This window comes from Microcebus murinus, chromosome 4 (genome assembly GCF_040939455.1).
Source record: "Microcebus murinus isolate Inina chromosome 4, M.murinus_Inina_mat1.0, whole genome shotgun sequence".
Classification (NCBI taxonomy): Eukaryota; Metazoa; Chordata; class Mammalia; order Primates; family Cheirogaleidae; genus Microcebus; species Microcebus murinus.
In genome coordinates, this window is record NC_134107.1 from 18,934,004 (window position 1) to 19,006,092 (window position 72,089).

General features: G+C 37.2%; 5 protein-coding genes across 5 annotated transcripts in view; 1 reads left to right on the forward strand and 4 right to left on the reverse strand.

Annotated features, from left to right (window-relative positions):
* Positions 1-19,886: 19,886 nt before the first annotated feature.
* On the reverse strand, positions 19,887-20,816 carry LOC105884145 (olfactory receptor 4C6-like). Its single transcript, XM_012787864.2, has one exon. The coding sequence runs from the start codon at positions 20,814-20,816 to the stop codon at positions 19,887-19,889; it is 930 nt and encodes a 309-aa protein (XP_012643318.1).
* Positions 20,817-29,150: 8,334 nt separating this feature from the next.
* Positions 29,151-30,080, reverse strand: LOC105884110 (olfactory receptor 4C6-like). Its single transcript, XM_012787823.2, has one exon. The coding sequence runs from the start codon at positions 30,078-30,080 to the stop codon at positions 29,151-29,153; it is 930 nt and encodes a 309-aa protein (XP_012643277.2).
* A 19,075-nt stretch (positions 30,081-49,155) lies between these two features.
* On the reverse strand, positions 49,156-50,085 carry LOC105884109 (olfactory receptor 4C6-like). The gene has a single exon (XM_012787822.1). It carries the CDS (start codon positions 50,083-50,085, stop codon positions 49,156-49,158), a length of 930 nt encoding a protein of 309 aa, XP_012643276.1.
* Positions 50,086-65,138: 15,053 nt separating this feature from the next.
* Positions 65,139-66,071, forward strand: LOC105884144 (olfactory receptor 4C16-like). The gene has a single exon (XM_012787862.1). The coding sequence runs from the start codon at positions 65,139-65,141 to the stop codon at positions 66,069-66,071; it is 933 nt and encodes a 310-aa protein (XP_012643316.1).
* A 5,584-nt stretch (positions 66,072-71,655) lies between these two features.
* OR4S2 (olfactory receptor family 4 subfamily S member 2) overlaps positions 71,656-72,089 on the reverse strand; it is a 951-nt gene continuing 517 nt past the window's right edge. The window contains exon 1 of the mRNA XM_012787861.3: positions 71,656-72,089. This exon is cut by the window's right edge and continues 517 nt beyond it. Within this exon, the coding sequence (XP_012643315.1) occupies positions 71,656-72,089 (434 nt within the window).

The window sequence follows — 72,089 nt, forward strand, 5'->3', positions numbered from 1 at the left end:
TATATCAACATCTGTCTATCACAGCACTGTTTTATTTTCTTCTTCATACTCATCACTATCTGAAATTATACTTTTCATTTAGTTTATACTGTTTAGTATTTATATGTCTTTTGCAAGAATATAATCACCATGAGAACACTGCCCTTTATCTATTTTTCACCACTTGAGTTTCAGTGTTTAATTCAGTTTGTAGAACATGAAAAATAATCAACAAATGTATGATAAAAGGTAAATATGGCATATACATGTAATGGAATATTATTCAGCTATCAAAACAGGAAGAACATTCTTTCTGCTACAACAAGGATAAACGTTGAGCCCTTTACAAAAAGACAAATACTGCACGATTGCACTTACATGAGGTGTCTAAAGTAATAAAATCATTGAAGCAGAAAGCAGAATGCTGATTGGCAGGAGCTGGGCAAAGGGAGAAATAGGCTGCTTATGTTAATGGGTACAAAGTTTCTGTTATGCAAGATGAAAAAGTTGTAGATACCCAGTGTACACCACTCCATTTGTAGCTAAGAATACTGTACTATTAACTTAAAAAATTAAGAGATTGGATCTCATGTTTTGTGTCTTTATTATAGTAAAGAGAGAGAGAGGGGAAGACAAAAAAAGCAAATGTTTGTAAAACCTTTTCCACAGTGCCTAGCTCATGGTTAGCACTCACAAAACATTGCTCACCTCCTCATTTAAATACTAAAATGATATCTTATTCCTTAACTGACTATGTAGCTTTACCTGTGTTATCATGTAACAGAGCCATATGCTACTTAGCATTCATTGTTTATTATCAAACTTTGGAATAATTTATTTTTTGAGGCACGAAATGTTATTCGACGGCAGTTGTTATCCTTGAGAAGTTCTGCAACATAAGTGGAAAGCAAGATTTGGTTCCCTAATGTTAATTCATAAGCTAACAATATTTTCTATTCTGAGATTGTCAAACTGACTTACAGTACCTCCTGCAGTCCTGCCATTTTCAAATTTGCTGTTGCCAATTTTTGCGTGTGTGTTTCTCACTCATAATTTTATCACCTCCCCCATTGAATTCTTGGCATCTTTCAATCAGACTCTCACTTATTAGTTTATATAATATGCTTTAAAAACTTGCTTATGCCTTATATTAAATGATAGTTTTTCAATACTTCTCAAATTCTGACCCTTGACTTGTATTCCAACCTCCAAGGCAACACGTGACTCTCAGAGAATAATAATCAGTCAGAAATCTTTTATTTTTTGTATGTTTGCTTTTTTATTATTTCATTGACAAATAAAAATTATGTATATTTATTGTGTACATGTTGTTTTGAAATATGTATACGTTGTGAAATGGCTAAATCAAGCTAATAAGTGTATGTATTACCTAACATTTCTTATTTCTGCTGCTTCTAATTTCAGCAACAATTGCAACTATAGTGATTTGTAATATTTCAGGTGTTGCTTGTAATATTTTTGGATAATTAGAATTTCTAGATATAAGTGTAATTGCTCAGAAAACTAATTAGGAAAGCAGTCCTTGGAGCTGCAGCTACCCAACAGCAGGAATGCCATGACCAAAACTGCAACATATTCAAAGGGGATTGAGAGACACACAGATCTTTTGAGGAAAAAAAAAATGTGTAGTGAGATTTTAACACAAAACATCCTTTTCAGAGAATCGTTATATGTTCCACATTTTCACAGAGGAATATTATGCTGAAAAACACAGAATATGAGTATTGCAACAACTTTGTCATAATTTTCCAACAAGTTGCTCAAATCATTCTTTCATGACTGAAGCTATAATTGCAGTTGGTTTAACCATAATTATGGGAATTTACACACCAAATAAAGCTATGTTTCATTATTCAGGATACTGAATTGTACTTTGATGATACAAATTGGAATGCTTTATCTGCTATGTACCAGCTGTGAAACCTTGGATGTAAGTGAATTAATTACTAATCTTCCCTTAGTCTCATTTTATTCATATGTTGCCAGGAGCAGCAAGAAAATAGCCTTTTCAACAACACCTTTCAAATGTCTCAGGAGTATACATAATTGGAGGAACATAATTTGCAATCAAAGAACAATATGCAGGGAGTGTGGGAAACACCTTTCAAGGTGAAGTCAGGTGGAAAGAAGCTCAAGAGACCCAATGCAAAGTGCCAAATCTGAGCATAAAACATGGAATGTGGGTATTCACAGGAAAGAATACATTTTTCATACTGGCCTGTATGAAGGTAATGAAGAATAAAAAAGAAAACAGCATGGAAATTTTGTGGTCACTGGAATAGTTTCCACCCTTGGTGCTTTACATTGTATTCTAAGTAATAAAATGATAATTTTATCTAATGGTTAGTTTTCCAAATGTATTATGCAACCAATATTTTGAAATATTTAAAAGAATTCATATAATTTGTAATAATTTATATATAATGAGATGCTTTCAAAATATTTTGAAAAGTTTTGCACATGTTTTAGACCAACATCTCCCTTTCCACATCTCCCCTACTTTCTAGCCTCTAATAACTACCATTCTACTCTATGTTTCTACAAGTTTGAGTTGTTTAGATTCCACATACAAATAAGATCATGTGTTTCAGTGCCGGGCTTATTTCATTTAGCATAGATTTTTACAGCCATTTTTAAAAACACTATGGAAGTTCCTCAAAAAATTAACAATAGAATTATCATATGATTTAGCACTCCCTCTTCTGAGTATACCCTCAAAAGAAATGATATCAGTATGTGAAATAGATGTCTGCACTCCCATGTTCATTTCAACATTATTTGCAATAGCCAAAATATGGAAATACGGCCTAATATCCATCAGTGGATGAACAGAAAAAGAAAATGTGATACATGTACACAATGTAATACTATACAGTTTTGAAAAAGAAAGAAAGCTAGTCATCTGCAACTATGTGGATGAACCAGGAGGACATTATGCTAAAAGAAGGGAATTTTCAAAATGGAGAAAATAATAGGATATTTTCATGATGATGGGAATGATCCTGTAGAGAGCAAAAGTTGTGAAAGAGAGAGGAGAATTATGAGACCATTGCTTTTATGTAGACAAGAGGAAATGTGATCTGGTGCATGAGTGGCAGTATTGGCTTTAGTTAGCAGCAATATAGTTTACAGGGAGCACGAGTCTCTGGTAATAGGCAGGAAGGCTGACTTTGTGGGTACAAATGCTGGAGGGTAGGCAGAGGGTGGTATGAGTTTATAGAAATTCTTTGTTGTTTGGCTCGTGATTTCTCTGTGAAGTTGAAAAGAAAGTCATTGGTTGAGACTGAGGAAAAAGATGGAGGTATTGGGGCTTTAAAGACAGAGAAAGATGTGACGTAGTCCTGCAGGACAGGGAGAGAGTGAATGGACTGTGGACCAACCGTGTGATCCTCTACCAGCTTGCCTAGCTCCCTTGAGATCAAGGTCAGGAATTTAAAGTCAGACCACCTGGTGCTCACAGGGTGATGCATAGCTTGTTTAAAAATTAACACAATCGATTAACATTTTCTGAAGACATAGGAAAATCTGCAAACTATCTAGGATTTGGTTAAACTTGGGGCTGAGACTTGGCCTGTAGTATTTGACTTGAGTGCCACCTTGTGGGGAAAAAATCACATAAGGGCCAAATTAATGGAAGGGTCGTAGAGCTGTGGAAATTGCTATTGTTTTTGTTTTTGTTGTTTGTTTGTTTTTTCCTTAATCCCCTTCCTGGTACATTTTTTCCTTCTTTCAGAATATTATGGGGTATAAGCATTTTGGTTTCAAGTAATTCCTTTGCCTCACCCAAGTCAAGGCTAGAGTCATGTCCTTCCCCCATGCAGTGTGCTCCTTCTTCATTAGTTGTGGATTTACCCACCCCACCCCACCACCACCACCACCCCCACCCTCACCACCACCACTCCCACCACCACCACCACCCCCCACCACCACCACTCCCCCACCCACCCCCACCACCACCACCCCTCCACCTGATCAGCACCCAGTGAATAGTACTACCATGTGAGCACCTTACCTTTAAACAGGTTGTTCCAATCTGAGCAGGGATTAGGGTGTGTGGCTTGTACCAGTACCTGTTTAGGAAGCGGTCTTGAGAGTTGACCCGAGCATTGATCATAGCATTTGCTTATCTTAGTTGTCCACAGGTGTCACAAATTTCCCACTTTAAAAAAATGTATTGTCAACTCTCTTAGTAACAAACTTATCTTTTTCCCTTCAGATTGAGAGTCTTTGTCTATTAATTTTCTCTGAAAGGTCTGAACAGTGCTGGGTTTCAGTTATTAGTCCTGTAAATGGTGTATTTTTCACCCTCTCTAAATAGATTTCAAGACATCTTAAATCTGGAGGTGATGCAGGTGTGAAAGTTGCACCTGCCGCCCCAGGAGCAATCATGAGCATCATCTGTTCCTGATTTTCTTCCAAATATGTGTTTCTAAACCTTCCTCTAATTAGCAAAATTGTTCCATTTTATTGTACCTATCATTGTAAATGTGGTTTCAATCAGTTTTCAGGGCAGAGATTGTTAAAGTCATTCTTCTTACAGTTTCATTTTCCTAGAGTACGTCACAGTTCCAGGACCACAGCCTGGCGTAGTGGCTTCTATGATTTGAAGGCTGATTTCTATTCTCAGAGGACACGATAGTTATCTAAATTGACAGATGCCTTCCAAACCCAAATTACACAGTACACAGCCATTCTGTAAAATATATTGGTTATTTTCTTAAATTAAAGCCATTTGGATAAATTGATGATATTTTTAAGAGTCAATGAGACTTTAAAAATGACAAATGCATGATCTCACTTATACATGGAGTCTAAAAATTCAAACTCATTAAAAGGGAGAGTAGAATGGTGTTACCAGAGTCTGGGAGAAAGGAGTGATTGAGGAAAGGGGAGACGTTAATCAAAGGGTCCAAGATTTCAGTTAGACACGAGGAATAAGATTTGGTGATCTATTGAATAAGATTTGGGTGACTACAGTTAATTATAATGTATTACATATTTCAAAATTATTAAAAGAGTATGTTTTAAATATTCTTACTATAGATATGTTAGATAGCCTTATTTCATTATTCTACAATATACACAGGTATTGACAAATCACATTGTACCCCATCAATATACACAATTATTATTTGTCAATTAAAAATAGAATTAAATTTAAAAATGACAATAAACTAATTTTTTATCCTGATTTGGGTCTGTGTTATATGAGATAGCATACTTAAGTTTCAGAGGATTTAGGAGGGGGGTTGTCATTATATCAAGTGGGCATTTAAATTTGGGTATTTAATATTTAGTATGTGGGTGAGAAAATATTAGGATGAAAATTCTCTTATTTTGTGACAAAGCTTACAGTTTTCAATGAGGAAAAATGAGTCAATATTTACTTTTGCTGACATAGAAGGTAAAAAAGCAAATCAATACTTACTTTTGCTGACATATTATTGGTATTTGCACATACATTGATCAACTCTTGTGGCCTTCATTTCTTTAGTAGGTCCAACTTTCCGTCTAGAATGTTTTCCTTCTGGCTAAAGGATTTGCTTAACATTTCTTGTAGTGCAGTTTGCTGCTGATACATTCCTTGGCTTTTATATATATAAAATATTTATTTCACCTCTGTTTTTGAAATAGTGTTATTTTTGCTAAGTAGTGATTTTATGTTGAAAAATTTTGTTTGTGTATTTTAAACATGTTGCTCCACTGTCTTCTGGTTTACAACGTTTCTGGTGAGAAGTCAACTGCAATTTTTACCTTTATTCCTCTATACATGTCTTTTGTCTTTGCTTTTAAAATTTTCTAGATCAATCCCTGAGATTCTTTCATCTGTTTGATCTACCCTGTTCTTGAAGTTTTCCACTGTGTTTTGTAATTCCTTGAATAAATTCTTCATTTCCAGGAGTTCACTTTGATTTTTCTTTAATATTTCAATTTCTTTAGGGAATTTTTCTTCCAAGTACTGGATTTCTTTTGTGGTTTCTTTGTATTGGTTATCCATTTTTTCTTGCATATCATTGAGTTTTCTTACAATCCATGTTCAAAATTCTTCTTCTGTCATTTTAGTCTTCTGAATTTGGTTGATATTGCTAGAGAGCTGGTGTTCCCTTTTGGGGAACTTTGGTGAGGTTTCTGTTTGATTCTTCATACTTCCAGAGTTCTTTCGCTGATTCCTTCCCATATGGATCAGCTGTTGCTTCTTACCTTTTGGTTTTCATTTGGATAATGACACGCCCTGTTTAGTCTCTTAGCCAATAGGTGGTGTTTGGGAGCAAGGCAGATCTCAGCTGCTGCCTAGAAGCCTGGATATGTGTGCTTCTGTGGTTGCTTGATCTGCCACTAGGTGGAGCCACTAAATACACTGTTAGGGTTCTTCTACCACTCTCTGGAGGCTGCTCCTGATGGGAGGGGTTACTTGGTGCACGTGCTGTGGCCTCTGGCCAGGATTTTCCTTCCCTGATGCCACTGTTGGCAGCTGACTGAACGTGAAGATCACGCCCCAGAGTTGTGTATAATCATCAGGAAAATGCATATCAACACCACAGTGAGATATCACTTACCTCCAGTGAGAATGGCTTGTATAAAAAAGTCCCTGAACAACAAATGCTGGCATGGCTGTGGAGAGATAGGAACACTCATACACTGCTGCTGGGGCTGCAAATTAGTACAACCTCTATGGAAAGCAATATGGAGATATCTCAAAGAACTAAAAGTAAAACTACCATTTTCTTTAATTTAGATAGTTTTTATTGCTATATCTTCAACTTTACTGATCTTTTATGCAGTGGCCAATTTTGGCAGTGCCCAACCTTCTGTTAGTCTTTCATCCAGTGTGTTTTTCATCTCAGTTACTGTATTCTTTATTACTAGAATTTCAGGGTAGGTCTTTCTTATATTTTCCCTATCTCTAAATACCATGATCGATATTATCTTTATTTCTTGAAAATATTTTATACAGTTACAATAACTTTCATTTATTTGCAAATTACAAATGACAAATTCATTGTAATTTTTGTGTTGGTTTGAATTGATCCCCCTGATTGGGGATTATATATTTCTACTTCTTTAGATATTTTGTATTTTTTACTGGATGCTAGATTTTATGAATTTTATCTTAGTTGCTGGATATTCTGCATTTCTATAAATATTCTTGAATGATGTTATGTGGGACTAGAGAAGTGTTCAGTTTATGACAAATTTTAATGCACTACTAAGGCCATGCATTTCTGAATACTCTTCCTGTTGCACTTTGAATTATGAGGCTCTCTATTCTGGGAAGCCCAAACTTATTCCAGTTCCTGTGTGAGTTTCATGAATTCTTCCATCTAATGTCACTAATTATGACTTATAACTTAAAGATTTCAACACCCTAAAAATCTCAATGCTCCACAAAGTAACCCACATATTAAGGAGATCTACAGTACAATTCCTAACAGTATACTGTTTAATAAACCAAGTTTGTTCATATTGAAAATTAAATATGCAATACATATTTGTCTAGGCAACCTTAGACAAAAAAGGAAGAAAGAAAGAAAGAAAGAAAGAAAGAAAGAAAGAAAGAAAGAAAGAAAGGCCTATCACATATTGAAATATAGCACAAGAAGATGACTGACTAGAGACATCAGCTACCAGATCATCCCAGAAAGACACAGAAGTTTTAGATGAGACAAAAACAAAACAAAACAAACAAACAAAAAAACATTGATTGGGTATAATTCTGAGAGAAAGGTGCCAGAACCTACTAGGGATTCCACAGGCAGAAGCTGTGAGGCAGAACAAGAAGGAGTAAGATATCGGCAGAGATCAACTGCCCAGAGGCTTAGAGCCTGGCAAAAAGAGTAGGTGGGCTTTGTTTCTCCTACTCTCGCATTCTGGAAGTCAGCAGGTGGCGTGAGAACTGCTGCAGAGCCTTTCTATGCTCACAAGCCCAAGGGTGGCTGCTGCCAGTGAACTGGGAGCTGCTTGAGGACAAGCACCAAGCTCCCAGCACCCTTGTGGTTGTTTCCCATCCCCAGAGACCTCAACTGGGATGGCAGGTGCCATATTGCTTCTCCACCCACCATGCACCTTTGTACTCCACAAGGGGCTTCAGCCCCTCAATTTTTGTCTTGCTCAGTCCCACACAAACATTTACCAACTCCGGCCGCCCAGACTGTAGGAGACACAGGGGCTGGGAGGTCCCAAGGGTTCTGTGTGACCCCAGAGCTCAGACATTCCAGGGGAGCTGCCTTCCAGAGAGAGAGACAGAGATGGCCAGACTGCTAGCTTTCTTGCATTCAGACTATTCCTCCCCGACCCTTCCCCCATCTGTGGCATTCAAGAGCTATGATTGAGCTAAGACTCTCAGAAGCGGCTGTTTCCCTTCTGTTGGTGTGCCTACCACACCAAGGCTCCCACAGAGAGTGAGGCTCACACCTTTCCTCTTAAAGACCTGAAGTAGACCAAGGGGGGTTCTGTCTGTGAACTTTGCCTGCCGGCCGACCCAAGTATTACTCACCTGGCTGCTACAGCAGAGTAGGACACACCCCCAAGCAGAAGGACATCAAATCTGCTTGAGCACTCTATGAGCAACTCAGGACTAGCACGTTTCTCTCTGACATGGTCAGGGATTAAACTTGGGGGGCCCAAGGAGAGGCCCACAGGCTAGATCACATACCCCTGAGACTTGATTGTGTTGCTCAGTGGCACAGAGGGGAGATATGTGAACTAATCTCAGGAGGTGAGGTAGCAGCTGTGCGCAGAACTCAGAGGAGAGTGCAGTGTGGGTCCCAGCCACTGTGCACTCCTGGAGCTTGCCTCCCCCACAGGAAAGCAGTGCTCTCAGCCCAGGGCAGCGCCCTGGACAGGGAAGTTCCCAGCCCACAGTGCCATTATGGGGGAGCTCAGCTAGTTTGAGCTCCTGTATCCTGGCAGATGCCAGAGGGAAACCGTGGAGCCAGGGATGGCGGAGAAGAGCAAAACTCACTCCTGAAAGCCAGATTGTGAATCTCAGAAAGTCCCTGCTTCCACAAGCAACTTTCTAGGTTAGTGTGATTACTTCAGCTCCTCCCTGGTAGCTTTCTCCAGCAGCCTGGGAGTGGACCTCCAACCCCTACCAAGGCAGCTTCCTTACTGGATTCGGTGGAGTCTGAGGACAGGTTGACCTGACCCAGCCCTGCCCAGCCACACTCGTCCACCCACCTCTGCTGTGGTGGAGTGTAAGGACTCACCTGGAAGTTCCAGGGTCCACCCACCACCTGGTGCATTTGAGTGATTCTCCTGAGAGGATAGAGCTGGTCACAGGTTCCAGAATAAAATAAATAAATAAATAAAACTGAAGCTGGTTCTTTCTGGCAAGAGTCACATACTGGCTCCATTTATGTTTGTTTGTTTGTTTGTTTGTTTGTTTGTTTGTTTCTTTCTTTCTTTCTTTCTTTCTTTCTTTCTTTCTTCAGCATATTATGGGGGTACAACTGCTTAGGTTATGTGTATTGGCCTTGCCCCTCAGCCCAGTCAGAGCTTCAAGCATGCCCATCCCCCAGACGGTGTACATGTATATATATATCTATCTCCTCCTCCCTCCTCCCATCTGCCTGACAGCCGATAAATGTTATTCCTATATGTGAACTTAGCTGTTGATCAGTTAAAACCAATTTGATGGTGACTACATGTGGTGCTTATTTTTCTATTCTTGGGACACTTCACTTAGTAGAATGGGTTCCAGCTGTGTTTCTTATAGCTGAATAGTACTCCATGGTATACATACACCACATTTAATTAATCCACTCATGTATTGATAGGCACGTGGATTGTTGCCATATCTTTGCAAGTTTGAATTGTGCTGCTATAAACATTCGAGTGCAGATGTTATTTTTTATAGAATGTCATTTGTTCTTTTGGGTAGATACCCAGTAATGGGATTGCTGGATCAAATGGTAGATCTACTTGTATCTCTTTAAGGTATCTCCATACTGTTTTCCACAGTTGGTTCATTTATGTTGCTTTATTTGCCTTCCATTTTATTTTGCTTTGTGATCTAGCTCATGTTTGTTCCTGAAGTGATTTAGTGTCAATTGCAGCTGTGCATGTCATCTCTGCGTTTTCACTTTGGAAAGGATGTTAGTATTATAATTATTGGTATTGTAAGAATGTCAATCTGGTTAATGTTTGATATCCAAAATAAAGCTTAACTGAAAATAAATAAATAAATAAATAAATAAATAAATAAATAAATAAAACAGAGATACTCTCTTCAAGTTACATCTGGAGTGTCCACCAATATTTAAGAGCCAATATTCATATATTAGCAGTGAGTCTGATTGCCATGTCTTATTTGTAATGGCATGATTATGTGGATTGAACATGATAATAACCTGTATACTCATATTCCTAAAAGACAGAGATGTCAGAAATTACACTGACATGGGCATTTAGATATTCAGCAGTTTTAAATCTAGGTATAACCCTGCATGTTTTTGTTGGCCCACTTCAATCTTTCTACTTGTTTCCTTTGGGTGACCTCACACAACCTCATGATTTAAACAGTTATTTATAAGTAATGGTTCCCAAATCTAGTTCTGCAGCCCTACCTTGAAATATATACTTTTTAAAAAACCAGCTGTCTACTAAGTATTTTCACTTACATACTCCATGGCTACCTGAATTTCAACCTGTCCTTATTGCCAAACTATTAATTCTAAGATGCTAAATTTGAAATACCATTACTTAGCCATTAGAAATGTCTTTCAACATCATCACTTTCTAGTTCTCCCTGGTTTTCAATTTAGTCTGGTGTAAGGAAAATGTGTGGAAAAAACTAAAACATACAATAAAAATGTCATTAGTACAGATCACAGTATTGAACTTAGTAAATTCACCACCTAGGCAAGCTGCTTAACATCTGTGAATTTCAGTTTTCCTTCATTTGTAATGTCACTTTTATTACCTGCTTCATGGAATAGTTACGTACATTAAAAGATAAAATGTATGTAAAGTGATATAAACAGAGCCTAGTACATAAAGGATATACAATAAGTGTTTGGTATAATAAAATTATTTTTGTATTTTTGTAGCAACGTACTCCTTAATAAGTATCTTTTTATTAACATGAGTTGATAAAACAAATGAAAATAAATGTGAAAGAATGAGGTTCAGTAGTACATAGTATCCAATGAGCACTTGACATAAATCTGGAGGTCTTTGGAAGGAGATGTCTGTATCTCACAGATTAGAACTTCTGGTTTTAGGACACTACACTTCCTGCCCTGGATGATACTTGCAAATAAATTATAAGTGCATTACAACAACCAGAAAAGTCAGTTTTCTACTCAGGAGTGATGACTCAGGGCACTGGGTGGCACCAGATTCATTTCCTCTTTTACCAAGGGCACTATATTTTTCTCTTCCCGTTTCCTAGCATCCTCCCCACCATCCATTTCAATTTTTCTTCTTTTTCTCTCATACTTCTGCCATGCTTAAAGCACCTAACATGCAGGAAACTTTATATCTGTTACTGGGTATGAGGAGGATTAACTTGCTGCTTTCATAGGGTAAATAGAGAGGTTTCTGATTAGCAAAGGAAGAGAAACTTTAGGGAATAATACTGTCTAGAATGCTATTATCATATATCATTATGTCTTAAAATATTCCCTGTAGAATGCAGACGGGATTTTTTTAATATTCTATGGGAAGAATTTTTATAAAAATGGATAGACTTGATACTAATTTAGAGTGTCTTCTGACAGGCAAGTGACAGATTATTACCATCTTTGCAAGCTCAGAGAGGCAGTATCACAGATTAATCCAAAATAATTTTAGTATGTCTCTATATGACTACTGACTATACTGCTCCCACATCCTCTGAGAAATGAAATGAAAAAATGAATAACTCAATATTTTAAAGGTTTAATGTTAATACATGAAATAAATAGAATGGAATATAATAATTGGAATAAAACAAACTTTTGATTTCAACAAATATTTTTAAAACACCAGGTACACGAAAAACCTTTAGTGTAGTGTGGGAAAAGAAGAATGCATTATATATCATAAGGTTTATGACAATTCCCTGAGATGGAAGAGTGAATAGAACTTCCCAAATGCTTTTCATGTAAGGTAGCTGGGCAAGGTAAGTCATCAATAAGAACTATAGGTACTAGAAAATAGAGAACAGTGATTTTGACAATAATGATTATGGAGAATGCCAGCTTTTCAATCTCCAGGTGGCATATTTGAAGAGAATATTGTACATAACTGTATAGAATTGTTATTTCTTGCATATTTCTAAAAGGATGTTGGAAGAATGTAATTTGCAATTGATATACACTTGAGATTTAGTTGGAAAGGTTGAATAACTAGCCCCCTGAAAAAATCAGACCAAACATGACTATAAGGAGACTAAAAACTATACAAAGAAGATGAAAGATAGCATGGGTAGGGGAGCTGCTTAAATATTTTGTGTAGAAATCTTCCCTTTTGCTGTCTTCTTGCCAAATTTCTTTCAAGTGTCATAATATCCACACCCCCTCCATAGTTCTCCTGATCTTTTTCTAGTAAAATTCAAAAGAAGAATAATTAAATATTAATTTCATGACGGTTGGGGCCAACAGATATGCAAAGCACAGGGGATGGGTATTGTATTTTATGACTTTCAGTCAGCGTTTTACAAAATCACCTATGTTGTCACTAGGGTGGAGATGAATGGTCTACACAGGCCCAGTGAACAACATGGTCTGTCTTTCACCATGCCTGACCTGGCCACTGTCACTGCTCAATGTCCAAAATTCCATCAGCGTAGTCCATCATTGACGATTTGCTAGGGAAACTAGCCAACAAACTGGGGCAGCTTACTTCATTGAAACTCCTGCATCTGGAGGAGACAGCTTCTTGTCATCATCATATTGGTCCCAGCACATCAGCCTTATTTATTATTCATGGAATACAATCCATCATCCATTGATGTGATACCCCAACACTGTCATTTTTAACCAGAAGACACATTTTCTAGTAAACACAGTGAAAAAAATCACTGACCACCATAGAATGCACTGGCATAACCACATTTCCCATCACCTAGAAGCCATTGGATGGATAGAACATGGGAATGTCCTCCTAAAGGCTGAGTCATGGTGCCACCTGGAAGACTCTAGCCTGAAAACTCGGAATGCTCTCTTCTATGTTTGACACATATATGTGCTCAGTTTTATGCATCATATACCTTGTGCCATGTATATGGTAGGAGAATATCCTCACACTCATGAACATTCCCCCACGCAGACTTATACTTGGCCCTTCTCCACTTCAATATCCACAAGATCCATTTCCACACATGTTCCTCCAATTATTGCCAGTACATATTATCTAGATTTTATAAGTTTTTAATCAAGTAAATTATTTCCCTGTAGAAGAGGACCATAAATGTATCGAACTTGCACTCTAGGGACACTTGAACCTAAATATTGATCAGGATGCAATGAGGGACTGCTCTGGGCAAGGGCATGAGAACTTGGTGAGGTGGCTCTCTGCAGTTTTTACAAATGTTGAAAGGGCTAACATGTGAAGGTTCTACAAATGACACTCCAAACAACTGGAGAAATAAACCTTTCTTCCCAAAGAGAAGGCAGGACAGTACATCCCCATATACATCACAGGCTACTCTTCATGCCACTTGAATCTATTTCTTCATACACATCATACTAACAGCTCCTTTAGGATTCTCTTCCTGGGTGAAAATTAGAAAGAAAAGTTTAAGGGACAAATTTTGCCCTTTGCCACTGCAGGTGATTTTAGAGTTGCAACTGCTATTTACCATCTCCTTTCTTCATTATCAATTCTATTCCTCCCACTTAACCTTGGGCAACTATCTCTACTGGTCTCAATGACTTCTCTAAAGGTGTAGTCCAGATCTTTGACCCCCAAAATTCTGATCCCTGGTCGCTGTGCCAATTCAAAACAGGATTCCTGAATGTTTATATTTAATTAGACACGAGAGTATCAAGATGTGCCCAAGTAGGTGGGAGACAAAAATATTACTCCTTGCCACCATTGTGTGACAGCACCTCCCTTTCCACATGATAATCAAGATCGATTATCTCTGCCACAGTTGCCAATTCCTACAGATAGCAATCCTTCCAGTGACAGGAGAGCCATGTTCAGTCCAACACTGTGACATAGGGGACGCATTGAATGAAGAAAAGCCTCCTTGATAACATCATTGATCCATTTTATCAACTAACCCTGAAGCTTGTCATAACATTGAAGTTTATACTTATGTTAGTCAATGAATAAATATTCTCACATTCCAGCACATGTTGAATTGAGTGTTCTGTCATTTGTACCAATAACATAACGTCCTAACTGAAACACTCGTTTTAAATATGTATATGAAATTGGATTAATTTATAAGCCCTTTTATTCATTTACATATATATACTATATATATATAATATATACAGATATATACTAGTGCTAAATTATTCTAGTTGTGGTAAAATTGTAATCTGTCTTATCCAGAATTGCTGACTATTTTTTTAAAGTTTAGTTGCAGTTTCCATATCTGTATGCTTCCAGATAAACTTTTAGAATCAAAGAAGTATCAGGAATAGCTTGCTTTTTTTGTGGAAAGAAATACAACACATATTTAGCATTTTTTCAAGGATATAAACTTAGCATACTGCCATAATTTGGTGAAATGAAATTTAGATATGACCATACTCAAGCTAAGTTAATTCATTACATTGATAATGTTACAATAGTTTCCTCTTCAGAAGAACCTCGAAAAAATGTGGGAGCTACAAAAATATTATTAGTCTAATGTGACTGATCAATCTATAATAGACAAAATACAGATTCTGGAGGGAGACAGGCAAGTTTCTGGGACCATCATAGACATCTTACAAACCTTGCCATACCACTATCTCTTTCACATCCTAGTAACAAGAAAGAAATAGCACTGGCTCTAGGACTGCAGTCTGAAACACCCTGCTGGTAGACTGGTACCAGTCCATGGCCTGTTAGGAAACAGGCCACATAGCAAGAGATGAAATGTCGGCGAGCAAGCGAAGCATCATCTGTATTTACAACCACTCACCATCACTCACATCACTGCCTGAGTTTTGCCTCCTGTCAGATCAGCTGTAGCATTAGATTCTTATAGGAGTGCAAACCCCACTGTAAACTGCACATGCGAAGGATCTAGGTTGCTTTCCTTTTAAGAATCAAATGCTTGATGATCTGAGAAGGATCTGCGGTGGTGATGCTAGTTCTGGGGAGGGCTGCAAATACAAATTATCCTTAGCAGAGAGGTTTGATTACACAGAGACCATAATAAGGACTGTCTAGTTGCAGGAAAACAAGCTCAGGGCTCCCACAGATTCTGCATTATGGTGAGCTGTATAATTATTTCATTACATATAACAATGTTATAGTAATGGAAATAACGTGCACGATAAATGTAATGCACTTGAATCATCTTGAAACCTTCCCCAGCCCCACCCCCACCCCCACTGGGGTGATGGAAACATTTTTTTCCATGAAACCAGTCCCTGGTGCCAAAAATGATGGGAACTGCTGCTCTAGGAAATTTATAAAGTGAATTTGCCCATGCAATGCCATTGAAACCCAACACCCTAATGCCCAGATGTTTTTGGAGGTGTCTACTGTGTGAGCATATGCAGACTAGAGACTCTGTCAGAAGCTTAATACAGCCACCCTGTGGTGAACATTGGGATTTGGGATTCAATAATTCCCTGATACAGTGGCCAGATGAAGTACACTTTAAAATCAACTACTGTGAAGACATTGGATTTTTATAGAGAAATCACTTAATGGCATCATAAGTGCCCTGTATGTCGTGGATTATTTCAGAAGGACTTTCATAAAACGATGCACATTGTAACAAAGTTCCTTGATACAATGGAAGTAGTACTTACAGACATGTTATAGAAGGTGGCACAGGGAAATATGTCATATGCATAAGTATAACTTTCAAAACAAATAGAATGTCTCACAAGGTTTTCAATTCTGCTGCTCAGTGACATGAATGTAATTATTTACTTTCTGGTAAAGAAAAAGAGGATACATAATTTCCCAATACAGTTTCTCAAATTGAAGAGTGCAATTCATATGGAAATCTGTTGAAATTTTCCCTCTGAATCGTAAAACTTTGGTCAAGGAAGCAAAATATAGTCCTCTGTATGACGATAAGTATGAGCAACATATCCTTCAGTGCAGGGAGCATTTGGTTCTCACTGTCGGAGCAATGTCTGGATATTTACAGACTCCGATGTGGTATTCTCATCATTTGATCAGACGTACAAGCCTTTGATGAATGGATAATCAAGAAATTCAGGGATAGACAATGCTGGTATGGAAGGCCTTCCTTCCATATTCTTCTGAGAGAAGATTAAAGTGGGTTTCCCCCAAAGAACCCTAAGTTTTGAGTCAGAAAAGGAATAGAATGCATTTAGCCTAGGCTCTGGAGGTGGCTACTTGGATATATGTGATGATGAATGACATATAACGATGGGAAGAATAATGACATGTTCCACTAACTCAACAAAACCACTAATGTAATGAAGACTTATATGGTACAAGACTAGTATTGGTAGGAAGGCTATTTTAAATATGTTTGAGGATTATGTCCACGGACCACAATCTAGCTTGTAGTCATAGTACAAATAACTGTTAGACCTACCTCCTGGTGTTTTTAAATGGATTTATACTTACATAGACTTTTAAAAAATTTTCAATAGCTTTAGAGGGTACAAATGTTTTTTTGTTACATGATGAACTATGTAATGTTGAAGTCTGGGCTTTCAGTGTACCCAGCACCAGGATTGTGTACATTGTACACAATAGGTAGATTTTTATCTTTCACTCCTCTCCCACCCTCCCCACCTCTTAGTTTTCGATATCCATTGCTGCAAAAGACATTATTTCATCCCCTTACACAACGGAGTAGTACTCCTTATATATTAATATTAACACACACACACACAGACACACACACTCCACATTTTCTTTTTCCAAACATAAATTGATGGGCACTTAGGTTGATTCCATATCATTGCAATTGTAAATTGTGCTACAGTAAATATTAATATGCAGATGTCAGTTTGAAAAAAGAACTTTTTCCTTTGGGTACATATTTGTAATGCAATTGCTAAGTCTACTTTAGTTCTTTTAGGAATCTCCATCCTGCTTTCCATAGAGGCTATAATGGTTTATATTCCCACCAATAGTGTATAGGTGTTCCCTCTTCACCTCATCCATAACATCTATTGTTTTTTGACATTTTAGTAATGGCCAGTGTGACAGGGGTAAGGTATATCTTATTGTTTTTTTTTTTATTTGAATTTCCCTAACGATTTGTGATGTTAGCATTTTTTTTCATATTTTCTTCTCCATTTTTCATTTTTTTTTTTTTAGATCTTTTTATGTCTTTCACCTATTTTTTGATTGGGTTATTTGCTTTTTTCTTGCTGATATGCTTGAGTTCTTTGGATTAGGTTACTGAGTGTGAAATGCTTGATTTCATTAAGTGGGATATTTGATAGTTGCTATCTCAGATATTTCACTTTAACACTTGTTGTTTCATTTTTATTGTGAAGGTACATCCTCATACTTTCAAACGCACATTTTTGCTTGTGATTTACTTTCATAGTCCTTAGAGCAATTTTTGTGAAACCATGGATAAGTAAAAGATTTGTGTTATTTTCTATGTGAGTTCTGTCAAGGAGCCAGAGCAGCGCAGAGAGCTCGAATATCAATGAAGTGTGTGGGAAGGATGAGGCTAATGAAGAAGTTCCATTGTGGTGGTTTTAATCTTGAAAATGAGCTATTTGGGCCACCTGAGACTAAGGTAGATAATGATGAGTTGAGAATTATAGTGGAAGCAAATCCGTCTCAACCTACCCATGAGATGCACTATATTAAAAGCCCCAACTTAAGCATTGTAAAAGATATCCATGTGACAAAAAACTTGTGTCCCCTTAATATTTTGAAATAATAAAATTGACAAGACTTACTTATGGAAATGTACTTAATAAAAAAGAAGCACACCATTGAATGAGAATTAATTTTAATCATCTACAGAAAGGTAGTGAACAAACTGGCAAGTGATCCTAAATTATAAGATCACATTGTCAGAAAAACTCTCAACTATACAATAAGGAGCATAAAGCTAAAACTAATGTTAAGCTGTTTATTTGACTGACATTTTTCAAGTTATTAATCCTCACATATTCAATTATAAAATTAATGACTTCACTATAAGGTCCAATTCAATGTTTTTATTATGTGAGTATAATAAAAAATCATCATAAGGGTTTAACAATGGTCCAAATAATCAAATTATTGTGGAATTTCCTTCTGTGTTGATGAGAGAAAAAACTAAAGAAACATAAAGACAAGATGGCTACTTTATTCTGAAATATTTTAGGGAGGTATTGTGAAGTTTACTCTACAATAGAAAATTAAAGCGCAAATAGGAGCTAGTTACAAAATGTTTATTTTATCTTATTTAAAAAATTTATAATTATTCATCTGTTTATTTTGATCTACAAAATCTCCTCATGCAATGTTGTACAACTCTTTTACAGCAAAATAGTTAGAGTTTGTGTTCTGAAAGTATTTTTGACCTTGGGTTATTTTGAAGAGTTTATAACAAAATTCATTCTCTTTGGGGATTTGTTGGTAGAGGAGCTAGAACCTTAGATGTGTTATCTCTACTTAATCTGATACTTGCTACATTTCTGGTCCCTTTTCTTTCCACTTTTTACTTGGATCATTATGTTCACTCACACTGGTCTTTCAGAGTTTCTTGAAAATATCATGGTAGTTTCTAAACAGCATTTGTCTCTCTAGATTCTTCATTCCATTAATCTGTATATATCTATTTCCTTCTAATCAGTTTTTAAATTATCGATGCTCTTCATTATCATTAAACTTATTAATTAATATATTTAATAATTTTCCTGAGGAAATCTCAAAAGAATATAAACCCAGCTGAACTATCACCTGATTATAGAATCCTTCTCTGTGTACTCACTATGAAGTATCCTCCAAAATATACTCATAGCCCTCCATTTCCATTAACTAGTTCTAATAATTACTTTCTGACTTTTTTGTTTATTATAAATTAAATTAAATTAGTTATTGGCTGTCTCATTTTCTTCCCTAACCATCTTGATTTGGCTATTTGGAGAAACAGAAGCTCTTGTGTTCTACACTTATTCAACAAATACTTATTAAAAAAACCTAATAGGTGCCAACCATAATTAAAACAAAAGTTCTTCCCTCACTGACATCCAGTCTAGAGAGGGATATGGGAAGTAACAAAAGTCAAGTGGTAATTATACAAAAATAATTATACTTTTGCCCACTGTTACTAGGAAAATGAAGATGTTAAGATAGAGAATAATGGTGGGAATGGAAGAAAGTTTGAATACAGTCATTGAGGGAGAGGATTTTCTGAGAAAATGCAACTTAATCTAACTACTACTGGAAGTTGGAGAGAAACAACCTCGTGAAGAGGGCGAGGGCTCATTTTGAGGTGAAAAAAGCAAAATCATTGAGATCAGGAAAGGCTTGTGTGCTTCTAAGACTGATGCTCAGTGAGGGACAGGTGAGGGTTCCAGCTGTGTTTGTAGAAGTGGAGGCAGCTGCAAGCGGATCGGATCAGGGAATCCTAGGACATGATGAGGCGATTCTGAGGCAATGAGAACTAAGGATATGTATAAAGCAGGACAGTATCATAATCTCTAAACTGTAAATAATCTGAATCATACATCAGAGTCTATAGTTTTAAAGGTGCCTCTGGCTGCAAGGGACAATTCACAGGTTAGTTTCCATGCATGTTTGAAAGAATGACCTCTACATAGGAAAAACACACCGTATTCTCAGCATGACAGTTATTTGCCATCCAATGTCCCCTGTTTCATCCAAAGTTTCTTCATGGCAGTTTTCACCTCTGCATTCCTCAGGGAGTAGATCAACGGATTTAGCATGGGTGTGATGATTGAATCAGACACAACCATTGCTTTGTCAATAGGGTAAGTGACTACAGGCCTCATGTACAAGAAAATACATGGCACGAAGAACAACACAACCACTGTGAGGTGGGAGCTGCAGGTGGAGAGGGCTTTGCGCCGCCCTTCAGAGCTGTGAGACTTCAGGGAACATAGAATGACAGTGTAGGAGGCAATTAGGATGAGGAAGATGGCCACACACATCACCCCACTGTTGAGGGTGACTAAGAGGCCCAGGATAGAGGTATCCATGCAGGCAAGTTCCAGCAACTGAAACAAATCACATAAAAAGTGGTCCATGACATTAGGACCACAAAAGGGTATTTGACACATGAAGAGGAGCTGTATTGCTGCATGAAGAAATCCCCCCACCCAAGCCCCTGCCACCATCAGGCGGCACACGCTAGGACGCATGATGCTCGTGTAGTGCAGGGGCCTACAGATGGCCACGTAGCGGTCATAGGCCATCACGATGAGCAGGATGATCCCCACACCGCCAAAGAAGTGTGCTGCAAAGAGCTGTGTCATGCAGCCTTCACGGGAGATGGTAGTGCTCTCAGAGAGGGAGTCCACAATCATCTTGGGGGTGATGACAGAAGAGAAGAAGACATCCGAAATGGACAGGAAGGTAAGAAAAAAATACATAGGTGATCTAAGACTCTGACTTGTGATTATGGTGACCACAATGAGTAGATTTCCCAGTACTGTGGCCACATAAATGATTACAAACACGGCAGAAGATATTTTCCGCAACTCTGCATTCTTTATAAGGCCCAGAAGAATGAAATCTGTCACATTGTTTTTATTTTCCATTTAGCAGGTGCTGGTATGAGTTCCAAATGAGAGTTGAGAATCCTAAAAAAAGTCCACATATGATTTATAATTAGTGACTAGTTGGCTTCCTATACTTCCAGGACCACTGGAAACTGTTTTTTTTTTTTTTTTTTAACTCATTTATTCACCATCCAAACATTTGGCTTTTAAGAATGTGCTAAATAAAGAATTTAAAACACAGATACTTCATTAATACAAGTTTCCCCAAACCTTTTCTCCCATCTTTCTAAATAGTTGTTCCATGTCAAATAGGTTTCTCTTTGTCCTTCTCTTACCTTTCTGATTGTTATAATTAGTGGCCACATTTTTGAGTCCCTAACTTATATTTGAGGCAACTCCTCATCACAGGCACTAGAATAATCCTATTATTGGATTTATTTTATATAAAAAGGAAGTGACTCTTATAAAGTTTGGGAAACTTAACCGAGGTTGCATACCTGGTGAGGAGGGAAGACAAAATGTGGACCATATTTTCTGACTCCACAATCAGTGCCTTCAAACATCAGTATTGCTTTTCTAGGAGTTAGACTGTGAGCTTATCATTCATCAATCACTCATTTAAGTATATTATAATTATTTTCCTATTTAATTTACAAACAATCTGGTGTTGTGGGTTATTCTTCTCTGCTTTCCTTTTTTTTTTTTTTTTTTTTTTTGGAAAATTACTGTAATTCTTTTGAATTTTTTTGCTTAACTTCTAAATTGTAAATGATCATATACCTGAAAATAATGATTATATATTATTGACTAATATTTTGTTCAATGATGAAAATTACAAACCATGATGGTCTAACAAAAATCCATATGCCTAGTACAACTGAGTTGGACCTGGAATCAGCCCAAGCCATTCCTTTCAGTTTCTCTGTCCCTTAAAAGCAGATAAGGATTCTAAGTATAACAATGATGGCAACTAAACAACTAGATTGGAGGAATTGTCTAACTGTGTTGCTGTTCACTGTGTCAAGTATGTTAGATATATTACCTCATATAAATCTGAAGGTACCATATAAGGTAGCAGACTGTATTACTCCCATTGTAAAGAGAAACGGAAGCCTTGGGAAGTTAAATCTCTAGAATAAGGTTTTATGATTATTTTATTGTGGAGCTGGCACTTTAATCACACAGCTCAAATTCTTACCTACTATGTTCCACCACAGGAGAAGAGAACAACAGATTATTTGATGTTCAAGGGGAGTTACTACTGCAACCAAGATGAAAGCTGCGAGATGAAACATGTCTCATATTACAGGGAACTTTTAAGCAGAGGTTGAATTCAATATTTTAGGAATTTTGAAAAAGGCACTGTTATATTTGGACTATACGCTCTGTGAATGATGAGAGTTCACTCTTGCTATTCAATAACTCACTCCCCACCATCCTTTACACAAAGTGTGGAGCAACCACAGGAGACTGGGGAAATGCCATTTACTACTTTATCTCATCCTCTCCCTCCCAGCCCAATAATTGAGGAATTTCTTGCAACTTTACTTGTAAAGTAGAAAGAGCACTGACCTGTGAGTCAGGAAATGAGAAGTGTGTTTAATTCCAGGTTGCGTCACCAATGTAGTCTGTAAATTTAGGTATGATGCTGGAATCTCTGAGTCTTGGTTTCCTCATCTGCACTGTAAAGAGAGTTGACTAGATGAGTGACAACAGGACTGACTATGTTCTTTTCAAGCACACTCATTCTTATTTGCATTAATTGTTTATGCTTCTGGGTACAATTTCCTTAAGGGATGGCTCATTTCAAGTTCAAAATATCGAAAGCCCCTTCTCTAAGTAAAAGTCTGTGCCCTGTCTGTCCTTAAGGGTTGGATCCTGCAGTGACTCCCTGTTGATAAAACACAGAGTTGAATTTCCCACCTGACATTCAACTCTAGTTACCAGCCCCCCTCCCTTACTCACTGGACTTTTAAATTACTAGATAAAAGACAATGATAGTTATTTTGGATCTAAGTAGATTCTTCAATATAGTCATGTCAAAATGAAAACATTAATAACAATAATTAGCATTTATTTGTCATAGTGACTTTGTCACTTGCTCAAGGGTTAGTGAGTGGTATAGTTTGGATTTGAATTCCAGGAAACTTGACTCTGAGTGATCTTTCCTTCTCAATTTTATTTGAATATATGTGCATATATAAATTGTAGAAGATATATATATATATATATATACACACACAAAGTGTGATTTTTTTCCAGTGAACTCTTGAGTACTTAGATGGCCTATGAAGCTCTGTGAGCATTCAACTGGACAAGCAATTTTACCACTGAAGGCCTTCAAAAAAATCCTTAATACAAATGTCTTCCATATTCCTTTCCCTTCTGGTAAAACTAGGACTAGTTAGTAAGAGTACAACTAACTTCACTAGAATCTTTCAGAGTGAAACTGGCAATAATACTGTAATTTTAAAAATTAGGTTCTGAAGTAACCACCAGCATCACCACCACCTCCATTACCACCACCAGCATGAAAACCACCATCATCACCACCACCAGCAGCAGCATCACCACCAGTGTCACCACCACCACCATCGCCACCACCCCAACGTCACCACTGCCACATGCATCATCATCATTGATGCCATCATCACTACAGCCATTCCTGTACACCTCAATTTAGTAGTCATATTTTGACACTTAGAGATGTAGAACAATTGATGTCCTTCTTAAATAAGAACAATTAACCAAACATAATATTGATAAAATATTACAGATTTTAAGGAAAGTAACATATTTTTTATTTAATCAATGATTAGAGGCCAAGTAGGGAATAAAAGAAAGAAAAGGTCTTGGGGACAAACAAACAAACAACATGGAGAGAGAGAAAGTAGGAAAGAAGAATGAAAAGAGTGTGGAAGACACAGATATAGGCAGAGAGAGGCAAGAGAGAGAAAAACAAGGGTGTAGGCAGGGAGAAAGAGAAAGGGAGAAAAAAAGACAAAGAGAAGAAAAAAGGGTATCAGAGACTTTCCTAGCAGCTATTTCCAGATGTATTATGTTTTCCCATTCTTGCGGCCTATGAGCACTCTTTGGAAAGTGTAATGTTATTTACCCAATATAATGGGTAATGTTATTTACCCAATATATACCCATATAATGTTATTTACCCAATATAATTGGTTAAAGGCTGGGTTATTTAATTTTTAAAATATTTGCTCTAAAGGGTACAAAAGTAGTTCAAGCAAAATTACTTGGTCTAACTGAAGGTAGAACTCAAATTCATAACTCAAAGTTTCTTGCTCAGAGAATAAATATTGCTCACAGATAAAACAATATTTACAGATGAGGAAGAGGAGACCAGACTGGAGAAGGAAGAGAAAAACAGACCATAGGATGAAGAGGAAATGAGACCAGACAGGTATTGAGTGAGAATTATTACCATACTTTAGGAGACATACTTTTAGATATATATGTAATCTTTCAATAAAATTAATTCAATTGCTGATTTTATATTTTGAAAGTCATTTCTATGCTATAATTCTATACAATAACTAAAATCTACATACCACTTACCCAAATAATAAGGTGATTCTTGGAGCTTAGTCTTTACCACAATTTAAAAGTGGACAGCTGTGTGAAGATTCTAAGGCCATCTGAGGTATAACCTGAGATCTTCTTACCACATCCAAGATGATTCCCGTGAAGTAAATTCTTCAGAGAGTCAAAGAAACAGTTGAAATTATTTCAACTTGACGTTTCTAACTGTGGAGGCAAGCTGCCCAGACAGAAATGGGGATAAAGTCATCCAACTATTAACTTTTGGTTAAATTTTAGGAACTAGAATTCTATTGTTCACGTACAAAAAAAAAATTTAAAGTAGAAGGCAGAATAATCTATGAGACTAATGAGAAAATAATCCTTCTGAGTCAGCAAGAATATTTTGATTAAGAACAGTTTCCAATTTTGAACAATTGCTACAGAGTAGCCCAGTAGAGCATTTACCTAATCATTTCATCTTCCTTTATAAATTCTAGGTGACAGTATTTTTAGCTGAATGTAGAAACGGTTTTTGTTCAGCTTCTGAGGAGATACGTCATGAATATTTGATCCCCACTGGCTGACTGACCTGGGTTATTTGAGCAGTTGTGGTACAGCTAGACTTGCATCATTCCAGTTGCATCCCTTGAGGTTGGTTCTCCACTGATGGAGGTGCTAATCCCTGCTCCAGTGAATTCTCAGCCACCTACTTCAATAACTGGGTGTTCTCAGGGGCAAGAAAATCTCTGGGGCCAGACCAACATGCTAATCTTACACAAGCAGAAAACTAGACCATAATTTTAACAGTGTAATCCTTTATTTCTGCACCATGATCTGTACCTGAACTACAGGATGACCACAGTCTTACAGAAACTACAATGTATGTTATATGAAGTATCCTGAATCGAATCTTGTCTCCAGATTCCACTTCCCACATAGGAGTCATATGTGAGCCCAGGAAGTTGCCACTGTGATCAGAAAAATTTTATCAAGGCAGATAAGTTCATTTTAAGTGTATCCAATTTTTTAAAAAAGGTATTTTCAAGTAATATTTTGCCATTTCTGACTTAAGGAATTACAGCTTTAATTCCTTCATGTTATAAATTTCTTTAATGAAGTTGCTGTCTTGGCACCCATTTTTTGGCCTGACATAAATTGTTTAAATCCCCATCACATCCAGTCAGAAGGCCTTCCTTCCATATTCTTCTGAAAGAAGATTAAAGTGGGTTTCCCCTAAAGAACCCTAAATTTTGAGTCAGAAAAGGAATAGATTGCATTTAGCCTAGGCTCTGGAGGTGGGTACGTGGATATATGTGAGGATGAATGACATATAATGATGGGAAGAATAATGACATGTTCCACTAACTCAACCAAACCACTAATGTAATGAAGACTTATATGGTACAAGAATAGTATTAGTAGAAAGGCTATTTTAAATAGGTTTGAGGATTACGTCCAAGGACCACAATCTAGCCTGTAGTCATAGTACAAATAACTGTCAGACATACCTCCTGGTGTTTTTAAATGGATTTATACTTACATAGATTTTTTAAAAATTTTCAATACAAATTGAAATGGTACAAATGATTTTTGTTACATGATGAACTATGTAATGTTGAAATCAGGGCTTTCAGTGCACCCAGAATCAGGATTGTGTACATTGTACACAATAGGTAGATTTTTATCTTTCACTCCTCTCCCACCCTCCCCACTTCTTAGTTTTCCATATCCATTGCTGCAAAAGACATTATTTCATCGCCTTTCACAACGGAGTAGTACCCCTTATATATTAATATTAACACACACACACAGACACACCCACATCACATTTTCTTTTTCCAAACATCAATTGATGGGCACTTAGGTTGATTCCATATCATTGCAATTGTAAATTGTGCTACAATAAATATTAATATGCAGATGTCAGTTTGAAAAAAGAACGTTTTCCTTTGGGTACACATTTGTAATGCAATTGCTAAGTCTAACTTAGTTCTTTGAGGTATCTCCATCCTGTTTTCCATAGAGGCTATAATGGTTTATATTCCCACCAATAGTGTATAGGTGTTCCCTCTTCACCACATCCATAACAACATCTATTGTTTGTTGACATTTTAGTAATGGCCAGTCTGACAGGGGTAAGGTATATCTCACTGTTTTTTTAATTTGAATTTCCATAACGATTTGTGATCTTGTGCATTTTGTTCATATTTTCTTCTCCATTTGTCTTTTTTTTTTTTGGATCTTTTTATGTCTTTCACCTATTTTTTGATTGGGTTATTTGATTTTTTTCTTGCTGATTTGCTTGAGTTCTTTGGATTTAGGTTACTGAGTGTGAAATGCTTGATTTCATTAAGTGGGATATTTGATAGTTGCTATCTCTGATATTTCACTTTAACACTGTTGTTTCATTTTTATTGTGAAGGTACATCCTCATACTTTTTTTGCTTGTGATTATTGCTTGTGATTTTTGCTTGTGATTTTCTTTCATAGTTCTTAGAGTAATTTTTGTGAAACCATGGATAAGTAAAAAATTTGTGTTATTTTCTATGTGAGTTCTGTCATGGAGCCAGAGCAGCGCAGAGAGCTCGAAATATCAATAAAGTGTGTGGGAAGGATGAGGTTAATGAAGAAGTTCCATTGTGGTGGTTTTAATCTTCAAAATGAGCTATTTGGGCCACCTGAGACTAAGGTAGATAATGATGAGTTGAAAATTATAGTGGAAGCAAATCCATCTCAACCTACCCATGAGATGCACTATATTAAAAGCCCCAACTTAAGCATTGTAAAAGATACCCATGTGACAAAAATACTTGTACCCCCTTAATATTTTGAAATAATAATATTGCCAAGATTTACTTATGGAAATGTACTTAATAAAAAAAAGCACACCATTGAATGACAATTAATTTTAATCATCTACAGAAAAGTAGTGAACAAACTGGCAAGTGATCCTAAATTATAAGATCACATTGTCAGAAAAACTCTCAACTATACAACAAGGAGCATAAACCTAAAACTAATGTTAAGCTGTTTATTTGACTGACATTTGTCAAGTTATTAATCCTCACATAATCAAATATAAAATTAATGACTTCACTATAAGGTCCAATTCAATGTTTTTATTCTGTGATTATAATAAAAAATCATCATAAGGTTTTAACAATGGTCTGAATAATCACATTATTGTGGAATTTCCTTCTGTGTTGATGAGAGAAAAAAATAAAGAAACATAAAGCCAAGATGGCTACTGTATTCTGAAATATTTTAAGGAGGTATTTAAGGAGGTATCTAATTTACAATAGAAAATTAAAGTACAAATAGGAGCTAGTTACAAAATGCTTATTTTATGTTATTTAAAAAATTATAATTATTTATCTGTTTATTTTGATCTACAAAATCTCCTCATGCCATGTTGTAGAACTCCTTTACAGCAAAATAGTTAGAGTTTGTGTTCTGAAAGTATTTTTGACCTTGGGTTATTTTGAAGAGTTTAAAACAAAATTCATTCTTTTTGGGGATTTGGGGTGGAGGAGCTAGAACCTTAGATGTATTATCTCTACTTAATCTGATACTTGCTACATTTCTGGTCCCTTTTCTTTCCACTTTTTACTTGGATCATTATGTTCACTCACACTGGTCTTTCAGAGTTTCTTGTAAAATATCATGGTAGGTCTAAACAGCATTTGTCTCTCTAGATTCTTCATTCCATTAATCTGTATATGTCCTTTTCCTTCTGATCATTTTTTAAATTATCAATGCTATTTATTATCATTAAACATTAATTAATATATTTAATAAATTTTCCTGAGGAAATCTCAAAAGAATATAAAATCAGCTGAACTATCACCTGATTATAGAATCCTTCTCTGTGTACTCACTATGAAGTATCCCCCAAAATATACTCATAGCCCTCCATTTCCATTAACTAGTTCTTCACTGTGCTGCAAAGAGCTGGGTCATGCAGCCTTCAAGGGAGATGGTAGTGCTCTCAAAGAGGGAGTCCACAATCATCTTGGGGGTGATGACAGAAGACATTTTTGTTTATTATAAATTAAATTAAATTAAATTAAATTAGTTATTGACTGTCTCATTATCTTCCCTAACCATCTTGATTTGGCTATTTGGAGAAACAAAAGCTCTTGTGTTCTACACTTATTCAACAAATACTTATTGAAAAACCTAATAGGTGCCAACCATAAATAAAACAAAAGTTCTTCCCTCACTGACATCCAGTCTAGAGAGGGATATGGGAAGTAACAAAAGTCAAGTGGTAATTATACAAAAATAATTATACTTTTGCTAACTGTTACTAGGAAAATGAAGATGTTAAGATAGAGAATAATGTTGGGAATGGAAGAAAGTTTGAATACAATCATTGAGGGAGAGGATTCTCTGAGAAAATGCAACTTAATCTAACTACTACTGGAAGTTGGAGAGAAACAACCTCGTGAAGAGGGCGAGGGCTCATTTTGAGGTGAAAAAAACAAAATCACTGAGATCAGGAAAGGCTTGTGTGCTTCTAAGACTGATGCTCAGTGAGGCAGGGGTGAGGGTTCCAGCTGTGTTTGCAGATGTGAAGGCAGCTGCAAGCAGATCGGATCAGGGAATACTAGGACAAGATGAGGCGATTCTGAGGCAATGAGAACTAAGGATAGGTATAAAGCAGGACAGTATCATAATCTCTAAACTGTAAATAATCTGAATTGCACATCAGAGTCTATAGTTTTAAAGGTGCTTCTGGCTGCCAAGGACAATTCACAGGTTTAGTTTCCATGCATGTTTGAAAGAATGACCTCTACATCGGAAAAACACACCATATTCTCAGCATGACAGTTATTTGCCATCCAATGTCCCCTGTTTCATCCAAAGTTTCTTCATGGCAGTTTTCACCTCTGCATTCCTCAGGGTGTAGATCAACGGATTTAGCATGGGTGTGACGACTGATTCAGACAAAGTCATTACCTTGTCAACGGGGTAAGTGACTACAGGCCTCATGTACAAGAAAATACATGGCACGAAGAACAACACAACCACTGTGAGGTGGGAGCCGCAGGTGGAGAGGGCTTTGCGCCGCCCTTCAGAGCTGTGAGACTTCAGGGAACATAGAATGACAGTGTAGGAGGCAATTAGGATGAGGAAGATGGCCACACACATCACCCCACTGTTGAGGGTGACTAAGAGGCCCAGGATAGAGGTATCCATGCAGGCAAGTTCCAGCAACTGAAACAAATCACATAGAAAGTGGTCCATGACATTAGGACCACAAAAGGGTATTTGACACATGAAGAGGAGCTGTATTGCTGCATGCAGAAATCCCCCCACCCAAGCCCCTGCCACCATCAGGCGGCACACGCTAGGACGCATGATGCTCGTGTAGTGCAGGGGCCTACAGATGGCCACGTAGCGGTCATAGGCCATCACGATGAGCAGGATGATCCCCACACCACCAAAGAAGTGTGCTGCAAAGAGCTGGGTCATGCAGCCTTCAAGGGAGATGGTAGTGCTCTTAGAGAGGGAGTCCACAATCATCTTCGGGGTGATGACAGAAGAGAAGATGACATCCGAAATGGACAAGAAGGCAAGAAAAAAATACATAGGTGATCTAAGACTCTGACTTGTGTTTATGGTGACCACAATGAGTAGATTTCCCAGTACTGTGGCCACATAAATGATTACAAACACGGCAGAAGATATTTTCCGCAACTCTGTGTTCTCTATAAGGCCCAGAAGAATGAAATCTGTCACATTGCTTTTATTTTCCATTTAGCAGGTGCTAGTATGACTACCAGATGTGAGCTGAGAATCCTAAAAAAAGTCCAGATATGATTTGTAATTAGTTACTAGTTGGCTTCCTGTACTTCCAGGACCACTGGAAACTGTTGTTTTTTACTCATTTATTCACCATCCAAACATTTGGCTTTTAAGAATGTGCTAAATAAAGAATTTAAAACACAGATACTTCATTAATACAAGTTTCCCCAAACCTTTTCTCCCATCTTTCTAAATTGTTCTTCCATATCAAATACGTTTCTCTTTTTCCTTTACCTACTTTTCTGATTGTTATTATTAGTGACCACATTTTTGAGTCCCTAACTTATATTTCAGACAATTCCTCATCACAGGCACTAGAATAATCCTATTATTAGATTTATTTTATATAAAAAGGAAGTGACTCTTATAAAGTTTGGGAAACTTAACCGAGGTTGCATACCTGGTGAGGTGGGAAGCCAAAATGTGGACCATATTTTCTGACTCCACAATCAGTGCCCTCAAACATCAGTATTGCTTTTCTAGGAATTAGTCTGTGAGCTTATCATTCAGCAATCACTCGTTTAAGTACATTATAATTATTTTCCTATTTAATTTACAAGCAATCTGGTGTTGTGGGTTGTTCTTCTCTGCTTTTCTTTTTTTAGAAAATTAATGTAATTCTTTTGTATTTTTTTGCTTTACTTCTAAATTGTAAATGATCATATACCTGAAAATAATGATTATATATTATTGACTAATATTTTGTTCAATGATGAAAATTACAAACCATGATTGTCTAACAAAAATCCATATGCCTAGTACAACTGAGTTGGACCTGGAATCAGCCCAAGCCATTCCTTTCAGTTTCTCTGTCCCTTAAAAGCAGATAAGGATTCTAAGTATAACAATGATAGCAACTAAACAATTAGCTTTGAGGGATTGTCTAACTGTGTTGCTGTTCACTGTGTCAAGTATGTTAGATATATTACCTCATATAAATCTGAAGGTACCATATAAGGTAGCAGACTGTATTACTCCCATTGTAAAGAGAAACGGAAGCCTTGGGAAGTTAAATCTCTAGAATAAGGTTTTATGATTATTTTATTGTGGAGCTGGCACTTTAATCACACAGCTCAAATTCTTACCTACTATGTTCCACCACAGGAGAAGAGAACAACAGATTATTTGATGTTCAAGGGGAATTACTACTGCAACCAAGATGAAAGCTGCGAGACAAAACATGTCTCATATTACAGAGAAATTTTAAGCAGAGGTTGAATTCAATATTTTAGGAATTTTGAAAAAGGCACAGTTTTACATTGATATTTGGATTATACACTATGTGAATGATGAAAATTCATTCTTGCTATTCAATAACTCACTCCCCACCATCCTTTACACAAAGTGTGGAGCAACCACAGGAGACTGGGGAAATGCCATTTACTACTTTATCTCATCCTCTCCCTGCCAGCCCAATAACTGAGAAATTTCTTGCAACTTTACTTGTAAAGTAGAAAGAGCACTGACCTGTGAGTCAGGAAATGAGAAGTGTGTTTAATTCCAGGTTGCGTCACCAATGTAGTCTGTAAATTTAGGTATGATGCTGGAATCTCTGAGTCTTGGTTTCCTCATCTGCAATGTAAAGAGAGTTGACTAGATGAGTGACAGCAGGACTGACTGTGTTCTCTTCAAGCACACTCATTCTTATTTGCATTAATTGTTTATGCTTCTGGGTACAATTTCCTTAAGGGATGGCACATTTCAAGTTCAAAATATCGAAAGCCCCTTCTCTAAGTAAAAATCTGTGCCCTGTCTGTCCTTAAGGGTTGGATCCTGCAGTGACTCCCTGTTGATACAACACAGAATTGAATTTCCCACCTGACATTCAACTCTAGTTACCAGCCCCCCTCCCTTACTCATTGGACTTTTAAATTACTAGATAAAAGACAATGATAGTTATTTTGGATCTAAGTGGATTCTTCAATATAGTCAAGTCAAAATGATAACATTAATAACAACAATTAGCATTTATTTGTCATAATGACTTTGTCACTTGCTCAAGGGTTAGTGAGTGGTATAGTTTGGATTTGAATTCCAGGAAACTTGACTCTGAGTGATCTTTCCTTCTCAATTCTATTTGAATATATGTACATATATAAATTGTAGAAAAAAAATATATATGTATACAAAGTGTGATTTTTTTCCAGTGAACTCTTGAGTACCTATATGGCCTATGAAACTCTGTGAGCATTCAACTGGACAAGCAATTTTACCACTGAATGCCTTCAAAAAAATCCTTAATACAAATGTCTTCCATATTCCTTTCCCTTCTGGTAAAACTAGGACTAGTTAGTAAGAGTACAACTAACTTCACTAGAATCTTTCAGAGTGAAACTGGCAATAATACTGTAATTTTAAAAATTAGGTCTGAAGTAACCACCAGCATCACCACCACCTCCATCACCACCACCAGCATGACAACCACCATCGTCACCACCACCAGCAGCAGCATCACCACCAGTGTCACCACCACCACCATCACCACCACCAGCATCAGCACCACCATCACCACCACCATCGCCACCACCACATTGTCACCACTGCAATGATCATTATCATCATCAATGTCACCTTCACTACAGCCATTCCTGTACACCTCAATTTAGTAGTTATATTTTGACACATAGAGATGTAGAAGAATTGATGTCCTTCTTAAATAAAAAGAATTAACCAAACATAATATTGATAAAATATTACAGATTTTAAGGAAAGTAACATATTTTTTATTTAATCAGTGATTAGAGGCCAAGTAGGGAAGAAAAGAAAGAAAAGGTCTTGGGGACAAACAAACAAACAACATGGAGAGAGAGAAAGTAGGAAAGAAGAATGAAAAGAGTGTGGAAGACACAGATATAGGCAGAGAGAGGCAAGAGAGAGAAAAACAAGGGATTTAGGCAGGGAGATAGAGAAAGGGAGAAAAAAAGACAAAGAGAGAAGAAAAAAGGGTTTCAGAGACTTTCCTAGCAGCTATTTCCAGATGTATTATGTTTTCCCATTCTTGCTGCCTATGAGCACTCTTTGGAAATCAACCCATATAATGTTATTTACCCAATATAATTGGTTAAAGGCTGGGTTATTTAATTTTTAAAATATTTGCTCTAAAGGGTACAAAAGTAGTTCAAGCAAAATTACTTAGTCTAACTGAAGGTAGAACTCAAATTCATAACTCAAAGTTTCTTGCTCAGAGAATAAATATTGCTCACAGATAAAGCAATATTTACAGATGAGGAAGAGGAGACCAGACTGTAGGAGGAAGAGAAAAACAGACCATAGGATGAAGAGGAAATGAGACCAGACAGGTATTGAGTGAGAATTATTATCATACTTTAGGAGACATACTTTTAGATATATATGTAATCTTTCAATAAAATCAATTCAATTGCTGATTTTATATTTTGAAAGTCATTTCTATGCTATAATTCTATACAATAACTAAAATCTACATACCACTTATCCAAATAATAAGGTGATTCTTGGAGCTTAGTCTTTACCACAATTTAAAAGTGGACAGCTGTGTGTAGATTCTAAGGCCATCTGAGGTGTAACCTGAGATCTTCTTACCACATCCAAGATGATTCCCGTGAAGTAAATTCTTCAGAGTGTCAAAGAAACAGTTGAAATTATTTCAACTTGACGTTTCTAACTGTGGAGGCAAGTTGCCCAGACAGAAATGGGGAAAAAGTCATCCAACTATTAACTTTTGGTTAAATTTTAGGAACTAGAATTCTATTGTTCACGTACAAAAAAAAAAAATTTAAAGTAGAAGGCAGAATAATCTATGAGACTAATGAGAAAATAATCCCTCTGAGTCAGCAAGAATATTTTGATTAAGAACAGTTTCCAATTGAACAATTGCTACAGAGTAGCCCAGTAGAGCATTTACCTAATCATTTCATCTTCCTTTTTAAATTCTTGGTGACAGTATTTTTAGCTGAATGTAGAAACGGTTTTTGTTCAGCTTCTGAGGAGATACGTCATGAATATTTGATCCCCACTGGCTGACTGACCTGGGTTATTTGAGCAGTTGTGATACAGCCAGACTTGCATCATTTCCCTTGCATCCCTTGAGGATGGTTCTCCACTGATGGAGGTGCTAATCCCTGCTCCAGTGATTTCTCAGCCACCTACTTCAATAACTGGGTGTTCTCAGGGGCAAGAAAATCTCTGGGGCCAGACCAACATGCTAATCTTACACAAGCAGAAAACTAGACCATAATTTTAACAGTGTAATCCTTTATTTCTGCACCATGATCTGTACCTGAACTACAGGATGACCACAGTCTTACAGAAACTACAATGTATGTTATATGAAGTATCCTGAATCGAATCTTGTCTCCAGATTCCACTTCCCACATAGGAGTCATATGTGAGCCCAGGAAGTTGCCACTGTGATCAGAAAAATTTTATCAAGGCAGATAAGTTCATTTTAAGTGTATCCAATTTTTTAAAAAAGGTATTTTCAAGTAATATTTTGCCATTTCTGACTTAAGGAATTACAGCTTTAATTCCTTCATGTTATAAATTTCTTTAATGAAGTTGCTGTCTTGGCACCCATTTTTTGGCCTGACATAAATTGTTTAAATCCCCATCACATCCAGTCAGTTTTGGCCTGGTTGTTTGTGACTTATACCCCACTTGTTCCTCACTTACTAACCCACAGCCCAATGTACCCCACAGCTTCTGACTGTGATAAAACCTAACGGTCAATGCCAGAGGCAACTAAATCAGTCCTCTCTTTACTTGTGGGTTTTCTTCAATCTATCCAATCACAACCCCCACAAGAAGACCTGAGGGATGATGTCCATGGACCTTAATAAAGGCATAGCCACACTTGTCAGCATTTGCTCCCCTCCTACTGGTTGAACTCCCTGATGCCTCTCGACTTCCATGAGTCTCCTATGGGCACCACTAATCTCTTTGGAACTTGTGAGTAATAAATTTCTTCTATTTCAAGCATTTTGGTTTCACGTTATCATCATGTCTCATGTGACACACACATCTCTAACCCTAACCTTCTTTCCAATCAGGGCTCTCCTAGGAAGTGGCTGTCTTTGCAGGAATAAGCTGATGTGGATCAAACAAGAGCCACATGTGTTTAGAGACAAGGTGGAGAGTGCTAGAAGCAGCCTGCACATGTCGCTCTCAAGGAGAAGACTGAAAGCTGCAGGAAGGTGTCCACCTGTGAATATACCTTCTTGGAGAGAGCTTTGCAAATCATCTTAGAAGTCATGGGAGACATTCTGAGTGAAGGAGAGGGAGACGGAGTGATCCACTCACCAAGATCAGAAGGTACCTGGGGAAGGATAGGAGGAGAGAATCCCAGGACTCCACACTCCCCTGAAGAAAACATGATCCAAACTTGAGGGTTCCCCTGGACACCGTAGACCTCGGGAATAATCAGGTAGTAGCTTGGAGACTGTGCAATAACAGTGCACTGGAGAGCAGGCACGACAGGACCCTCTGGCTTCCGTTCACAGTGTGCAATTTAGTAAAATATTTTATACCATAGTAAATAAAAGTGAATTCAAATTCAAATCAAAAATATCTATAAAAATAGAGGAAACTATGGCAAAATTGATTTATAACCTTTCATTTGGGAAAGCTTTACTAATAAATATTCAAAGGCATTTGGAAGTGAGAGGGTCTCAGAAGAAGATCAAGCAGATGGGAGAGTTGAAAACTGAGGAGAGATGAGAAATGAAAGAGTATAATAAAAGTGGTAGTTTTCTTGAAAGTGTGGTGAGGAGAGGGACTTGTGCTTTGTATCTTGGAATCTCTTATGGTTATGAGTGTTGATGTGAAGCCTTTAGTTATTCAAATACTCCAGCTTCATGTTCTCAGGGGAGCTCAGCTCTCTATGATCCAATGTATTTGATAATGTCATTGTACACAAATAGTATTTACTCCTCAACATACTAGGATAGAATTTGCCAAAATTTCAGAATTGTATGGTAGAACAGTGATGCAGAAGTGGGCTTGTGCGTCAGCTATCACTCTGTCCCAGGGTTCCATTATATTTATTGTGTTCAAGAGAGAGAGAGGGATTGGAGACTTCAAAGTGCTGGGAATCTGAGCCTCCCTGTGTGTTTAGTGTGTTGGCATCCCATAGGGAAGTTGAAGTGTACATATGTATTTGTTTTTACTGGACAAATTTATTAATAAGAATGATAATCATACACACTGAATATTAAATCATTTACAATGAAGAGATTTCTAATAATTAAATAAATAGAAAAATGGATCAATGCTTAATATATACAACATAGAGTATGTTGGTTATATAAAATTTTGGGAAGAATATTACATGATTTTGGAGCCAATAATTGTTTTGCAAAATATGAGTAATTTTAAATCAAGAATAATAGTGGCTAGCATATGTAAAAATTTTAATCTTTATATAAAAGTTTGATATTAACATTTATAACATCTTAGCATTTTAGCATTTATAACATTAATAAAATAACCATTAAATTATATTTCATTTAAATATATTTAATTCATTTAATCCAGAGATCCTTAAATAAAAAGCAATCATGGGAAATTCTTTACATTAAATAGCATTGAATTTAAAAAAAAAACAGAATTTACACTCTGCCATCTCAAAATATCAGAAAGAAACAAATTCCTAAAGGGATTTAAGACTGTATATTTGATACATTGTAGTTTAAAAGAATCCAGACATTATAATACAAAGACTATGAAGAAAATGTGCTAAGAATAAGTTAACTAAAATTATTGATCAAGCTTGGAAACCGCTTGGTTTTGTTACCTTTACCAGCTCGGGTTGGAGCAGAAGTGTCCAACCAATTTCCACTCCAATCGGTTATTATTAGGGGTTCCTGTGACCAAATAGGGGAAGCTCTCATCCCATCTTCCTAGAGGCCTGGGCCTCCACACAATGCGCCCCACAGAAACCACTGTGCTGGTTTCAGATATCAGCACCGTGAGTTAACCTCGTAGCACTGATGGTACAGTGTTCTTCCTACATGCTCTGGCGTATTAGAACTTGTCTCTCATGCTGGACAGCAAGAACAGAAATCTTGGCAATTGTTAGTTCTTCAGTAGCCATAAAAGCTACATAAATTTCTGTGGCTGCCCTTCCTGCTGGGAAGCAATCCAGACAGTTGATTTTGGAAGTGTTTGTGGGCACCAGAACTTTTGCCTGGAACATCCACTAGTATTTTACATGCTTCCAATGACAGTGCATTTTTAACATGACTCGGTATCCTAATTCTTAACTCGTCTTTCTCTTTTTCCTCTTCCAGGCCCTATCCTGGAAACATTTCTTCAATATCACACTGGAAAAATTCATCCAGACCCCTTCCAATAGTCATCATTCTTTACAATTTCCAAACTAAACAAAAAGCAAAAATATTACTAAAATATAAATTTCACATACCTTAAGTGGTAGGAAATAGTTGCACGATATCATTTTGCTTCATGACCCTATTAAGCTAGTTACTGAAGTGATTTACTAATAGTTGCATCTGTGGCTGTCACATCTGAGTTCACTGTTGGAAAAGAGGTTAGTATTATAACTATTTATACTATAAGAGCATCAATCTCGTTAATGTTTGATATCCAATAGAACACCAAGGTTACATCTATAATGTTCTCCAATGCTTGAGAATGAATATATATATATATATATATATATATATATAGTGACAATAAGTTGGATTTCCATTACTAGCTTGTAATTGTGTCATTATCAGATTGCACATGATGATAACCTAGGCAGTCATATCCCTGAGGGGCTGAGATGTCAGAAATGACACTAATGTAGGCATTTAGCTCTTTAGCCTTTCAAATGACAAAGTTGAAGTTGATAAGAGATTTTGGCTGAATACCAAGGCTAGGGCTGAACTTTAAAGAATCTCCATTTAAAAAATCTACTACAAGGGCATGCCTCAAATCATGGTTTGGATGTGGAAAAGTCATCACATGTAACCAAAATGTTTGTACCCCCATAATATCCTAGAGTAATAATAAAAGAAAATAAATAAATAAATTGAATATTTTTTATGGAAACAAACAAACAACAAACAAAAAATCTTCTACAAGTACTCCAATTTTAGAAACAATTGTCTACGTATTAAAAAGATATCCTCTTCTTGCACGTATATAAACAATGAAAAATCTCAAGGAACACACAGTCCTGAATGAGGATGTAGCTGTGTCCCTGCTCTGTGTGACAAGAAGATACTTTGTGCAAAGGCAGAGGGGTGGCATGGATTCATAGATAGGAGAAAGGCACGAGGCCTCAGTCACAGTTCTTGACTGGACAGGGCAATGGGGACAGAAACAGCATGAAGGTGGTTGATGTAATAAGTTTACATCAGCTTTCACTTTGTTGGGGAAATTGGGGCCTGTGAATAGGGGCCATTTTGGTAGTTCAGTGGTAGGATTGAGCTCTAAAGCTTCTTGCCAAGAAAGCATTGGCTGCTAGAGATTATCCCTGGGCAGTTGAACCAACAGTGCCTGTTAGCATGGAAGTAGTTTTGGTAATCAACTTTTTAAATGATTAAACCATTGATGGCATCAGCCTCAGATACCAAGATACAATGCCAGAATATAGTGACCACAGTTGGACATACACCTCAGGGAATGCACTTCTCCTTTTCCCAGTTCACCAGCCAGAGGCAAAGGCTGGAGTTCCAAGGAATCTGTAAGCAGGGCTGACTTAAAGAATACATCATTGTCATCACCTCAGCATAGTTCATGATCCCAAAAATTTACAACCTAGAGAATCATTTGGCATATGCATCTTTCGTCTATACATCTCTAATGGATTCTGTTGGATTTTAAAAGATGAAATAGGATGAGGGTAAATCTATCTTTGATTAAGTAATCTGAGCTCTTCACTTTAAGGAATTTCTTATCAGTAAAAGTATCTTCAGATAGAATCTGACATTTTTTTGGCATCAGATCCATTTAATTCTCACTGTTCTGGACATTTATCTATTTATTGAGCTGTCCAACAAATCCGTAAAAGAGTAAAGTTGATATATCACATTATTATTTTTGAAACAGGAGATCTTATTCTACTTGGCTAGGCTTTTGAATCCATGCTATATTCTAAGAAACAAAGAACTCTAAGATATTATATAATAATTTTAAGGTTTTTATTATTATGCCTCTGTTAACCTTTGAGAATCATCCTTAATTAAAGTAGGCATGTAAGGTAGAAGGAAATATTTTTATAAATTTGCTTTTTATTAACAGAAACATAATCAAATACCTCAAATCTAAATTCTACATCTCATATTTGAACATTATTTAATAAATAAGGGTAAGCCTTTATTCATCAAAGAAAATCTATTTCTTTTACAGGACATTTGCCTTTCTTAGTTCTCAAGAAATTTTATTTCAAATATGACATAGATCAAGTGACTAAGTACAGACATTTTAAAACTGACATTAAGTGATAAGCCCAGGGGAGTCTGTGAATTACAAATGTATCCATGTACTTAATTAAAGCAACAATAAAAAAATATTCAATTACTATTTTTCTCATAGTGTGCATATAATAATAGGTCTGTTAACAAACCTTCCATCTGGCTCCTTTTTTGGTACATAGATAGATTGCATTTCCTGGACCTTTGTGCAATTGCATGATATAATATTATTCGATAAAGCTGTATATTGGCACAACCTGCAATGCATTCCTATCAATTACATTCCTAGGAGATACTTTAAAAAATGTTCATAGTTGCCTTGTTCATAGTAGTCAAATATTCATTGACAGGAAAATGGATAAGCACATTTAAATGATAACACAATAGAATATGGTACAGCAATGAAAATGATTGTGGAACCACATTAAACAACTCATACTTAACTTAGGAACTTAATTTTGAGTGAAAAAATTAAATACATTCTTACAAATCTATGAATAAATTTAAGTTTCTAAACCAGGTAAAAATTTTAAAAAACCCACATATATGTAACAATGATAATTCAATTTCAAGAAACAAGATAGTTATACATTAAAAAATAAGAATATTGGTTACTTCTATCATGAGGCAGAATAGGAAATATATTAAAGTAGATTTAGTCATCGGTAATATTTAAATTTCGGTGATAAATAGTAAGTTTGCAAGTACTTGTGCTATTTAAATAAAGGTAGAAAAAGAAATACTATAAAATAAATAAAATTAACTAGTTTGGAAATAGGTGACTCTGGTAGTTGAAATTTTATTACAAGAACTGAATTTTTCTGCTTGTGTGTTGGCTCATCTTTCTTTGGTGTTGGTTCCAGTTTCGATAGGCTGTCTCCACACATGATAAGATTATAGGAAGGAATTCTAGGCCTGTCTTTTTGGAACCCTAGTAGGAAAAAAACTGAATGACTTTTCTCAATAATCCAAAGGAAAGTATGGAGTTTGCATCTCATTTGCTACTAGATTCCTGACCTGATACTTCTATCTTTGGAGACATACTTTCTGATTGACCCAGAGGGAGTCATATTTCCATTCTTGGGAGATAATCCTACCAAAGCCATGTAGACTGAATGTGGAGAACTTGTGGTTTCTCAGAGGAAAATCAAGGTTTAGTTTTTCAAGATAGAAAAATGGGCACGGACAATCAGGGCCCCAAGACAGATTGTACAAGTCATCTTTAGCCCTCATTATGCAGCTGGCTGGATGTATTTTCAGAGATGTTTAGACCTCGTGCAGCAAAACAGCGAATCTCCTGCAAAGGTGGATGCATCCTCACTGTTGGTACTGCCTTCCACACTACATCAGGAAAATATCACTTTCTATTGTGGGTACAACATGAGATTTTCAATGTCCCACATGATGTCTCTCAATGCTGTTGATTGTGCTAGGAAATCACAGCTCTGAAAGAGATTTCTGGAGGGGTATTTATTGTGTCCTAACTTCAGATCTCACTTCTATCTGCTGCCTTCTAAATCAGTGGTCAGTTCAGAAAGAATCAGAAAAGATTCTTATTTTATTTACCCTTAGAGAGTTAGTTTTTGAGAAAGATTGAATATAAATTTGTTACTCAAATTCTTTTCTAATTTGGTTCTTTTGTTTTATTCATCTGTTTATTTATGCAATGATTGATTATTAATTGCGTGCTATAATTAGTCGATTATAAATGCTATGGTAAATATGGTGGAGAACACAATAGTCATGATATCTACCTTCAGTAAGTGCCAAGAATTGATAGAACTTGCTAAGAGTTTGAGGAATAAAGCATGGATTCTTTCCTGGTTTCTGACTGTTACATAAAATTGTCCTATTTTAAAGCTCTCTAGTTATTGATCACTTCATTCAGGACCTGGACGTATGTGAGTTTCAGACATAATCCCCATGTAGTTTTCTTATCCGTAACATTTACGCACACCTTGCAAAGTCAATCTTTCTAAAATTTACTTTCTAGGATTCTTTTGAAGTTCGTATGACCTTATACTTTGTTCTTGATTCACTTGTCTTATCTCTCTACCTGTTTTTTTTTTTTTTTTTTGGTGGGGGGGGATGACCACATACAACTTCATTATTTAAAGAGTTACTTGCAAATAATTTTCAATGTGAATTCTGTAACACTGACCCCAAATTTATACTTTACAAAAAATTCAACTGTCTACTGAAAATTTTCCCATGAATATCCATAGCTACCCTTAATTCAACCTTCCCTCATTACCTCACTATTATTTGTTCTTTACTTTTATTTCTTTGAGGCAGGGTCTTGCTTAGTCACCCAGGCTGGAGTAGAGTGGCAGGATTCATAGCTCACTGCAGCCTTGAACTCTTGGGCTCAAGGGAATATCCTGCCTTAGCCTTCCAAGTAACTGAGAATATGGGCATGTGCCATTACACCAAGTTAATTTTTCTTACTTATTGTACGTATGGAGTCTCGCTATGTTGTGCAGGCTAGTCTTGAATTCCTGGCCTCAAAAAATTCTCTCACCTCAGCTGCCCAAAGTCCTGGAATTCTAAGCTCAGGCTGAGGAGCTTAGAATTAATAGCAAATAATGCCATTACTCAGCTAGTACAAATGTCTTTCATCCTCATACTTTCTAATACTTCCTGGTTTTTAACTTAGGGTAGTGTAAGGAAAATGTTTAGAAAGAGGAAAAGATACAGAAATACCAGTCATTACAGATATTAATAATGAATTTACTATATATGTAACCTGGTCAAGCAGCTTAACTTTTCTGAGTTTCTGTTTTCTCTCATGTGAAATGTCATTGTTCATACCCGGTTTTGTAGGCCTACTGTTAATATAGGAAATAAAATGAATGAAATACAAGCCTTGGAACGAAACAATCTTTCGAATTCAAAATTCATTTTCTGTGCTCCAAGCATGTGAGAATTCATCATTGTTGTGTGGGAAAAGAAGGATGTATTATATGCCTTAAGGTTTATTACAGTTTTTTGACATGGAAGAGTATGGAAAATTCTGTAATATTTTCTCTTTTTTGGATGGAAGGCAGCTGGGCAGGAGAAGCCCTCCCTAAGAACTATGGATACCAGAAACTTAGACGAGATTATGTTTAACAGATAAAGGAATGGTTAATAGAAAATAGTAACCTTGACAAAGCTTCTAGAGAATGCCAGCTTTTCCATATACAAGTGAAAGGTTTGAATAAAATATTAATGCATGGAATCATTCCCTACATGTTTCTTAAATGGCATCATAAGAATGTAATTTGCAGTTGACACACATCTGAGCTGTATGTAGTTTTAAAATTGGACAACTACTCCTAAGAATATACTCAGAACAAGCAAGAAAATGCAGAGTTCAAACACTTGATATAAAAGATGAAAGATATTATGCTATACATGTGGCAGGTACATTACTAAATCTACCTTGGATACAAATCTCCCCTTTTGCTCACTATTTGTCCCTGCCCCACCTTCTTCCCCATGTCATCTTTTCTACCCTCGACAATGCTCCTGCTCTCTGTCTAGTAAGATTTGGGAAGAGGGATAATTAAACATTAATTTCATGACATTGGGGGAAACCAGATATAGGAAGTGTACATATGGGTGTTGGATTTTATGATGACATTTTGGTCTTCAGGCCAGGCTACTTTTTAAGGCATCTTGTGACCAGATAGCAGGAGTCGTCGTGGGATTCAGGTACACAGGGTGAGGAAATCAAGGTGGGTAGGTCATATCACCCTTTAATTTGGACTTGTGGAGGATAAAGCAGCTTGGGACAATCTGTTTTCTTTTGCACAGAGAATGGAAATTCTGCATAGAAATTGAGTATAGAGTTTCTCCCAAAGATAGAAATCTGATACAACTGATTTCGATAGTTTGAGTAGATTATCAGAGACTTCTTAGCAATGTTTCTCCTTGTGTCGTCTGCAGGACAATGCAGAGGGGCACAAGGAGCCACCTGACACTCTGTATTTGACCCTCATCTCTCCTCCACCTTTTGTTAATTGCTTTTCTTTCAGTTTTATTCTGTTACCTCCAACACCAACACAATACATTTTGGAGGGGCAGGGCAACATAGCCATTCTAAAGTTGGACAATCCTGTTGGCAGAGTTGAGGTCACTGCAGTAGTTATTATATTATTATAGATGATGTGCTATATTACTGGGGCTGTTTTGTCTCTGGATTATTGTAGCAATTTTTGTGTCTGATTCCTTTGAAAACCTGAAGAAAAGTGTTAACAGTCCTCTGAAAAAAAAATGAGTGTACAGTCATACACATAGAAATCTACCCAAATGTGCATCAATACCAGGAAACCATGAAATATGTCAAGGCTCTCCTTCGACCCCTTACAGGCCAAAGATTCATGTAAAACCACAAGAAATTCTGTATAAGATCTTTTTATGAGAGTAACAGTCCCAATGTGTTTTATGGCAGTGTCTTGCTGTGCAGAGTGCAACATGTATAACTCCATCTTGTGGAGCTGATTCACTAAGTTATTCCAAATAGCTCTCAGACATTTTTTTTTTTTTTGTAAAGAGAGCATATTTGTCTATCTACCATACATAATAGATAGAAAGTAAATTAACAATGTGAATGTCTTTTTGCTATCAGAATAGTACTAAAATAATCAGGAAAATTTACTACATTTTAAGAGGTAAGAGAGAATGTTCAATACAAAAAACACTAAGAATTTACATTATACAAACATTGGGCTCTGTACAGTGGAGAATAATATCCCTCAAACATATAGCTTGCCAATAATCTTATTCCAGTAAGGAAGCTAAAAGAAGCACACACATAATTACATTTAAGCAAATATATATAATGGGATAAGAAAAAGTATAAGTAGAGGCCTTAGAGAGCAGGAGAGATAATTTACTTTATCACAATCATAAAAGGCTGCTTAGAAGAAGTTTCTCCACAGTTGGGACTTGAAGTTTGAAGATGATTTAAGTAACTGTTTATTACTATAAGTCAAGCATTAGATATCACAAGGTCATTTCAAGGTAGCAGTAAATTTTTAGAGGCTATAAGTCTTTCCATTTCCTCTTTTAAACCAAGAATATATGCCAGAAATTTTGCAAAGAAGTAGAGCGTATTATGCTTTCATAAATATATGTCAATATAAATATGTAATATATAAACTGTGTGTATATAAGACATTATCCAAGGGGTGGTGGGATTTTTTTGTTTGTTTGTTTTTATGTTTGTTTGACTTGGCAAGGTTCATTTAGAAGATCACAGAGTCTGTCCCACTAAGGGTCCTGAGAATGCACTAGATGGAAAGGGGTGGATGGTTGGGCTTTCATGCTGTGCTGGATGCCCTTAGGGAAATCCTGTGGACCCATCCAGAGCTGCAGCAGAATGACAGCATGACACACGTGCAAGCAGCAGAACTGCAGGATGTAGACAGGTACGTTTTCCAGGAGAGCTGGATGAGCCCCAGCACCAGTCACCTGAGCAAGTGTGTGAGCCAGCATGCAGGCATGGCCCACAGGAGGTAGGGCAGTGTGTGGAAATATCAGAGGTAGAATTGGTAGTGAAGGGAGTGGCTGAAGCAGATGCCAAAGAAGTTGGAGGTGAAGAGGGTTGAAATGATCTGGTTGGATGTAAGAGGGTGGGGTGGAGCTTTCCCTTTGGAGGGATCCTTCCCCAATGACAGGATACTTTATATAATCTAAATAAAAGGGCAGGCCAGTCCAATGTTACCTAGATGTTTAGTGATACACCATGCAAACCATGGGCCCCAACATTGTTGAAAATGAACAAAAATAAAGATAATATTATAATAGACCCATTCATCTTAACATTACATTTATTGAATTGGCAAAATAAATCAGAATCATACTAAAGCTAAGAAGGGATTGTGTTTGAAGGATGCTACAGAAAAGTATCATATTTATAAGCATATATGAGTCTTATAATAACCCCATGAAGTGATCATTAAAATTCAGAGACCACAAACAGAAGGTCCCGGATGAGGAACATTAACTTTTGCTGAAAATATTCCATAAGAGCACATAGCACACTATAAATTGATTCTTTTAATTTTTGCAGATAAATCATTTCACACTTGCCCCCTCTCACCATTCATGAAACCATGCAACTGAGTAATAATGTGACTGAATTCATTCTGAATGGGTTGACACAGGATCCTTTTAGGAAGAACATTGTGTTTGTCACATTCTTCCTTTTATATTTGGGGACATTGTTGGGTAACTTGCTGATTATTACTACCATCAGAAGCAGCCTATATAATCAGTGTGGCATATATGAATGCTCTACACAGGCTCAGTGAACAACATGGACGGCCTTTCACCATGCCTGACCTGGCCACTGTCACTGCTCAATGTCCAAAATTCTATCAGCATAGACCATCATTGACGATTTGCTGAGAAACCAGCCGACAAACTTGTCGCAGCTTACTTCATTGAAACTCCTGCATCTGGAGGAGACAGCTTCTTGTCATCGTCATATTGGTCCCAGCACATCAGCCTTATTTATTATTCATGGAATACAATCCATCATCCATTGATGTGATACCCCAACACTGTCATTTTTAACCAGAGGACACATTTTCTAGTAAACACAGTGAAAAAAATCACTGACCACCATAGAATGTACTGGCATAATCACATTTCCCATCACCTAGAAGCCATTGGATGGATAGAACATGGGAATGTCCTCCTAAAGGCTGAGTCGTGGTGCCACCTGGAAGACAGTAGCCTGAAAACTTGTAATGCTCTATTCTACGTATGACACACAAATATGCTCAGTTTTATGCATCATATACCTTATGCCATATATATATGGTAGGAGAATATACTCACACTGATAACACTCCTCCATGCAGACTTATAATTTGCCCTTCTCCAATGTCCACAAGATAGATCCATTTCCACACATGTTCCTCCAATTACTGGCAGTACATATTACCTAGATTCTGTAATTTTTTAATCAAGTAAATTATTTCCTTGTAGAAGAGGACCATATATGTATCGAACTTGCACTCTAGGGACACTTGAACCTAAATTTTATCAGGATGCAATGAGGGACTTCTCTGGGCAAGGGCATGAGAACTTGGTGAGGTGGCTCTCTGCGGCTTTCACAAATGTTGAAAGGGCTAACATGTGAAGGTTCTACTAATAGCACTCCCAACAACTGGAGAAATAAACCTTTCTTCCTAAAGAGAAGGCAGGACAGTACATCCCCATGTACATCACAGGCTACTCTTCATGCCACTTGAATCTATTTCTTCATAGGCATCATACAAACCGCTCCTTCAGGATTCTCTTCCTGGGTGAAAGTTAGAAAGAAAAGGTTAAGGGAAAAACTGTGCCCTTTGCCACTGCAGCTGATCTCAGAGTTGCAACTGCTATTTACCATCTTCTTTCTTCATTATCAATGACATTTCTCCCGCTTAACCTTGGTCTACTACCTCTATTGGTCTCAATGTTTTCTCTAAAGGTGTAGCCCAGACCTTCAACCCCCAAAATTCTGATCCCTGTTCACTGTGCCCATTCAAAACAGGATTCCTGACCTTCATATTTAATAGACATTGGAGTATCAACATGTTCCCAAGGAGGTCACCTGGGAGACAAAAATATTACTCTCTGTCACCATTGTGTGACAGCACCTCCCTTTCCACATGATAATTGAGGTCGATTATCTCTGCCACAGTTGCCCAATTCTTACAGATAGCAATCCTTCTAGTGATAGGAGAGCCATGTTCAGTAAAACACTGTGACATAGGGGATGCATTGAACAAAAAAAGCCTCCTCTATAACATAATTGATCCATTTTATCAACTAACCCTGAAGCTTGTCATAACGTTGCAGTTTATACTTATGTTAGCTAATCAACAAATATCATCACATTCCAAAACATGCTGAATTGAGTGTTCTGTCATTTGTACCAATAACATCCTAACTGGAGAAATAAACCTTTCTTCCTAAAGAGAAGACAGGACCGTATATTCCCATATACATCACAGGCTACTCTTCTTGCCACTTGAAGCTATTTCTTCATATGCATCATACAAACGGCTCATACAAAACTCTCATTTTAAATATGCATATGAAATTGGATTAATTTATAAGCACTTTTATTCATTTACATATATATATATTTGGACCAGTGCTAAATCATTTTAGTTGTTGTAAAATTGTACTCTGTCTTTTGCAGAATTGATGATTATTCTTTTAAACTTTAGATGCAGTTTCCATATCTTTATGCTTCCAGATGAATTTTTAGAATCAAAGAAGTATCAGAAATAGCTTGCTTTTTTGCAGAAAGAAATGGAACATACGTTTACCATTTTTACCAAGGATATAAACTTAGTATACTGTCATAATTTGGTGAAGTGAAATTTAGATATGACCATACTCAAAGTAAGTTAATTCATTACATTGATAATGTTGCAATAGTTTCTGCTGAGAAGAAGAACCTCAAAACAATATGGGAGCTACAAAAATATTATTAGTCTGATGTGACTGATCACTCTAAAATAGATAAAATACAGAGTCTGGACCAACCAGGCAAGTTTCTGGGAACAACATGGTCCATGACCATCATAGACATCTTACAAACCTTCATACCACTATCTCTTCACATCCTAGTAGCAAGAAAGAAAGGACACTGTCTCTAAGACTGTAGTCCCAAACCCCTGGGCAATAGACTGGTACCAGTCCATGGCCTGTTAGGAACCAGGCCACATAGCAGGAGGTGAGAGGTCAGAGCGAGGGAAGCTTCATCTGTATTTACAGCCACTAGCCATCACTCACATCACTGCCTTAGTTGTGTCTGCTGTCAGAGCAGCAGTGGCATTAGATTCTCATAGGAGTGAAAACCCTACTGTAAACTGCACATGTGAAGGATCTAGGTTGCGTGCTTCTTATGAGAATCTAATGCCTGATGATCTGAGAAGGAGCTGTGGTGGTGATGCTAGTGCTGGGGAGTGGCTGCAAATAACTATTATCATTAGAAGAGAGGTTGGATTACACAGAGACCATAATAATAAATCAATTGCTTGCAGTCTTGGGACTGTCTAGTTGCAGGAAAACAAGCTCAGGGCTCCCAAGGATTCTGCATTATGGTGAGTTGTATAATTATTTCATTATATCTGACAATGTCATAATAATGGAAATAACATGCACGATAAATATAATGCATTTGAATCATGTCAAAACCACCCCTTCCCCTCACCCTGGTCCATGGAAAAATATTCTTCCCTGAAGCCAGTCCCTGGTGCAAAAAGGATGCAAACTGCTGCTCTAGGAGATTTATAATGGGAATTTGCCTATGCAATGCCATTGAAAGCCAATAATCCTAATGCCCAGATATTTTTGGAGGTGTCTATTGTGTGAAGATATGCAGACTGGAGACTCTGGCAGAAGCCTAACTGTCACCCCGTGATGAACACTGGGGTTTGGGTTTCAATAATTCACTGATACAGTATAAAGCAAGACAGTATCATAATCTCTAAACTGTAAATAATCTGAATCATAAATCAGAGTCTATAGTTTTAAAGGTGCCTCCGGCTGCCAGGGACAATTCACAGGTTTAGTTTCCATGCATTTTTGAAAGAATGACCTCTACATAGGAAAAACACACATTCTCAGCATGACAGTTATTTGCCATCCAATGTCCCCTGTTTCATCCAAAGTTTCTTCATGGCAGTTTTCACCTCTGCATTCCTCAGGGTGTAGATCAAGGGATTTAGCATGGGTGTGATGATTGAATCAGACACAACCATTGCCTTGTCAATAGGGTAAGTGACTACAGGCCTCATGTACAAGAAAATACACGGCACGAAGAACAACACAACCACTGTGAGGTGGGAGCCACAGGTGGAGAGGGCTTTGCGCCGCCCTTCAGAGCTACAGGATTTCAGGGAACATAGGATGACTGTGTAGGAGGCAATTAGGATAAGGAAGATGGTCAGACACATCACCCCACTGTTGAGGGTGACTAAGAGGCCCAGGATAGAGGTATCCATGCAGGCAAGTTCCAGCAACTGAAACAAATCACATACAAATTGGTCTATGATATTAGGACCACAAAAGGGTATTTGACACATGAAGAGGAGCTGTATTGCTGCATGCAGAAATCCCCCCACCCAAGCCCCTGCCACCATCAGGCGGCACACGCTAGGACGCATGATGCTCGTGTAGTACAGGGGCCTACAGATGGCCACGTAGCGGTCATAGGCCATCACGATGAGCAGGATGATCCCCACACCACCAAAGAAGTGTGCTGCAAAGAGCTGGGTCATGCAGCCTTCAAGGGAGATGGTGGTGCTCTCAGAGAGGGAGTCCACAATCATCTTGGGGGCGATGACGGAAGAGTAGATGACATCCGAAATGGACAAGAAGGTAAGAAAAAAATACATAGGTGATCTCAGACTCTGACTTGTAATTATGGTGACCACAATGAGTAGATTTCCCAGTACTGTGGCCACATACATGATTAGAAACACAGTAGAAAATATTTTTCGCAGCTCTGTGTTCTCTATAAGGCCCAGAAGAATGAATTTTGTCCCATTGTTTTTATTTTCCATATATTAGGTGCTGATATGAGTTCTAGATGAGAGCTGGGAATCCTAAAAAAATGTCCACATATGATTTAGCATTAGTGACTAGTTGGCTTCCTGTACTTCTAGGGCACCAGGGAAAATGTTGCTTTGTTTACTCATTTATTCACCATCCAAACATTTGGCTTTTAATAATGCGCTAAATAAACAATTTAAAAAAGATATACTTCATTAAAACAAGATTTCCCTAAACCTTTTATTTCATCTCTCTAAATTGTTCTTCCATGTCAAATAGGTTTCTGTTTGTCCTTCTCCTACCTTTATGATTGTTATTATTAATGGTCAAATTTTTGTGTGCCTAACTTATATTTGAGCCAATTCCTCATTACAGGCACTAGGATAATCCTATTATTAGATTTATTTTATATATAAAGGAAGTGACTCGTAAATTTTAGTAAACTTAATCAAGGTTGCATAGCTGGTGAGGTGGAAGCCAGAATGTGGACCGTATTTTCTGACTCCACAATCAGTGCCTTCAAACATCAATGTTGCTTTTCTAGGAATAAGGCTGTGAGCTTATCATCAAGCAATCACTCTGCTAAGCACATTACAATCATTATCCTGCTTTATTTTATAAACAATCTGGTGTGTGGGTTTTTCTCCTGCCTGTTTTTTTTCTTTTAAAAAAGGTAATCATTTTGTATTTTTTTTTTGCTTTATTTGTTAATTTTAAATCATCACGTACTTGAAAATAGTTATTATATAATCTTTGACTAATATTTTGCTCAATGATGAAAATTACAAACCATGATGGTCCAAAAAAATCCATATGCCCAGTATCATTGACTTGAACCTGGAATGAGCCCAAGTCATTCCTTTAAGTTTTCTCTGTCCCTTAAATGGAACAAAGGATTTTGAGTATAACAATGAAGGCAACTAAACAATTTGCTTTGAGGGGCTGATCAACTATGTTGCAAGTCACTGTGTCAAGTGTGTTAGATATATTACCTCATATAAATCTGAAGGTACCATATGAGGAATCTGCCTGTATTACTCCAGTTGTAAAGAGAAACTGAAGCCCTGGGAAGTTGAATCTCTAGAATAAATCTCTAGAATAAGGTTATATAATTATTTTATTGTGGAGCTGGCACTCTGATCACACAGCTCAAATTCTTACCTACTATGTTCCACCACAGGAGAAGCGAAGCACAGATTATGTGATGTTCAAGGAGAGTTACTACTGCAACCAAGAGGAAAGCAGCATTGAACGCGTCTCAAATTACTAATGACTTTTAAGCAGAGGCTGATTTCAATTTCTTAGGGATTTTGCAAAAAGCACCGTTTTACATTGATATTTGGATTATACACTCCATGACTGGTGAGAGGTCACTTTTGCTATTCAATAACCCACTCCTCACCATCCCTTACACAAAGTGTGGAGCAACCACAGGAGACTGGGGAAATGCCATTTATTACTTATTCTTATCCTCTCCCTCCCAGCCCAAGAACTGAGGACTTTCTGGCTTTGGAGTCAGGAAATGAGAAGTGAGTTTTATTCCAGGTTGCCTCACCAACATAGTCTGTAAATTTAGAAATGATGCTAGAATCTCTGAGTCTCGGTTTCCTCATCTGCAATGTAAAGAGAGTTGACTAGATGAGTGGCAACAGGACTGACTGTATTCTCTTCAAGCACACTCATTCTTATTTGCATTAATTGTTTATGCTTCTGGGTAAAATTTTCTTAAGGGGTGGCACCTAAGGGGTTTTTTCATTTTAAAAATTTGAAAGCCCCTTCTCTAGGTAAAAATCTATGCCCTATCTGTCCTTGAGAGTTGGAACCTACAGTGACTCCCTGTTGATACAACACAGAATTGAATTTCCCACCTGACATTCAACTCCAGTTACCAGCCGTCCTTCTTTACTCATTGGACTTTTAAACAACAGGATAAAAGACAATGATAGTTATTCGAATGTAAGTAGATTCATCAATATAGTCATGTCCAAATGATAACATTAATAACAATAATTAGCATTTATTTGTTATAGTGAGTTTGTCACTTGCTCAAGGTTTAATGAGTGGTATAGCTTGGATTTGAATTCCAGGAAACTTGACTCTGATCTTTCTCAATTATATTTGAATATATGTATATATATAAATTATAGAAGATATATATATATATATATATATATATATATATATATACAAAGTGTGATTTTTTTCCAGTGAACTCTTGAGTACCTAGATGGCCTATGAAACTCTGTGAGCATTCAACTGGACAACCAGTTTTATCACTTAAGGACTTCGAAACAATTTCTTAATACAAATGTCATCACCACTGGCACCAGCAGCATCCCCACCAGTGTCACCACCACCATCGTCACCACCACCAGCATCACCACTGCCACCAGCAGCATCACCATCACTGCCACATCACTACAGCCATTCCTGAAGGTACATCTACTTACACCTCAATTTAGTAGTTATGTTTTTACACATAGAGAAAGAGAAGAATTCAAGTCCTTCATAAATAAAAAATTAACCAACATGCCATAGATAAATTATTACAAATTTTAAGGAAAGTAACATATTTTTTTCCTTAATCAGTGATTAGAGGCTAGTAGGGAATAAAAGAAAGAAAAGGTCTTGGGGACAAAAAAAAAAGAGAGAGAGAGACAGGAGGAAAGCAAAATGAAAATTGTGTGGAAGACACAGATATATAGGCAGAGAGAGGCAAGAGAGAGAAAAATAGGGGAGGGAGGGAGGGAGAAAGAGAAAAGGAGAAAAAAGAGAAAGAAGAAAAAAGGGCATCAGAGACTCTCCTAGTAGCTATTTCCAGATATATTATGTTTTCCCACTCTTGCTGCCTATGAGCACTCTTTGGAAATCAACACATGTAATTTTATTTACTCAATATAATTTCTTAGAGGCTGGGTTATTTAATTTTTAAAATATTTGCTCTAAATTGTACAAAAGTAGATAAAGCAAAATTACTTGGTCTAATTCAAGGTAGAACTCAAATTCATAGCTCAAAGTTTCTTGCTCAGGGAATAAATATTGCTCACAGCTAAAGCAATATTTACAGACAGGGAAGAGGAGACCAGACCGGATAAGGAAGAGGAGATGAGACCATATGAGGAAGAGGAAACGAGACCAGACAGGTATTGAGTGTGAATTATTATCGTACTATAGGAGGCATACTTTTAGATATATATGTAATTATTAAATAAAATTAATTCAATTGCTGATTTTATATTTTGAAAGTCATTTCTATGCTATAATTCTATACAATAACTAAAATCTACATAGCACTTACCCAAATAATAAGGTGATTCTTGGAGCTTAGTCTTTACCACAATTTAAAAGTGGACAGCTGTGTGAAGATTCTAAGGTCATCTGAGGTATAACCTGAGATCTTCTTACCACATCTAAGATGATTCCTGTGAAGTAACTTCTTCAGAGTGTCAAAGAAACAGGTGAAATTATTTCAACTTGATGTTTCTAACTGTGGAGGCAAGCTGCCCAGATAGAAATGGGGAAAAAGTCATCCAACTATTAACTCTTGGTCAAAATTTGTAGAACTAGCATTTCTATTGTTCACACAAACAAAAAAATTTAAAGAAGAAAGCAGAATAATCTCTAAGACTATTGATAAAGTAACCCTTCTGAGTCACCAAGGAAATTTTGATTAAGAACAATCTCCAATTAGGAGCAATTGCTACAGAGTAGCCCAGTAGAACACTTACCTAATCATTTCATCTTCCTTTTTAAATTCCAGGTGACAGTATTTTTAGCTGAATGTAGAAACATTTTTTGTTCAGCTTATGAGGAGAAACGTCATGAATATGTGATCCCCACTGACTGACTGACCTGAGCTATTTGAGCAGTTGTGATATGGCCAGACTTGCATCATTTCCCTTGCATCCCTTGAGGATGGTTCTCCACTGATGGAGGTGCTAATCCCTGCTCCAGTGAATTCCCAGCCACTTACTTCAATAACTGGGTGTTCTCAGGGGCAAGAAAATTCCTTGGGCCAAACCAACATGCTGCTCCACAAGCAGAAATCTAGACCATAATATTAATCATCTAATCATTAATTTCTGCGCCATGATCTGTACCTGAACCACAGGATGACCACAGTCTTACAGTAACTACAACGTATGCACTGAATTGACTCTCATCTCCAGATTCCAGTTCTCACACAGGAGTTATATGTGAGCCCAGGAAGTTGCCACTGTGATCAGAAAATTTTCAGCAGGGAGAAAAGTTCATTTTAATTATATCCAATTTTTTAAGAAAAGGTATTTTCAAGTAATATTTTGCCATTTTTGACTTAAGGAATTACAGTTTTAATTCCTTCCTGTTATAAATTTCTTTAATGAAATTGCTGTCTTGGCACCCATTTTTATGCCTGACATAAATTGTTTAACCACTTTGGAACCAGCGTCGACTATATAGTCGACAGCCACAGATTAACGTGCTCAGCAACTTTAGCCAACAGCCATGATGTGTCTTTTCTAATTTTTCATTTATCAAAATAAAATTGTGAACCTTGAAAAATAATGTAATGAAAACATATATATGTATGTTACCTATTCAGATTTACATTACAAGTAAGACTGCCTATAAAGTAAAACAAGCTTTCAATTCTTTAAAGCTTTCCTCATCACACAAGAGCAAACCAATTCATCGTCAATGCACACCACAAACTATAGTGTGGACTATGAGTGCCGGCTGTGGGCAAGGTTTCACCGGTGAGTGCTGTACCGAAGTGGTTAAATCCCCATCTTATCCTGTCATTTTTGGCCTATTTGCTTCTGACTTATACCCCACTTGTTCCTCATCTTACTGACCCACAGGCCAATGCGCCCCACAGCTTCTGACTGTGATAAAACCTAATAGTCAATGCCACAGTCAACTAAATCAGTCTTCTCTTTACTCATGGGTTTTCCTCACTCTAGCCCATTCACAACCCCCACAGGAAGACCTGAGGGATAATGTCCACGGACCTAATAATGGCATAGCCACACTTGTCAGCATTTGCTCCCCACCTACTGGTGGAACTCCCTGATGCCTCTCGACTTCCATGAGTCTCCAGTGGGCACCACTAACCTCTTTGGAACCTGTGAATAATAAATTTCTTCTATTTCATGCATTTTGGTTTCATGCTCTCATCATGTCTCATGTGACACACACATCTCTAAACCTAAGCTTCTTTCCAATCAGGGCTCTCCTAGGAAGTGGCTGTCTTGGCAGAAATAAACTGAATGTGGGTCAAACAAGAGAGACAGGTGTTTAGAGACAAGGTGGAGAGTGCTAGAAACAGCCTGCACATGTTGCTCTCAAGGAGAAGACTGAAAGCTGCAGGAAGGTGTCTACCTGTGAATGCACCTTCTTGGAGAGAGCTTTGCAAATCATCATAGAAGTCATGGGAGACATTCTGAGTGAAGGAGAGGGAGACGGAGTGATCCACTCACCAAGATCAGAAGGTACCTGGGGAAGGATAGGAGGAGAGAACCCCAGGACTCCACACTCCCCTGCAGACACCATGACCCAAACTTGAGGGTTCCCCCTGACACTGTAGACTTATGGAATAATCAGGGAATTGCTTGGAGACTGTGCAATAACAATGCACTGGAGAGCAGACGCGGCAGGACCCTCTGGCTTCTGTTCCCAGTGTGTAATTCTCCAGGAAAATATTTTATACAATAGTAAACAAAAATGAATTCAAATTTAAATGAAAAATATCTGTAAAAATAGAGGAAACTATGGTAAAATTGGTTTATAACCTTTCTTTGGGAAAACTTTACTAATAACGATGCAAAGGCATTTGGAAGTGAGAGGGTTTCAGAAGAAGATAAAGCAGATGGGAGAGTTAAGGATTGAGAAGAGATGAGAAATGAAAGAGTATAATAAAAGTGGTAATTTTCTTGAAAGTATGGTGAGGAGAGGGACTTGTGCTTTGTATCTTGGGAATCTCTTGTGGTCATGAGTGTTGGTGTGAAGCCTTGATTTATTTAAATAGTCCCGCTTCATGTTCTCAGAGAAGCTCAGCTCTCTGTGATCAAATGTATTTCATACTGTCATTGTTCACAAATAGCATTTACTCCTCAACATATTAGGATAGAATTTATCAAAATTTCAGAATTGTGTGGTAGAACAGTGATGCAGAAGTGGGCTTGTGTGTCAGCTGCTGCTCTGTCCTGGGGTTTCATTAAATTTATTGGGTTCAAGAGGGAGAGAGAGATTGGAGTCTGCAAAGTGCTGGGAATCTGACCCTCCCTGCGTGTTTAGTGTGTTGACATTCCATAGGCAAGTTGAAGTGTACATATGTATTGGTTTTTACTGGAACATTTTATTAATATTAATAATAATCATAAAACTGAATATTAAATAATTTATAATGAAGAGATTTCTAATAATTAAATAAATAGAAAAAATGGATCAATGCTTAATATGTACAAAAAATAGAGTATGTTGGCTACATAACAATTTGGGAAGAATGTTATAGGATTTTTGAACCAATAATTGTTTTGCAAAATATAAATAATTTTAAATCAAGAAGAATAATAGTGGCTAACATATGTAAAAATTCTAATCTTTACATAAAAGTTTGATTTTAGCATTTATAACATTAATAAAATAACCATTAACAACTATATTTCATTTAAAATATTCAGTTCATTTAAGCCTGAGTTCCTTAAATAAAAAGCAATCATGGGAAATTCTTTACATTGAATAGTATTGAATTGAAAACACATAATGTTCACTTTGCCATCTCAAAATATCAGAAGGAGAAAAATTCCTAAAGAGATTTAAGACTATATATTTAATACATTATAGTTTTAAAAACTTCAAACATATCTAATACAAAGACTATGAAGAAAAAGTGCTAAGAATAAGTTGACTAAAGTTATTGATCAAGCTTACATTCAGGAAACCGCTTGTTTTTTTTTACCTTTGCCAGCTAGGGTTGGAGCAAAAGTGTCCAACCAATTTCTACTCCAAATTGTTATTATTATGGGTTCCTGTGAACTAATGGGGGAAGCTCTAGTCTCATCTTGTCACATTACTAGAGGCCGGGACCTCCAGTCAATGTGCCCCACAGAGCCTGTTTCAGATATCAGCACGGTGAGTTAACCATGTAGCACTGATGGTACAGTATCCTTCCTACATGCTCCAGCGTATTAGAACTTGTCTCTCATCCTAGACAGCAAGAACAGAAATTTTGGCAACTGTTAGTTCTTCACTAGCTGGAAATCCTAGATAAATTTCTATGGCTGTCCTTCCTGCTGTGAGGCAATCCAATAGATCATTCAGGAAGTGTTTGTGGGCACCAGAACTTTTGCCAGGAGCATCCAATATCCCAAGGGATGAAGAGTTTATTTTCCATGCTTCCAATGATTGTGCATTTTTAATATGACTTAATATCCTAATTCTTAACTTTTCTTTCTCCTTTTCCTCTTCCCTGCCCGATCCTGGAAATATTTCTTCAATATCTCACTGGAAAAATTCATCCAGACCCCTTCCAATGGTCATCATTTTTTACGATTTCCAAATCAGACAAAAAGTAAAAATATTACTAAACTATAAATTTCATATAGCTTAAGTGATAGGAAATAGTTGCACAATTTAATTTTATTTCACGACTCTATTAAGCTAGTTACTGAAGCGATTTACTACTAGTTGCATCTGTGGCTGTCATGTTTGTGTTCACTATTGGAAAAAAGGTTAGTATTATAACTATTTATAATATAAGAGCATCAATCTCATTAAAGTTTGGTATCCAAAAGAAAACCAAAGTTTAAAAAGAAATAAAGAAAAGAAATAAGGAGATAGTCTCTCCAAGTTACATCTATAATATTCACCAATACTTGAGAATGTGTATATATATATATATATGTATATATATATATATATATAGAGAGAGAGAGAGAGAGAGAGAGAGACAATAAATTAGATTTCCATGACTAATTTGTAATTGTGCCATTATCAGATTGCACATGATGATAACATATGCAGTCACATCCCTAAGGGGCTGAGATGTCAGAAATGACACTGATGTAGACATTTAGCTCTTCAGCATTTCAAATGAGGAAGTCTAAGTTGATTAGTGATTTTGGCTCAATACCAAAGCTAAAGCTGAACTTCATAAAATCTCCATTTAAAAATGCACTACAAGGGCACACCTCAAATCATGGTTTGGAAGTGCCAAAGTTATAACATGTAACCAAAATGTTTGTATCCCATAATATCCAGAAATTAAAATTAATTAATTAATTAGTTAGTTGAATACTTTCTGTGGAAACAAACAAATATCCTCTACAAGTACTCCAATTTTAGAAACAATTGCCTACGTATTAAAAAGATACCCTCTGCTTGCATGTATATAAACAATGGAAAATCCCAAGGGGAACAAAGTCTTGAATGAGGATGTAGCTGTGTCCCTGCTCTGTGTGACAGGAAGGTACCTTGTGAAAAGGCAGAGGGGTGGCATGAATTCATAGATAGGAGAAAGGCAAAGGCCTCAGTCACAGTTCTTGACTGGGCAGGGCAATGGGGACAGAAACACCATGAAGGTGGTTGATGTAATAAGTTTAGATCCTCTTTCACTTTATTGGGGAAATTGGGGCCTGTGAATAGGGACCATTTTGGTAGCTCAGTGATAGGATTGAGCTCTGAAGCTTCTTTCCAAGAAAGCATTGGCTGCTAGAGGTTATCACTGGGGAGTTGAAACAACAGTGCCTGTTGGCATGGAAGTAGTTTTGGCAACAAACATTCTGAATGATTAAACCATTGGTGGCATCAGCCTCAGATACCAAGAGACAATGCCAGGAGATACTGACCACAGTTGGACATGCACCTCAGGGAATGCACTTCTCCTTTTCCCAGTTCACCAGCCAGAGGCAAAGGCTGGAGTTCCAAGGAATCTGTAAGCAGAGCTGACTTAAAGAATACATCATTGTCATCACATCAGCATAGTCCATGATCCCAAGAATTTACACCCTACAGAATCACTTGGCATATATGTTTTTCCGCCATATATCTCTAATAAATTTTGTTGAATTTTAAAAATATGAGATAGGATGAGGGTAAACCTATCTTTTATTAGGTAATCTGTTTGAGCTCTTCACTTTAAGGAATTTCTTGTAGGTAAAAGTATCTTCAGACTGAATCTGACTTTTTTTGGCATCTGATCCATTTAATACTCACCGTTCTGGAAAGTTATCTATTTATTGAGCTGTCCAACAAATCTGTAAGAGAGTAAAGATGATATATCTCATTATTATTTTTGAAATTGGAGATCTCATTCTACTTGGCTAGGCTTTTGAGTCCACGCTATATTCTAGGAAACAAAGAACTCTAAGATATCATATAATAATCTAAGATTGTTTTATCATTATGCCTCTGCTAACCTTTGCAAGTCATCTTTAATTGAAGTAGGCATGTAGGAGTAGAAGGAACTATTTTTAAAAATATGTTTTTTATTAACAGAAACAATCATATACCTCAAATATAACTTCTAGATCCCATATTAAAACACTATTTAATAAATAAAGGTAAGCCTTTATGCCTCAAAGAAAATCTATTTCTTTTATAGGACATTAGTCTTCCTTAGTGCTGAAGAAATTTTACTTCAAATATGACATAGATCAAGTGACTAAATACTGACATTTTAAAACTGACATTAAGAGATACCACATACAGCCTCATTATTTAAACAGTTACTTATAAATATTTTCAATGTGAATTCTCTAATATTGACTCCAAATTTATACTTTACAAAAAAAATTCAACTGTCTGCTGAAAATTCAGGTTTATCCATAGCTACCTGAAATTCAACCTGCCCTCATTGCCTCACTATCAATTTTTTATTTGTCTTTTTCAATGTGAATTCTGTAACACTGACCCCAAATTTATACTTTACAAAAAATTCAACTGTCTACTGAAAATTTTCCCATGTGTATCCATAGCTACCCTTAATTCAACTTTCCCTCATTACCTCACTATTATTTGTTTTTTATTTTTATTTCTTTGAGGCAGGGTCTTGCTTAGTCACCCAGGCTGGAGTAGAGTGGCAGGATTCGTAGCTCAATGCAGTCTTGAACTCTTGGGTTCAAGGGATCCTCCTGCCTCAGCCTTCCAAGTAGCTTGGACGACCAGCATGTGCCATTACACCCAGCTAATTTTTCTTACTTTTGTATATATGGAGTATCACTATGTTGTCTAGGCCAGTCTTGAACTCCTGACATCAAGAAATTCTCCCACCTCATCCTCCCAAAGTCCTGAAATTCTAAGCTCAGCTTGACGAACTTAGAATTAGAGTAAATAATACCATTACTCAGCCAATAGAAATGTCTATCATCATACTTTCTAGTACTTCCTGGTTTTTAACTTAGTGTAGGAAAATGTTTGGAAAGAAGAAAAGATACAGAATAAACCAGTCATTACAGATATTAATACTGAATTTACCATACATGTAACCTGGTCAAGCAGCTTAACTTTTCTGAGTTTCTGTTTTCTCTCATGTGTAATGTCATTGTTCATACCTACCTCATGTAACAATTATGTGAATTCAAAGATATGACTTATGTATGGTGGTAAACACAGAGCCTAGTATATAGAAGGCAGTCAATAAATATTTGGTGAAGTAATATTATTTCAATAAAATGTATTCCTTATTAACTGTCTTTTTACTAAGATGAGTTAGTAAAACCAATGGAAATGAATTTGAAAATAATGTGATATTAGTGCTCCTTATACATATTTAAATCCTTAGATCACTTGCTGTCAATCTGTGGTTATTTGGTGGGTGTTGTCTGTGGCCCACAAAACAGAACCTCTGGTATCAGAACACCCTATTTTCAGGATGGTCATAGTGGGTGTCGTAGTAGATGTCTGTAATTTCTACTACGGTCGTAGTAGATGTCCATAATTTCAGCACTGGGAGGTCAAGGTGGGAGAATTGCTTCAGACCAGGAGTTCTAAACCAGCCTGGGCAACAGAGTGAGATCCCATCTTGACAAAACAAAACAGAACCCTACACTGCCATGCCTGAATTGCAAAATATTACAAGTGTATGCGGGAGCTAGAAAGTTTTGTTTTCTCATGCACAGAGTGCCAACTCAGGGCACTGGGTAGGAGCAGAGTTACTTTCTTGGTGATCCACTTCCGTTTTTATTAATAATAGCATTTTTGTTTTCATTTTCCTGTGTTTTTATAACCCTCTCTACAATCTATTTGTATTTTTCTCCTTTTCCTTTCTACCTTTGGTGTGCCTGTGGCACATAACACTTCCACAATTTGTGTCTGGTTACTGAATATGAGGAGGATTAACTTGCTACTTTTATGGGTTAAATAGGTAATCACAAGTTAAATTTGTTATAACGTCTGAAATGTTTCTGATTAGCCAAAGAAGGGAAACTTTGGGGACTAATGCTCTCTAGGATACTAATATCTTACATCATTTGTGTTACAATATTCCCTCTGGATTGCACAATGAATTTTTTTTTTTTTAGTTTTCTATGTGAAGGCGGCTTTAAAAAAGAGATGGATAGATGATCCTAATTTCAAGAGTCTTCTCTCCGGTAAGTGATAGGTTATTTCCATCTTTAAGAGCTAAGAGAGTCATGTTTACAAATTAATTCTACATAATTTTGAAATATATTTCTATATGTCATGTGACTATACTATTCCCACATCATTTGAGAAAGGAACAGGAAAAAATGAATAACCCAATTTTGTAGGCTTACTGTGAATGTAGGAAATAAAATGAATGAAATACAAGCTTTGGAACGAAACAATCTTTTGAATTCAAAAAATATTTTCTGAGGACCATGCATGTGAGAATTCATCACTGTTTTGTGGGAAAAGGAGGATGCATTATATGACTTAAGGTTTATTATAATATTTTGAGTTGGTCAATCCTGTTTGAAGAGTTGAGAAAATTCCAGAGTATAGAAAATTCCATTATATTTTTTTCTTTTTTGGATAGAAGGCAGCTGGGCAGGACCAGTCCTCCCTAAGAGCTATGGGTACCAGAAACTTAGACGAGATTATGTTTAACAAATAAAGGAATGGTTAATAGAAAAAAGTAACCTTGACAAAGCTTCTAGAGAATGCCAGCTTTTCCATATACAAGTGAACTATTTGAATAAAATATCATGCATGGAATCATTCCCTACATGTTTCTTAAATGGCATCATAAGAATATAATTTGCAGTTGACACACATCTGAGCTGTATGTAGTTTTAAAATTGGACAACTACTCCTAAGAATATATTCAGGACAAGCAAGAAAATGCAGAATCCGAACACTTTATATCAAAGGTGAAATATATTATGTTATACATGTGATAGGGACATTACTAAATGTATCTTGAATACAAATCTCCCCTTTTGCTCACTATTTGTCCCTTCCCCACCTTCTTCCTTGTGTTATCTTTTCTACCCTTGACAATGCTCCTGCTCTCTGTCTAGTAAGATTTGGGAAGAGGGATAATTAAACATTAATTTCATGACATTTTAGGCAACCAGATACAGGAAACATAGATAATGGGTGTTGGATTTTATGATGATATTTTGGTCCTCAGTGCAGGCCACTTTTCAAGGCATCTTATGACCAGATAGCAGGAGTCGTGGGATTCAGGGACACAGGGTGAGGAAATCAAGGTGGGTAGGTCATACCACTCTTTAATTTGGGCCTGTGGAGGATAAATCAGCTTGGGACAATCTGTTTTCTTTTGCACAGAGAATGGAAATTCTGCATAGAAATTGAGTATAGAGTGTCTCCCAAAGATTGAAATCTGGTACTACTGATTTAGAGAGTTTGAGTAGCTTAAGAGAGACTCCTTAGCAACCCTTCTCCTTGTGTCCTCTGCATGACAATACAGAGGTGCAGAAGGATCCACAGACACTCTGTATTCGACCCTCACCTCTCTTCCACCTTTTGTTCATTGCTTTTCTTTCAGCTTTTCTCTGTTACTTCCAACACCAACACAGTGTCTATTTAATACATTTCAGAGGGGCAGGGCAATATAGCCATTCTAAAGTTGGTCAATCCTGTTGAAAGAGTTGAGGTCACTGTGGTACTTATTATATTATTATAGATGATGTGCTATATTACTGGGACCGTTTTGTCTCTGGACTACTATAGCCCATTTTTGTGTCTGATTCCTTTGAGAACCTGAAGAAAAGTGTTAACAGTCCTCTGAAAAAAAAAAAAAATGAGTGTAGAGTCATACACATAGAAATCTACCCAAATGTGCATCAATACCAGGAAACCATGAAATATGTCAAGGCTCTCCTTCGACCCCTTACAGGCCAGAGATTCATGTAAAACCACAAGAAATTCTGTAAAAGATCCTTTTATGAGAGTAATAGTCCCAAAGTGTTTCATGGCAGTGTCTTGCTGTGCAGAGTGCAACATGTATAACTCCATCTTGTGGAGCTGATTCACTAAGTTATTTCAAATAGCTCTCAGACATTTTTTTTGAAAGAGGAGCACTATGTCTGTCTACCATACATAATAGATAGAAAGCAAATTAATGATGTGAATGTCTTTTTGCTATCAGAATAGTACTAAAATAATCAGGAAATATTACTACATTTTAAGAGGTAAGAGAGAATATTCAATTCAAAAACACTAAGAGCTTACATTATACAAACACTGGGCTCGGTACAGTGGAGAAAAATATCCCTCAAATACACAGCTTGACAACAATCTTATTCCAGTAAGGAAGCTAAAGGAAGCACACACAATTACATTTCAGCAAATATATGTAATAAGAAGAGAAAAAGTGTAAGTAGGGCCGTTAAAGAGAAGCAGGGATAATTTACTTTATCACAGTCATGAAAGGCTGCTTAGAAGAAGTTTCTCCACAGTAGGGACTTGAAATTTGAAGATGATTGAAGTAACTGTTTACTACTGTAAGTCAAGCATTAGATATCACAAGGTCATTTCAAGGTACAGTAGATTAGTTAGAGGCTATAAGTGTTTCCTTTTCCTCTTTTAAACCTAGAATATATGTGAGAAATTTTCAAAGAAGTACAGCATATTATGCATTCATAAATGTATGTCAATATAAATATACAATATATAAACTTTGTGTAAATAAGACATTAAGGGATGGTGGCATTTTTTGTTTGTTTGTTTTTGTTTTTGTTTTTTTTCTGACTTGGCAAGGTTTATTTGGAAGATCACAGAGTCTGTCCCACTGAGGGTCCTAAGAATGCACTCGAGGGAAAGGGGTGGATCGGTGGGCTTTCCTGCTGTGCTGGATGCCCTTGGGGAAAGCCTGCACACCCAGGCAGAGCTGCAGCAGGATGACAGCATGGCATATGTGCAGGGCAGCAGAGCTGCAGGATGTGGACGGGTACGTATTCCAGGAGAGCTCGATCAGCCCCAGCACCAGCCACCTGAGCAGGTGTCTGAGCCAGCATGCAGGTGTGGCCCACAGGAGGTAAGGCAGTGTGTGGAAATACCAGAGGTAGAATTGGTAGTGAAGGGAGTGGCTGAAGCAGATGCCAAAGAAGTTGGAGGTGAAAAGAATAGAAATGATCTGGTTGGATGTAAGAGGGTGGGGTGGAGCTTTCCCTTTGGAGGGATCCTTCCCCAATGACAGGATACTTTATATAATCTAAATAAAGGGGCAGGGCAGTCAAATGTTACCTAAATGTTTAGTGATACACCATGCAAACCATGGGCCCCAACACGATTGAAAATGAAAAAAAAAAAATGAAGTTAATATTGGAATAGACCCATTCATGTTAACATTACATATATTGAATTGGCAAAATTAATCAGAATAATGATAAAGCTACGAAGGGATTGTGTTTGAAGAATGCTATAGGGAAGTATCATATTTACAAGTGTATCTGAGTCTCATAATAACTTTATGAGGTGGTCATTAAAATTCAGAAACCACAAACAGAATGTCCCGCATGAGGAACATTTACTTTTGCTGAAAATATTCCATAAGAGCACATAGCACACTATAAATTAATTCTTTTTTTTTTTTTTTTTTTTTTTTTTTTGCAGATAAACCATTCCACACTTGTCTCTTCTCACCATTCATGAAACCATGCAACTGAGTAATAATGTGACTGAATTCATTCTGATTGGGTTGACACAGGATCCTTTTTGGAAGAAAATAGTGTTTGTCACATTCTTCCTTTTATATTTGGGGACATTGTTGGGTAACTTGGTGATTATAACTACCATCAAAAGCAGCCGGACACTTCAGAGCCCAATGTACTTCTTCCTTTTCTACTTATCCTTATCTGATGCCTGCTTGTCTACTTCCACAGCACCTCGAATGATTGTAGATGCCCTCTTAAAGAAGGCCATTATTTCTTTCAGTGAGTGTATTATCCAAGTCTTTACAACCCATTTCTTTGGCTGCCTGGAGATCTTCATCCTCATCCTCATGGCTGTTGACCGCTATGTGGCCATCTGTAAGCCCCTGCACTACACGACCATCATGAGCCCCCGGGTCTGTGGTGTGTTGGTGGTCGTTGCCTGGGTGGGGTCCTGTGTACATTCTTTAGCTCAGATTTTTCTTGCCCTGAGTTTGCCATTCTGTGGTCCCAATGTCATTGATCACTATTTTTGTGACTTGCAGCCCTTGTTGAAACTCGCCTGTGCAGACACCTACGTGACCAACCTACTCTTGGTTTCCAATAGTGGGGCCATTTGTACAGTGAGTTTTGTCTTGCTGATGTTCTCCTATGTTTTCATCTTGCGTTCTCTGAGAAACCACAGTGCCGAAGGGAGGAAGAAAGCCCTCTCCACCTGCATCTCCCACATCATCGTGGTCGTCTTGTTCTTTGGACCTTGTATATTTATATACACACGCCCTGCAACCACCTTCCCCATGGATAAGATGATAGCTGTGTTTTATACTCTTGGAACACCTTTGCTCAACCCTGTCATTTATACATTGAGGAATGCAGAAGTGAAAAATGCCATGAGGAAGTTATGGAGCAAGAAATTGATCTCAGATGACAAAAGATGAATGAAGGTTTCAAATCCTTCTTCATAGTTTGGAGTAACCTAGATAGATGATGTGAACAGAGGTTATTATCTTCTTTTTGTTGATTTAATATATTTCTGTCTTAGGACATGAGTGTTAGCTCCTTTAGGAAAACAGACTATGTGTGAACACAAACGCTGACTAATGCTGAGCCTTTTCCATGCAGAGGAAGAGACAGGTTGAGGTACAAAGAGACACGTAAAGCCCATCGCCTTCACCGTGTTCACAGCTGTGTCTCTGGCTCTCTTACCTGCCTCCTATCACTTGTGGTTTCAGTTTCTTGTTTTATATGCACTTCTCCATGTTGACTTCTGGAATTCCTTGCTAGCAGTTACTCATCTATATGCCTAGTGTTTATATCGACAGCCTGACAGATTTTTTTTTTTCGCGCAGTTTCCTTTATTAGACACCTTGGAAGCATCATATCGGATGATCAATCTAGTTGTTCTTCCTGACCCAACAGAGAATACCAGTTATAAGCATCATGTAATAAGGGGCCATACATATAATCTAGGTAATCTCCCTTTCAGTTGTTGGGGTTATACACTGAAATCTTACCATACGTTTACCTGCATTATTCTAGAATAGTGATAGAGCACAGAGAGAAAATTCACCCTTCTGAAAGACTTTGTGATCTTAGGTAGGATCTCACTGTTGAGGTTGTAGTAATTTACTCTTTTTATAAAATATACCTTTTGCTCCTAATTTCATCTCTTTTAATTTTGGGACGATATTAAGTTTTCTCTTGAATCATAGTAATTATAGTAATTTGTTTATGATGAGTGTTACTATGTTTGTAACATAGATAGTTCAAATTAAGGTAGAGACATTTATGTGGCTATAAATAAAGAGTGCAGTGAGTTGAGGGTAGGGAATTTGAATGTATTAACAGATTGAAAAAATAATGTAATAACCAAGAGGAACAATTTTAGGCTTAAAAAAGAAATAGTTGCATCACAGATATAACTTATAGTGAATTTTCAACATAATCTTGAAGGGAGTAACTTGAACAAAACAGATGGAAATATTTGGATGGAAAGCATATTTCAGCAATGGAAATGGCTATCGCATTTTATATTTACTTGCCTGGCTCCTGCTAAAACCAGATATATTATGATGCATAATGATGGGATCTCAATCATAGATCCTTTATTTGAGTACTTTACATCTAGTATAATAACAGAAATTTTCTGGTAATAGCTCACTTCTTGATCCTCATAGATAGAGAAGACACAATCAGTTCACATTTACACAGCAGGTACAGAAAGTACTGACTCAGGAAAACCAAAGGACTTTCCACCTCGGCTACCCATTATGAACTGCCTGTGATAGGATTCAACACATCTTGCATTTGGAGGGTGCAGCAGCCTGAATTGGTAAGAGTTGGCTCTGAGCCAGGTCAGAGTAATTCATGAACAAATGGCTGATTCTGATTCTCATATCACTCAGCACTGTTAAATCCACGCCTTTCCCTCAACTCACAAGAATGACTTCCTTAGGAGTACTCTATGATCAACTGACACAGAAGGAAAGGATTTTGGTCTGGTTTTCAAAGAAGGCACCAAAACACACTGGTATCAATATGAAAGGAACAGCTGCCCATCATGGCCTGATTCAAAGGTGGTCTCAAAGTTAAGTAATATAGGGAATTTATGCTAGTGGACGAATTCCTGAATAATGCTCTTGTTTTCCACTTTATATAGGGGAAAAGGTGTCCTGAATTATGAACATACATTGACTCAAAGGCAGTGATTAATTTATGGGTTGTTGATCACGTGTCTGGAAGGTAAAAAACCTGGACAAAGTTGCCTGGAAAGAGATATGTGAATGGATCTATTAAAGTGGGTACTAACTAGCAAGCATCTACAAGAGAGTAGGCTTTACATTTTCAGCTGATCAGCATGAGCTATGTTCTGATATGAGTTAGCCTAAGACATTTCAGTAATGACACAGTAGGCACATGAACAGTGTCTATAGTGGTGAGGATATAAGCTATGCATGGGCTCCGTGATGTGGTCTCCTTATCTGCCTCTGGAACTTTTTTTTTTTTGAGACAGAGTCTCACTCTGTTGCCCAGGCTAGAGTGAGTGCCATGGCGTCAGCCTAGCTCACAGCAACCTCAAACTCCTGGGATCAAGCAATCCTGCTGCCTCAGCCCCCCGAGTAGCTGGGACTACAGGCATGTGCCACCATGCCTGGCTAATTTTTTCTATATATATTAGTTAGCCGATTAATTTCTTTCTATTTATAGTAGAGACAAGATCTCGCTCTTGCTCAGGCTGGTTTTGAACTCCTGATCTTGAGCAATCCACCTTCCTCGGCCTCCCAGAGTGCTGGGATTACAGGCGTGAGCCACCACGCCAGGACTGCCTCTGGAACTTCTGAATGTCTAACCTGCTAATAGGAGATTCTTTGTCTGCAACCTCAATATGACATCAGTCCCTGGGAGAACAGTCATCCACCTGACACCAGGTTAATCAAATCAGACCTCTTCTACCATGAAGGTAGCAGCAAGTCATTCTTAGGAGAAATGATATGCACTTTAGGTATAGTTTGTCATCCATCTCCACAGTGCCTGCACCAACATTTGGTGGTTTGCAGACTGACTAAAACATTGACATGATATCCCTTAAACATTTCCAAGGACATTGTACATATTGATGAGCAAAGATGATGTGGAAATATTCTCATGATCTCAGAACTGAGAATTAATTGTACCTAGTAAATTACCACCCACAAGTATCCATCTGATAGAATAGGGGAAAGGCCTGTTAATAGCCCAGTTAAGGGTTAGGTAGCAGTCAGATCTGTGAGGAGCTGGGATGCTGCACTTCAGATTCAGTACATGCCTTGTACACTGAACCAATGCCTGATATACGATGTGAGGTCCTCACTTGCCTGACATACATCATGTGACACCTAAGGGGGAAAGTAGAATGTTCCTCCTTGTTAACCCTCCTGGGTACTCATTTGTAGGGTCTGCAGTTTCACCAGGATGGAGTTTCTTGTTTGGGGGAGAGAAAAATAACCTGCCAGGCACACAGTAGGAACCGCAATTCTGTGCTCCTTATACAAGTGAACCAGCAGGCAGAAAAAAAGTTATTCTTCTGGCTGGGGTATTTGATTCTGATTATTGTGAGTAGCTAGGCTGCTACCATAGGTTAGGACAGAAATGACAATATCCAGACCACAGAGAATTAGTGGAATATGCCTTAGCACTTTCACACCGAATCATAGCTGTAACTGGACAATTGCTGCAAACATAGCCCAATAAGAACAAGGCAACCAGAACCAAACTCTCATGAAATTTTCACTCACTCCACAAGACAAACAGCCCAAAGTGACTAAAGTGCTGGTCAAGGGTGAGAGAAATCTAGAATGGGCAGTTGAAGAGAGAGATGTTTTATACCAGTTCCAGTTCTGGGAATTGCTGGAACAGTAAGGAACAATGTACCTTAGTTCTATGTCCTTTGTTAGGTCTAGTTGGGAAAACATGACTGGCCACAACCCGAGGGGCTTCTGAGTTACTGCTTCCCAGACCTTGGCCACGTGCTCAATTTCAAACCCTGGATGCTACCACCTTTATTTTGTCTTCTCACACTGCCAGTAACTTTGGCCTTCCCTAGCAGAGGACTATTTTCTGGCAGGGTCTCCTGTGTATCTGCGGTGGTGAAGGCATCCACGTCCAGTTTGACTAGACCATCAGATTTAATTTGTAAGTGCTGCTGTGGAAAGACAGTCAGGGTGCATTCCATATAGAGGAGCAAATTATGTCACCATGTTTATGCTAGTTCTTTCTGTGAATTTAAGCACATTATAAATTAGAAAGTTTAAGTGGATAGAGGCATAAGATTATTTTTTAATGGAAGAAATTATGAGAAACTGCTAACAACGAATATCTTCTTAAGAAAGAATGAGAAAGAAGTGATTACTTTTTATTTTCTACATTATTATATTGTTTGAATTTTTCAAACGTGCATTTTTAATGTTTTCATGTAAATATGTCATTTATATGGTGATATTATGCAACTTTTGGTTTTCTTCTTTTTATGTTATTGTATTATGACAACAAACTAACAAATGTATGTTTTAAAAAAATAGAATTTCTGTTAAGCATCATGAACTATCCATAAAAGTATATTTTCTCTGCCATCTGAATTGTTACTAAGAGTAAAATAGAAAATTATAAGTCAATCTACAAAGACAAAATGAACCAGATAGGAAATACCAGTTGGTGAAAGACTTTCACACATTTTTAGAAACATAAAGAAAAAATATTAGGCAACTGACTTATCAGGGTTGAAGAAGTTACAGCCATCTGAAGAGGAATAGAGAAAACCAGCAAGCTAATTCATCTACAAAACTCTGAGATGCTAAAAGTTTTGTGAAATATACATTGAATTACATGACGATTACTTTATTTTCCAAGGCTGTTTTCCACACAGGTGACATCTCCTCTACATTATTCTGCAAAAGATTGGAGGTTTATTCTTTTGAAAAATTAAGCTAAGGAATTTCTGATATTAATGTAGAGGATAGTGATGAAACGTGCAGCAGCTCTGTAAGGACAAGTGAAAATCCACATAGTGAACTATGAGTCCCTTTCCTCTTGCTGCTCCCTGGATGTCAGCAGTCAGCACACATTGTGACCTCTTGAGTTCCCACTGCTACACGCATAGCCTAAGTAGGAGGGTAAATTAATTTTTTAGGAGAATCTATATAACTAATAATACTGCCTGATATCCCACAAATTAAGCTCCAAAATGTACAAACACTGCCCACATTGTGACATTCTAAATGACTTTTTTAGAAAATCCCTCAGCCTTAAATCTAAGTACAGAGTTTCTGCTTTTAAATAGGATGACAGGATTAACTAATGGGAAGGCAGGTTAATATCAATAGAAACCTGTCTTCAGGCCAGGCTTGGTGGCTCACTCACACCTGTAATCCTAGCACTCTGGGAGGCTGAGATGGGAGGATTGTTTAAGTTCATGAGTTCAAGACTAGCCTGAGCAAGAGTGAGACCCCATTTCTAACAAAAAGAAAGAAAAAATACAAAAAGCACGCCTATAGTCCCAGCTACCCGGGAGGCTGAAGCAGAAGGATTGCTTGGAGCCCAGGAGTTGGCAGTTGCTGTGAGCTAGGCTGACGCCACTGCGCTCTAGCCAGAGGGACAGAGTGAGACTCTGTCTCAATAATAACAATAAAAACAACAAAAACAAAAAACAAGGCAACTGAACACCCTTCCTCACAAGTCAGCACTCCTTATTAAAAAATAAATAAATAAAAAGAAACCTGTTTTCAAATGAAAACAAAGAGGGATTGCTAGTCTGTGCATTTTAGATTTTGATTTTAAGATATTTCTGTTGTAGATGTTTCAGGAAACTATCTGATTATGAACTATTATAAAAATATAATAATGATGAGAAATAATACCTTTGGAACATAGTATGCTTTCACTTTTCCACGCCCAAGTCCTGTGAGGTTATAACTGTCTACATAAGGCAGGTGAGTCAACCAAGGCTGAGAATATTTAAGGTCATCCAGCTAAAATTACCACTTCCAATTACGTCCTCTTAGCCCCCAAGAAAACATTTCTCCCCCACAGTTTCTTCATTGCATTCTTCACTTCTGCATTTCTCAGTGTATAAATCAGAGGATTTAACATGGGGGTGATAATGGTGTAAAATACAGCCACCATCTTATCCTCTGAAAAGGTAGTGTCAGGGCGCATGTACATAAAAGTACAGGGGCCGAAAAAGATGATGACCACAGCAATGTGGGAGCCACAGGTGGAGAGAGCTTTGCGTCTGCCTTCTGCTGAATGCTTTCTCAGGGACACCAGGATGATGGTGTATGAGATTAGCAAGATAACAAAGCTCCCCAGAGCAATGGTACCACTGTTGGCAGTCACAACAGCACCGACAATGTATGTGTCTGTACAGGCAAGTTTCAGCACAGGGTGGACGTCACAAAAGTAGTGATCTATCTCATTGGGTC

Excerpts from the sequence above, each read along its gene's own strand:
- LOC105884145 (XM_012787864.2), bottom strand. The coding sequence starts at position 20,816 with ATGGAAAATAAAAACAATGTGACAGATTTCATTCTTCTGGGCCTTATA.
- LOC105884110 (XM_012787823.2), bottom strand. The coding sequence starts at position 30,080 with ATGGAAAATAAAAGCAATGTGACAGATTTCATTCTTCTGGGCCTTATA.
- LOC105884109 (XM_012787822.1), bottom strand. The coding sequence starts at position 50,085 with ATGGAAAATAAAAACAATGGGACAAAATTCATTCTTCTGGGCCTTATA.
- LOC105884144 (XM_012787862.1), top strand. The coding sequence starts at position 65,139 with ATGCAACTGAGTAATAATGTGACTGAATTCATTCTGATTGGGTTGACA.